Genomic DNA, 72089 nt, shown 5'->3' on the forward strand with positions numbered 1-72089 from the left:
CACATCGGTTGTTACGTCAAATAACATGAATCTATCAAAACAATCACTATTCAGTCATTTAATACGCCATTCTCGAAAACAAATAAAAAAAAGGGCCCACCAATCTGGCCAAGATAAATCTTTTAATATCAAGTCCTCTACAGAACAAATGTTCAATTTTAAAATGGAAGATTCTAATGTGGTTTTTGAGTTCATGAAAGTGACAGCATTTTCAGGCAGCGTAATAATGAAGTCATGTCTATCAAGGTCGGCGCCAATCTTGATTTAATTGGATCTCATTCTTTTAGTTTCTTACGCCGTTTTCTCTAACATACTATTTAAAACTCCATTGTCTTTAATATAAGAATGGCGTGAATGGATAAAACTACTTCCATTCGTGTGTATATATATATATATATATATATATATATATATATATATATATATATATATATATATATATATATATATAAATATATAAATATATATATATATTATATATATATATATATATATATATATATATATATATATATATATATGAGAGAGAGAGAGAGAGAGAGAGAGAGAGAGAGAGAGGAAATCTGAATCCTTTGCACCGAATCTCTAATGAATACCTAACATACTCAGTTCCTTCCAGCAGCTCCTACTCGTATCTTTCTGCCTCGTGGCTTTGGCCATGGGGCGCCTGATGGTTCCCATGCTCCTGCAGGATACGGCTACGATGCCCCTAGACATCAGCCGAGCTACGAGGTGATTTTTTTTTTTTTCTAAGTGTCTGGACTCTAGACCTGCATGAAATCTGAATTTTTTTGTCTAAAAAGAAGAAAAGAATTAATCGTCTTTTACTGGTTGTAAGTAACGATCTGTTTCTTCTTTAACAGACAAAGACCCTAATGTAAGAACGCATTTAATTTAGTGTGCTGGAGATAATAATTCAAAATTTATTTTTGTCTGATATACTTCGCCTATACATATACAGATACACACATGCAGTCACGATAACAAACTCTTATTTGGCACAAGTGCATATCAAGGAGTAATTATCATAAATGAAATAATCATTTCCAACAGGAGGGAAGGCCATTCGACTACTCCTACGTCGTCAAGGACGCCATACCAAAAACCTCGACTTCGGCCACAAGTCCACCTCCGACGGGAATGTGGTGACCGGCGACTACCACGTCCTCCCCGACGGTCGCAATCAGACCGTCGTTTACACCGCCGACGGCTACAACGGCTACCAGGCGCAAGTCGCTTACCATGGAGTAGCCAAGTACCCCGAAGCCAAACCTTATGCCCCTGCCCCATCTACGGCGCCACTAGACCCACTTACAAAGCAGCTGCCCCAGTCTATGGAACCCCAGCTACAACTTACGAGGAACCCCAAGCTCTCTACGGCTCTCCCGAGTACTGAAATACATATCAAATTAATTCCTGTATTTATTCATCTATTATGTAAATAAAGCTAGCAACTATTCTATTGCCTTTGTTTTTCATTTAGTTTTAGTGTTATGAAATCACATTGAAGAGAATGTCTTTCTTTGATGATTTTGGGCAACAATTATTTCTTTGTTTGTATGGTGTTTACGTACATGGAACCAGTGGTTTTTCAGCGACGGGACCAACGGCTTTACGTGACTTCCGAACCAAGTCGAGAGTGAATCTCTTTCACCACAAATACACATCTTTCACTCCTCAATGGAATGCCCGAGAATCGAACTCGCGGCCACCGCCAACACCATACCGACCAAGCCACCAAGGCACTTTTGAGCAACAATTACAATTTCGTTCGTAATCAGCTTGATTATTTTGAACCCATTTCTCATATTACATTCTGTGATTACAAATTCCGACTTACAATTATTTTTTCATTCTGAAAAACCTCCTGAGTTTTATAGAATTTATATCAGCAAGTTTTCTATTCTATGTGAATATCTCTTTGTGATAAAGGAGGAAGTTTTGGAATGATATGACCTAGCGCTACAAATCTTTAGCTGATCTCTATTTTCAATCATAGATCACTCAATTCAAGGTCAGAAAATATACTGGCGAAACTACAACAGCTAAAAATTAGACTTTATACCTCCATTTGTAGCCTCGGCTAAACTACAATCCTTTCTCGTTCATTTCAGCTTGGATCCAGGAAAAATGATTCATTATCTTGGCATATTTGCTTTCCGTAACACAACGTTACGAACATTCGTCAAGGAAATCTGCTCCTTCAAACTGAGTTATTTAATTAGTTGTTTTCCTAATGAATCTTTAAGGAATTATTTTCTGCTACTATCAGTTTTCTGTTATACAAAAAGGGACATCCACATTTTGTAGGTATAATATAAACACATACAGCATTTCTGAAAAATTTCTATAATAAGCTGTAAATATGTCTATTGAATTCAAAATAAAAGTCCGAAAATATTTTTTTTTGTTTTTTTACTGTGATTTCCATAATATCAATTCACTTCGTCAGCAATAAATGTTTTAGATGTCGGTCTTCATGCATACAGGACATCTGTAGCTAAAACACTAAAATTCAGTTCTACCCAATAGCTCCTCAGCCTTTTCTATACCACATATAGCAGTAGAAATAAAGGATACCTTCTGTGCCACATATAGCAGTAGAAATAAACGATAACTTATATACCACACATAGCAGTAGAATAAACGATACCTTCTATACCACATACAGCAGTATAAATAAACGATAACTACTGGGAGATTCATCATTTTTTAAAGTACACCTAATGTATACCGGTCTTCTGAGGTTGGTAGGTGACAAATAGCTCCGTCGTTTTCAGCAACATTGGATAAAATTATCTTCCTCTGGAACTTCCGAGATTTCATCTTTGCTCAACAACTCTATCAACTGTTATACATGTACTTCGCTAAAATACTAGTCATTACTAGAGCTAGTACTAAATACTAGTCATTGGCGTAACAACCACCATGGTCCTGTGACATGATAGTAATTTTTTTAAATTACATAATCATTGAAAACTTAATCGGTGCAATATCAGGTATTTTTTGTAAGAAAACTTCATGAACTTTAGAATTTTTAGACATTAGTGCCCCACTTAATGAGAAGTTTGCAGTTGGCCATAAAGATTCTTTGAACATAAGAGAGGTTTCCCCTAGGAATAAAAAGTCATTACAAATATCGCAGGTGTCAGTTCCTTTTTCGTTTTTTTTTTTTTTAATCTTGTAGGCTTGTGTTATTTGTACTTGATGTTGTATTTTCTTTGTAGGCCATGTACTTGCAAGAACAAAAGCGCTTACTGTTTCTACTTTGTTGAATTTTCTTTTTTTTTTTTTTTTTTTTTTTTTTTGGTATTATGTCTCTTCGTGGACAAATTTTGTACTAATAATTGTCTAATTTGTCAATAAAATAACTAACTATAAAAAATAAGAGTATCTAGTAATGACTTTTTATTCCTAGGAGAATCCTCTCTTATGGTCAAAGAATCTTTATGACCAACTGCAAACTTCTCATGAAGCGAGGCACTAATGTCTAAAAATTCTAAAGTTCATGAAATTTTCTTACAAAAAATACCTGATATTGCACCGATTAAGTTTTCAATGATTATGTAATAAGATAAAATACTATCAATGTCACAGGACATGGTGGTTGTTACGCCAATTAAATCTCAATCTATCAAGCAATTGCTCCCGTTTTCGGTGTTATTATCCCTTTTTTAGCCATTTAGTCCACCATTTTTGTTCACCAAATAACAAAACATTCCTCCAAACTAGTAATTCAGTTTTCTATTTAGTAACATCTAAAAACTTAACCTCCAGGATAAAGATAAGTCTTTCAACACAACGCACTCCACAGACGAAATTTCCAGCCACTCAGATATAAATGAGAGATTCTATTACGATTTCTGAGTTGTGGAAAATGACAGAATTTTCAGATCACGTGACATTCAAGTGACGTCTGTCAAGAAATGCTTCATTCTTGCTATACATGGATGTCATTGCTTTAGTGTCTTACATCATTTTCTCTGACATAAATATATAAGATTCAACTGCCTTTTATATACAAATTTGAGAGAGAGAGAGCGAGAGAGAGAGAGAGTGAATACTACATGGAGATGAACAAGCAATGAGATGGGCAAAGAGAATAACATACTTTACTTCGGAAAACCAGAGAAATGAAAGAAAAATATAACGTTCGAATAAAATAAACAAGTAATTTCTCCTCAAATCATATTTGTATCACAAAAATAACTTCACCTTAACACGAGGAAAAGCTCATAGGCCGCAGTGAAAATGAGAGAGAGAGAGAGAGAGAGAGAGAGAGAGAGAGAGAGAGAGAGAGGAGGATGAGACATGGAAGCGGGGAGGAGAGCGAGACACTGAAACCGCTTTATTTTGTTACTACTTTCAAATTGGAATTAAGGAGCACTTCATATTCTCTCTCTCTCTCTCTCTCTCTCTCTCTCTAAGTACAGTAGGCGTGGCGTTTAATACCTCCGGCATAAAGACAAAGAGTATATATTCTTCGTATTCGATGAGTCTAATCAGATATCCTTTGTCTGCCGAAACAGATACAAGAAAACGCCATGTGCTCTAAGGTGAGACAGCTCTCTAGAAATCCTTAACGAGTCCATATCGCCTTTTAGTGGATAATTAAGTGCTAACTAAGATTAACCCCATAAACCTGACACGCTAACTTTGCTATCTAAACACGTTAATAAATATTTAAATCATTTAATAAATGAAAACTCTGAGGTTTTTTAGTTAAATTTCACCAATTATGAAGATCAGTTTTATTCGCAATTTTAACCACTGCCATGCATGCATTTGAGTTTGTGCATTTACTGAAATCAAGGTTTCTTATGATTGCGACGTTTATTACCTTCAACAGATTTAGAAAATTCAGTTATATTATTCCATATAAAATTTTTTGTCGTGATTATTGCCTTTGATGTTTGATTACTAGGCTAATTATATTTCAATTACAAAAACAATCTCCTTTTATACATTACTAAGACAATTTTGAAGATGTTAGAATATTAGGAACATGAAGACAAAAGCTTAAAAAAAGACAGACTGTATCAGAGTGAAGCGTGTTGGACATCACATGCTCTGATCACATAAACCTATAGCAATTCTCTATTAACAGACCTTACAGACCTTACAGACCTTACATCTTGTTCGGGTTGCCCCAGTCCCCTCAGTGTGAGGCACCTCTAATGTTACCAGAGAGTTGCTAGTACATCTTCCGGTATATTTTGCATCTTCCAATCTTGGATGGTCTGGGATGCAGTTTAGATATTTGTCGAGCTTATTCTTAAACACATCTACGCTCACTCCTGATATATTCCTCAGATGAGCTGGCAACGCATTGAATAGACGCTGCATTATCGATGCTGGTGCGTAGTGGATTAATGTCCTGTGTGCTTTCCTTATTTTTCCTGGTATAGTTTTGGGCACTATTAATCTACCTCTGCTTGCTCTTTCTGATATTTTTAGTTCCATGATATTTTCTGCTATTCCTTCTATCTGTTTCCAGGCCTGAATTATCATGTAGCGTTCTCTTCTCCTTTCTAGACTATATAATTTTAAGAATTGTAGTCTTTCCCAGTAGTCTAGGTCCTTAACTTCTTCTATTCTAGCTGTAAGGACCTTTGTACACTCTCTATTTGTGCAATATCCTTTTGATAGTGTGGGTACCATATCATATTGCAATATTCAAGTGGACTACGAACATATGTTTTATAAAGCATAATCATGTGTTCAGCTTTTCTTGTTTTGAAGTGCCGTAACAACATTCCCATTTTTGCTTTACATTTTGCCAACAGAGTTGCTATTTGTTCATTGCATAACATGTTCCTATTCATCATCACACAAGGTCTTTAACTGCTTCCTTATTTGTGATGTTCTCATTATTAGGTCCCTTATATGCATATAGCTTTCTTTCTCTGTCTCCATAATTTATTGATTCAAATTTATCAGAGTTAAATACCATCCTATTTACCTCTGCCCAATCATATACTTTGTTAAGGTCTCTTTGTAGAGCGTTCCTATCTTCATCACAAGTAATTTCTCTACTTATTCTTGTGTCATCTGCCGAAACTACTCACTACCGAATCCTTAACATTATTGTCTATGTCTTCAATCATAATAACAAACAGTATTGCAGCTAACACCGTACCTTGCGGCACACCGGATATTACCTTGGCTTCATCCGATTTCTCGTCGTTTGCAATAACTATCTGTTTTCTGTTGTGTAAAAATTCTTTTAACCATCTTCCTACTTTATCCACGATATTGTGTTTTCTAATTTTCTTCGCTAATATATTATGGTCTACTTTATCAAAAGCTTTTGCAAAGTCTAAATAAACCACATCTGTTTCATTTCCGCTTTTCATATTTTTGAATGTTCTCACGGTGGACTAACAGTTGGGTTTGTGTACTTTTTCCGGGTACGAAACCATGTGTCCTGTATTAAACAGATTATTTTTTATTAAATGTTTCATAATATTTTTCTTCATTACCCTTTCATACACTTTCATAATATGTGATGTTAGACTCACAGGCCTATAATTACTTGCCTCTAGTCTTGATCCACTTTTGAAAGTAGGGGTAATATATGCTAATTTGTGCTCATCATAAATCTTGCCTGTATCTACACTTTGTCTTAATAATATTGCAAGTGGCTTTGCGATAGAATGAACTACTTTCTTTAACAAAATAGCAGGAATTCCATCAGGCCCTGCAGCAGCTCCATTTTTAATTTCATTAATAGCCTGCACAATATCAGCTTCATTAATATCTATGTCAGCTAAATATTCACTATTTTCATCCCTTACTTCTATATCATTATCTTCATTATCTATTCTAGGGGTGAATTCTCTCTTATATCGTTCTGCCAGTATGTTGCAAATTTCCTTTTTTTTTCATTCGTTAATCTCCCTTCAATTCTCAGAGGGCCTATTTCTATTCTTCTTTTATTCATCTTCTTCGCTATGAGTATAATAGTTTGGGGTTTTGCTTGATATTTAATAGGGTTTTTTCTTCCAAGTCCCGTTTTTAATTTTCTTTTGATTGTATAATCTTTTGTTCTGCATTTTCTATCTTACTTTTTAGTTCTATAACTTTCCATGCATTTTTTTTTCTTTTGCAAGACCTTTTTTTCCACTTTCTGATTTTCTGGAACAAGATCCTTCTGTCTCTTGGTATGCATGAATGATGTTTACTTTTCTTCTTCGGTATATATTTTTCCACTATTTTCTCCAATATTTTATATAATATCTCCGTATTTACCCTTATGTCATCACTTACGAAAATGTTATCCCAATCTTTGTTTAATTCTTCATTAATTTCTGACCATTTTATATTTTTAACTGTAGAAGTTGTATTTTCCATATCCTTCCCACTTTTTCATTTCTTGCTTTACTCTATTTTCACTTGCTTTGGAATGAACTGTTAATTCTATGACATTATGGTCTGAAATACTCGCATTATAAACTATTATTTCTTTAACATAATTCATCTCGTTCACAAATACTAGGTCTAAAGTATTTTATTTTCCTTTCTTGTTGGCAGGTGATTTATTTGTTGAATGTTTGTATTCTAGTAGCATATCTAATAGCTTTTCAAATTGCCTTTTATCTTCTGCACTACTATTACTCTCTTTTTTATATGTATAAGTACAACCACAATCTCCTATTCGTTCTTTCCATCTACGAAAGGAAAGTTGAAGTCACCAGATAGGAGAATAGTCCAGTCCTTGTGATTTCTACATATATCATCAATTTTTTCAATTATTAAGTCAAACTCTTTAGTATTAGGAGGTCTATATATTACTATGTTCATCAATTTTTCAGATTCAAATTCTACCGCTATTAGTTCACATTCTGAGTTACTATATTTCTCATATATTTTTCCTTGTTTTTTGTCTTTCCCATATATTGCGGTTCCCCCTTGATTCCTATTTTTTCTTTTTTCTATCTGATCTATAAGTTTGGAACCCTTTTATTTGATCATCATTCCCAGTCTCTTGGGAATACCAGGTTTCACTTATATTCATTATATCTATTTTCTTTTCATTTTGGGTTAGTTTCTTCTAAGTACTCTATTTTTTCTTTTTGAGTTACTCGTAACTAAACCCTGCGCATTCATCACTATGATGGTTTGCGTGTTTTCCTCCTTCATTTAATACTGGTAGTAATAAGGAGAGAGAGAGAGAGAGAGAGAGAGAGAGAGAGAGAGAGAGATAGAGAGAGAGAGAGAGAGAGAGACCTAAACCACTTGAACCTACCACCATTATTATTGCATTCAACCTATATAAATATCAACAAATGACTGACATCCTCTGTTTCCATAGTTCCTACTTGTATCCTTCTGCCTCGTGGCCTTGGCCATGGGACCCCTGGAGGTTCCCATGCCCCCGAGGGCTACGGATACAAAGCCCCTAAGCATCAGCAGAGCTACAAGGTAAAAAACTGACTTATTTTTCGTGGGTTCACATCATGAAGGCAGGAGTTTTAATTAGAAATTTATTCCATCTTTAACAGATATTGATTCTTGTTTTGAGAACACATCGAATTTAGTATGACCGCTAAAGCTGATAATGAAGTTTTATTTTTACTGATAAGCTTTGTCCATACATTAATACAGTTACAGAGTGAAGTCAATATATCAAATTTAATTTGTAATAAGTAAATACCAGGGATGAATCATTATAATTATATAATCCTTTCCAACAGGAGGGGAGGCCATTCGACTACTCCTACGTCGTCAAGGACGCCTACCAAAACCTCGACTTCGGTCACAAGTCCACCTCCGACGGGAAGGTGGTGACCGGCGACTACCACGTCTTCCTCCCCGACGGTCGCAATCAGACCGTCGTTTACACCGCCGATCACAACGGCTACCGGGCTCAGGTTGCTTACTACGGAGAAGCCAGGTACCCCAAAGCCAAGCCCTATGCCCCTGCCCCATCCTACGGCGCCCATAAACCAACTTACAAAAGACCTGCCCCAGTCTATGGAACTCCAGCTCCCACTGACTGAGAACCCGAGGCTCTTTCTAGGGCGCCTCCGATCGCTGATAGCTGTCGAATATCTATTTATTTATGTATTTATTTATCTGTTGTGTAAATAAAGCAAATAACTTTTCCACTGTCATTTTTTCTTTCATTTTGTTGCATCACTGAAGTAAGTCACATATCAGAAGAGACTGTGTTTACAGATATTGGGTCGCTTTGTAAAGATAGAGGCCTTGGAATGACAGATACCTGGGAGTCAAAAATCTACATTAGGTTTCTATTTATATTCATAGGTTACTTAGGAAAAGGTCAGATAATATCATACGAAACTACAGAGCTAAAATAAGACCCATTCTCCTCATAGTCTCAGTTAAATTGCAAGCCTTCATCTTTTCCTTCTGCTTGGAATCAGGAAAATGAATTCATCATCTCGGTATATTTGCAAAGGAAGATAAAGGAAAGGAAAACGCATCTTCGAGAAGTTTGCCGCACGGAGGTTTTCGCGCGTGTGTTGGAGGCACCTGTTCTCATGATGGTTCTAGAATCGGCAGAGTGGTGTGGAACGCAACAGGCGCCGAAGTGTCGTGAGAAACGCAGCGAAATATGATGCAATATTCCGTCGAGATTCTTCTAAATCATTCCCGTAATCTCGGGAGTCTGTGACACTCGCCGTAGGCCCCACCCCCAGAATGCCGTATAAATACAACGGACGAAGTAGGAGAAAGGAGAGAGCATCAGTTAATCACAGAGATGAGAGATCATCAGTTAGTCACACAGAGAGATCCTCAGTAAGAGCCACAGATCAGATTATCAGTGAGAGATCAGCAGCAGAGATTGTCAGAGAGAGATAAGAGAGGAAGGAACCAAGACGAAGGGTCAGAGGAAAAGTTGCTCGAGAGTTGGTTGAATTCTTGGTCAAGTCGTCTTCAAGAGTTGGACGACGACTTTGAGCGAGACTTCAGAGAAGAGATGTTCTGCTAGAGGTTTTGGGGAGTTCCTGCCCCATCAAGTATCAAGAATAGACATTATTTTCTGCAATACGGAGTCAAGAAGACGTCGGCAATCGCAGTTCTCCGTTTGTGAAGCCATCGTTTCGAGTCGCAAAACTGGCCAGCAAGTATTTGAATTACCTCACTGTTCCCCCAGTTCACGCACTGTAAGATTTTGCCTTTTTATGTAAATAGGAGATACCATTCTGCATTTATCTTTTGTTAGTAAGCTTGTAAATAAAACTTTGTTGTGTTAGGGTTTCTTTCTATATTCGTATCCCCAGTTTCAACTGTTGGTGTTGAATTTTTTTTTTTTTTATTTCATATCGAACCTGAAGCGGCCCTCTCTCTCAGAGGCCGTAACACTGAGAAAACATGTAATTAAATAACTCAGTTTAAAGGAATAAATTTCCTTGACGAATGTTCGTAACTTAGTGTTACGGAAGGCAAATATGCCAAGATAATGAAATAATTTTCTTGATTCCAAGCTGAAATGAAAGAGAAAGGTTTGCAGTTTAACTATATAGAGCATGAGTCTAATATTATCTCTGCAGTTTCGCATGATATTTTCTGACCTTGTATTGAGTGATCTATGATTGGAAATAGAGATCAGCTAAAGATTTTAAGCGCCAGTTAATGTCAATCCAAGGCCTCCTCCTTTATTACAAAGAGATCTTCAGATGGAAAAGAAGACTCGCTGATTTAACTTATTGAAAACTCAAGAGCTTTTGCACAATGAAAAATATAATTGTAAGTCATAATTTGTAGTCACAGGATGTAATATGAGAGATGGGTTCATAGTAATCAAGCTGGTTACGAACGATATTGTAATTGTTGCCCAAATCAGCGAAGAAAGACATGCTCTTCTATATGATTTCATAAACACTAAACTAAATGAAAAACAAAGGCAATAGAATAGTTGCTAGTTTTATTTACATAATCGATGAATAAATACAGGAACTAATTAGATATTCGATATACTTCAGTATTCGGGAGCGCTGTAGAAAGCTTGGGGTACCTCGTAAGTTGCTGCTGGGGTTCCATAGACTGGGGTAGGTGCTTTGTAAGTGGGTCTAGGGGCGCCGTAGGATGGGGCAGGGGCATAGGGTTTGGCTTCAGGGTAATTGGCTACTCCGTGGTAAGCGACCTGCGCCTGGTAGCCGTTGTAGCCGTCGGCGGTGTAAACGACGGTCTGATTGCGACCGTCGGGGAGGAGGACGTGGTAGTCGCCGGTCACCACCTTCCCGTCGGAGGTGGACTTGTGGCCGAAGTCGAGGTTTTGGTAGGCGTCCTTGACGACGTAGGAGTAGTCGAATGGCCTTCCCTCCTGTTGGAAATAATTATTTCATTTTATAACGAATACTCCTTGATATACACTTGTGCCAAATAAGAGTATTATTTTGACTACATTGTGTATCAGCATATGTACAGTTGATTATGTCAAACAAAAATAAATTTAAAATTGTCATCTCCATGAGCACACTAAATTAAATGCATTCTTACATTAGGGTCTTAGTCTGTTAAAGAAGAAATGGATCGTTATTTAAAATACAGCTATTTGTATTTTTCCTTCTAGACAAAAATGTTCAGATTAACTGTAGGTATGGAGTCTAGACACTAAAAAAAAAAAAAAAAAAAAACAAAAAAAAAAAAAAAAAAAAAAAAAAACTATACCTCGTAGCTCGGCTGATGTCTAGGGGCTTCGTAGCCATATCCTGCTGGAGCAAGGGAACCATCAGGGCGTCCCATGGCCAAAGCCATGAGGCAGAAGGATACTAGTAGGACCTGGGGGAGCAAAGGATGTTAGGAATTCATTAGAGATTCGGTGCAAAGGATTCAGATTTCCTCTCTCTCTCTCTCTCTCTGTTGACTAAGAATAGCTGTTTTTCTGATTACAAATATATTTCCCAATTGCGTTAAAGTGGTCTAATTTCTTTTATTCTCTTTATATATTTCATATTCAAAAACTTCTTTCAGTTTTCTTCTGAAGATTGAAAAAGAAACCCATAAAATCACTATGTAACGTGTTTACTTCTAAGTATTTACCCAGTGATTTTGTGGGTTTCTTTTTCAATTTTAAATATTTCATATTATTACTTCTTTCAGAGTAAAATTGTATAATCTGCCTGATTCAAATGTAGATTTGGTTTTTGTCATATAAGACATTTTCTGCCATAAACTGAAATGAATTTACTGTAGTAAAACGACATTTATTGAAATCAAAAGTAATAGGCTTTGTTGACCTGACCTGATCCTACAACTGAAATATATTTACTAAAGTTATCAGATGTGTGATGTTATAATCAAAACCTTTTTTCATTTCGACAATCTAATTGAGTTGTGGAATTCAGTATAAAGGTAACGGTTAACGTCAAAAGTAAGAATAAACAAAAATCTGAAATCGCTAAATGGACGACATAAAAATATAACGATAGTAAATAAGATATTTTGTAGTAATGAGATGTATCTCAACCAACCACCGAAATGTAATGCAGAAACGTCTCAGACAGAGCTAAGACCTCGTATTACGTCCGTGTCAGGTTAAGCTCAATTAACTTTGATTATTCCTCCTTAGAAATACGAAAAAAAACGTCGTATTTCCTGAAGAAGTCTTATTTGCTTGTCTCACCTTAGAGCACATGGCGTCTTCTAGTATCTGTTTCGGCAGACAAAGGATATCTGATTAGACTCGTCGAATCCGAAGAATATATACTCGGTCTTTATGCGGGAGGTATTAAACACCAAGCCTATCTGTATTTAGAGAGAGAGAGAGAGAGAGAGAGAGAGAGAGAGAGAGAGAGAGAGAGAGAGAGAGAGAGAGAGAGATGAAGTGCTCTTTAATTCTAAGCTGAAAATAGTAACAAAATAAAACTTTATTATTTCTTTCATAGCTAAAGGCTCGTCTGCTGACCCAGATTTTGCTTGATGATTTTCCCAAGATGTTACTCTCTCTCTCTCTCTCTGTCTGTCTGTCTCTCTCTCTCTCTATTTTCACTGCGGTCTATGATCTTTTCCTTGTGTGTTAAGGTGAAGTTATTTTTGTGATACAAAAATGAGTAGAGGGAGAAATGGCCTGTTTATTTTATTTGATAATTATATTTTTTTCATTGGTTCTGTGTTTTCCGAAGTTTAGTATGTTATTCTCTTTGCCCATCTGATTGCTTGTTCATCTCTATGTAGCATTTACTCTCTCTCTCTCTCTCTCTCTCTCTCTCTCTCTCTAAACATAGTAATGGATATAGTTTTGTTTTATTGTTTCACGTCCTTTGTATATAAAAGGCAGTTAAATCACATATATATTCATGTCAGAGAAAATTATGTAAGACACTAAAGCAATGACATCCATGCATAGCAAGAATGAAGCATTTCTTGACAGCGTCACTTGAATGTCACGTGACCTGAAATTCTGTCACTTTCCACAACGCAGAAATCGGAATAGAATCTCTTATTTATATCTGAGTGGCTGGAAATTTCGTCTACGGATTGCGTTATGTTAAAAGACTTATCTTTATCCTGGAGATTAAGGTTTTAGATGTTACTAAATAGAAAACTGAATTACCAGTCTGGAGGAATGTTTTGTAATTTGGTGAACAAAAATGGTGGACTAAATGGCTAAAAAGAGGATACTAAGACCGAAATCGAGAGTGATTGCTTGATAGATTGAGATTTTAATTGGCGTAACAACGACCATTTCCTGGGACATTGATCGTAATTTAAAAAGAAATACATAATCATTGAAAACTGATCAGGTGCAATATCAGGCATTTTTTAAAGAAAATATCATGAACCTTAGAATTTTTAGAAAAAAGTGCCCCGGTTAATGAAAATTTTGCAGTTGACGTTAAAAAATTGTTTAAACATAAGAGAGCATTCCCCTGAAATAAAAACTTATTACTAAATACTCTTATTTTTTTATAGTTAGATAGTAATGTTATTGACAAAATATACAGTTAGTAGAAATTTGTCCACAGAAATAATACCAAAAATATAAAGTAGACAGTAATCTATTTTGTTCTTGGAAGTACATGCCCTACAAAGAAAAATACATCAAGTACAAATAACATAAGCCTACAAGATTATAAAAAAACGAAAAAGGAACTGACACCTGTGATATGTTTAAAACTCAAAGTTGTTCGTGTATAGTTTAATGAGGAGTGGACTCACTATACTCACTATAATTTACTGTATGTGAATTACACTATTAATATTCGAAACAGGTTATTGTTATTATTGTTGAATGTAAGCTGAATGTAACTATCTAAAGCCCGGGATGCAGTGTTACCATACGCAAACACCACAGGTAGGTGGACAGATGGAAAAAAAAACGAGTATAGGTACTTCTTATACCAAAGATGGACGTAATTTCCATTTGCAGAAAGAATTACCTGAGAACACTAATGGGTGAAGGGATTATAACCTCTATTGTATAATATATAATTTGATCTGACCTGTCTCCAGAAGATAATTACCTATTTAGAGAAGCACATCTATGACAGTTGATAAGAGTTTTTAAGCAAAGATGAAATCTTAGAAGTTCCAGAGAAAGATCATTTTAGCCTATGTTGCTCAAAACGACGTAGCTATTTGTCACCTACCAACTTCAGAAGACCTGTATACATTAGGTGTACTTTAAAGATTGACGAATCTCCCGTGAATTAGCATTATCGCTTATTTCTACTGCTATATGTGGTATAGAAGTTTTCTTTTATTTCTACTGCTATATGTGGTATAGAAGTTATCGTTTATTTCTACTGCCATATGTGGTATAGAAGTTATCGTTTATTTCTACTGCTATTATTTGTGGTATAGAGTTATCGCTTATTTATTCTGCTATTATTTGTGGTATAGAAGAGGCTGAGGAGCTATTGGGTAGAATCTTTGAATTTTCCATAGTGTTTTAGCAACAGAAGTCCTGTATGCTATGCATGAAGATTACATATAAAACATTTTATGTTGAATGTAATACACATACTGTAAAGTTTACTATAGTATATTTTCCGAAACGCTGTACGTGTTTATAATGTAGTTAGAAATGTGGATGTCCCTTTTTGCTTAACAGAAATTGACAGTAGTAGTAAAATTATCATTAAAAATTAATTAGGAAAACAAGTAATTAAATAACTCAGTTTAAAAGAGTAAATTTCCTTGACGAATGTTCTTAACGTAGTGTTACGGAAGGCATATATGCCAAGATAATGAAATCATTTTCCAGGTTCCAATCCGAAATGAAAGAGAAAGGTTTGCAGTTTATCTTAGGATATATAGAGTATAGAAGTCTAATTTTAGCTCTGTAGTTTTCGCATGATATTTTCTGACCTTGTATTGAGTGATCTATGATTGTAAATAGAGATCAGCTAAAGATTTGTAGCGCCAGTTAATGTCACTCCTAGGCCTTGGTGAGACGTTCCTGCGCGAAGTCAGATTAATCAACAGATATCACAAGTTTAACATACGTCTAGAATTTGAGAATTATCTAGAAGTGTTCGTGAACTATCGGTGATAAGATTAGTGTGAAAATAGTAGGATAAAGCGTCTTTTATCAAGTGAAATACTGAAAATCAGAACAGATGGCAGTAAGTTCCAACTGCGGGAAAAATGGCGAGATTTAGCTTGCTTGGCAAAATCGCAATACGATGAGGTAGCAGGAAGGGAACTGGCATTTCTCATCTATAAGATCAGAGTCCTAACCAAAAAGATACAAAAGCATTCATAGATATATTAGAAGGATATAATCCTTCAAACTGGAACAAATCAACTGAAAACATCTTGAAAATAATTGAAGAAGTTCCAAATAAAATCCAAGTGGTCAAGAGACTCATAAAGAAAATATACATAAACCAACATATTCCGACAAAGAAAATGAATAAGGTTGAACCTTGTGAATATCCTAATTGATGCATTAGGAAAAAGAATGCCAAAAGCATGTAAACTGTGTAAGGTGTGGTATAGCATAGTTAATCCCCCACAAAACCTAATCAGAAAATGTGCTGCATGCAACATTCCGACCCATCCACAGTGTGCTGAGGTAATGCAAGATATGAGAAAAGACACAAGAATTTTTTGCTCAACATGTCTACCATGGATAGACAATGTTATTAAATCAAGATTGAATGTACAAATAGTTGAGGATGAAGAAGAAGGGAAAGAGGAGACGAAGAAGAAGAAGAAGAATAAGAAGAAGAGAAGAAGAAGGACGAAGAAGAAGAGGAAAACGGAAGAGAAGTAAACAAAACGCTGAAATACAGAAAAGGATAAGGAAAACAAAGAACAAGATAAAAGTATGGATGCAGAGATACTCATTGATACTACATATGAGGCTATAAAGCAGCATACCTACGAAGAAATAAATTACGATATGACACAAAAGAAAATCCCGAAGAGGCTCTACCCAGATCTACACAATGACGGGAAAGAGGAAAAAATAGACAAAAAAGACAAAGTCTGCAACCTTTTGAAACGAGGGAATTGCAGATTTGGAGAAAAATGTTACTACAAACATCCTAAGGTATGTCACAACTATGAAATATATGGTAAATGTGCATACCTAGATGGCTATGAGGATGATTGCAGAGATCTACATCCAAAAATATGCAAAACCTAAAAGAAGGAAACGGATGTAAGTTTGACAAAAAATGTAAATATATGCACCCTGTAGCCATGAAACATAATCAAATAAATAACCAATCAAGTAATAAAATCCAAAATAAGAAAGAAACAAATAGAGAGAGGAATGAAGAATATCAGGTAAAAAGAAAAAAGCAAGCCATCAACGAGATATGCAGAGATGTCAGCAAAAATTTCAAAGCATCAGCTCCAAGATTCTACTCAAGAGATAATAACTGTTTTTATTATGCAAGAGGATATTGCAGATATGGAGAAAATTGCAGATTCAGACACAAAATGAATAATTATGATGAAGGAAGAACAAAAATTATGGAAAAGTTGGATTTTTTAATGTCGCAATTTCTGGAAATGAAAAAAAAGAACAACATACCAGAACAGGGAAAGAGACATGGGAAAATCTTATTATTACCAATATTAAATGAAGGAGAAAACACGCAAACCATCATAGTGATGAATGCGCAGGGTTTAGTTACGAGTAACTCAAAAAGAAAAATAGAGTACTTAGAAGAACTAACCCAAATTGAAAAGAAAATAGATATAATAAATATAAGTGAAACCTGGTATTCCAAACTTATAGATCAGATAGAAAAATTAGGAATCAAGGGGGAACCGCAATATATGGGAAAGACAAAAAACAAGGAAAAATATATGAGAAATATAGTAACTCAGAATGTGAACTAATAGCGGTAGAATTTGAATCTGAAAAATTAATGAACATAGTAATATATAGACCTCCTAATACTAAAGAGTTTGACTTAATAATAGAAAAATTGGATGATATATGTAGAAACCACAAGGACTGGACTATTCTCCTATCTGGAGACTTCAACTTTCCTTTCGTAGACTGGAGAACGAATAGGAGATTGTGGATGTACTTATACATATAAAAAAGAGAGTAATAGTAGTGCAGAAGATAAGAGGCAATTCGAAAAGCTATTAGATATGCTACTAGAATACAAAATTCAACAAATAAATCACCTGCCAACAAGAAAGGAAAATACTTTAGACCTAGTGTTTGTGAACGAGATGAATTATGTTAAAGAAATAATAGTTTATAATGCGAGTATTTCAGACCATAATGTCATAGAATTAACAGTCCATTCCAAAGCAAGTGAAAACCGAGATAAGCAAGAAATGAAAAAGTGGAAAGGATATGGAAAATACAACTTCTACAGTAAAAATATAAAATGGTCAGAAATAAATGAAGAATTAAACAAAGATTGGGATAACATTTTCGTAAGTGATGACATAAGGGTAAATACGGAGATATTATATAAAATATTAGAGAAAATAGTGGATAAATATATACCGAAGAAGAAAAGTAAACATCAGTCATGCATACCAAGAGACAGAAGGATCTTGTTCCAGAAAATCAGAAAGTGGAAAAAAGGTCTTGCAAAAGAAAAAAATGCATGGAAAGTTTATAGAACTAAAAAGTAAGATAGAAAATGCAGAACAAAAGATTATACAATCAAAAAGAAAATTTAAAAACGGGACTTGGAAGAAAAAAACCCTATTAAATATCAAGCAAAACCCCAAACTATTATACTCATATGCGAAGAAGATGAATAAAAGAAGAATAGAAATATGGCCCTCTAAGAATTGAAGGGAGATTAACGAATGAAAAAAAGGAAATTTGCAACATATTGGCAGAACGATATAGAGAATTCACCCCTAGAATAGATAATGAAGATAATGATATAGAAGTAAGGGACGAAAATAGTGAATATTTAGCTGACATAGATATTAATGAAGCTGATATTGTGCAGGCTATTAATGAAATTAAAAATGGAGCTGCTGCAGGGCCCGATGGAGTGCTTTGCTATTTTGTTAAAGAAAGAAGTTCATTTTATCGCAAAGCCACTTGCAATATTATTAAGACAAAGTGTAGATACAGGCAAGATTTATGATGAGCACAAATTAGCATATATTACCCCTACTTTCAAAAGTGGATCAAGACTAGAGGCAAGTAATTATAGGCCTGTGAGTCTAACATCACATATTATGAAAGTGTATGAAAGAGTAATGAAGAAAAATATTATGAAACATTTAATAAAAAATAATTTGTTTAATAAAGGACAACATGGTTTCGTACCCGGAAAAAGTACACAAAACCCAACTGTTAGTCCACCGTGAGAACATATTCAAAAATATGAAAAGCGGAAATGAAACAGATGTGGTTTATCTAGACTTTGAAAAAGCTTTTGACAAAGTAGACCATAATATTAGCGAAGAAAATTAGAAAACACAATATCGTGGATAAAGTTGGAAGATGGTTAAAAGAATTTTTACACAACAGAAAAACAGATAGTTATTGCAAACGACGAGAATCGGATAAAGCCAAGGTAATATCCGGTGTGCCACAGGTACGGTGTTAGCTGCAATACTGTTTGTTATTATGATTGAAGACATAGACAGTAATGTTAAGGATTCGGTAGTGAGTAGTTTCGCAGATGACACAAGAATAAGAAGAGAAATTACTTGTGATGAAGATAGGAAACGCGCTACAAAGAGACCTTAACAAAGTATATGATTGGGCAGAGGTAAATAGGATGGTATTTAACTCTGATAAATTTGAATCATAAATTATGGAGACAGAGAAAGCTATATGCATATAGGGGACCTAATAATGAGACAATCACAAATAAGGAAGCAGTTAAAGACCTTGGTGTGATGATGAATAGGAACATGTTATGCAATGATCAAATAGCAATTCTGTTGGCAAAATGTAAAGCAAAAATGGGAATGTTGTTACGGCACTTCAAAACAAGAAAAGCTGAACACATGATTATGCTTTATAAAACATATGTTCGTAGTCCACTTGAATATTGCAATATGATATGGTACCCACACTATCAAAAGGATATTGCACAAATAGAGAGTGTACAAAGGTCCTTTACAGCTAGAATAGAAGAAGTTAAGGACCTTGACTACTGGGAAAGACTACAATCCTTAAAATTATATAGTCTAGAAAGGAGAAGAGAACGCTACATGGTAATTCAGGCATGGAAACAGATAGAAGGAATAGCAGAAAATATCATGGAACTAAAAATATCAGAAAGAGCAAGCAGAGGTAGATTAATAGTGCTCAAAACTATACCAGGAAAAATAAGGAAAGACACAGGGAGGACATTAATCCAACTACGCACCAGCATCGATAATGCAGCGTCTATTCAATGCGTTGCCAGCTCATTCTGGGAATATATCAGGAGTGAGCGTAGATGTTTAAGAATAAGCTCGACAAATATCTAAACTGCATCCCAGACCATCCAAGATTGGAAGATGCAAAATATACCGGAAGATGTACTAGCAACTCTCTGGTAGACATTAGAGGTGCCTCACACTGAGGGACCTACCGGGGCAACCCGAACGAACTGTAAGGGTAAGAAATCTTCCGATGGAAAAGAAGACTCGTTGATTTAACTGATTGAAAACTCAAGAGCTTTTGCACAATGAAAAATATAATTGTAAGTCGGAAATTGTAGTCACAGGATGTAATATGAGAGATGGTTCAAAATAATCTAGCTGTTACGAGCGATATTGTAATTGTTGCTCAAAATCAGCGAAGAAAGACATCCTCTTCTGTGTGATTTCATAAGCACTAAACTAAATGAAAAACAAAGGCAATAGAATAGTTGCTAGTTTTATTTACATAATTGATGAATAAATACAGGAAACTAATTAGATATTCGATATACTTTAGTAATCAGGAGCGCCGTAGAGAGCTTTGGGCTCGCCGTAAGTTGGAGCTGGGGTTCCATAGACTGGGGTAGGTGCTTTGTAAGTTGGGTCTAGGGGCGCTGTAGGATGGGGCAGGGGCATAGGGCTTGGCTTCAGGGTAATTGGCTACTCCATGGTAAGCGACCTGAGCCTGGTAGCCGTTGTAGCCGTCGGCGGTGTAAACGACGGTCTGATTGCGACCGTCGGGGAGGAGGACGTGGTAGTCGCCGGTCACCACCTTCCCGTCGGAGGTGGACTTGTGACCGAAGTCGAGGTTTTGGTAGGCGTCCTTGACGACGTAGGAGTAGTCGAATGGCCTCCCATCCTGTTGGGAATAATTATTTCATTTTATAAGGATTACTCCTTGATATGCACTTGTACTAAATAAGATTTTATTATCGTGACTGCATTGTGTATCTGTATATGTGTAGGTGAAGTATATCAGACAAAAACAAATTTTAAATTATCATCTCCATCAGCACACTAAATTAAATGCATTCTTACATTAGGGTCTTCATCTGTTAAAAGAGAAACATATCGTTACTTAAAAACAAGTAAAAGACGATTAATTGTTTTTTTCTTTTTAGACAAAAAAAATCAGATTTACTGTAGGTCTAGAGTCTAAACACTTTAAAAAAAAACTTTTTTTACCTCGTAACTCGGCTGATGTCTAGGGGCTTCGTAGCCGTATCCTGCAGGAGCATGGGAACCATCAGGGCGTCCCATGGCCAAAGCCACAAGGCAGAAGGATACGATTAGGACCTGCGGGGACAGAGGATGTTATGAATTCATTAGAGATTCGGTGCAAAGGATTCAGATTTCTTCTCTCTCTCTCTCTCTCTCTCTCTCTCTCTCTCTCTCTCTCTCTCTCACTGCTAACATAGAATTGCTGTATGCATGTGACCAGAGAATATAATGCTCAAATGCTTTCACTGATAAAATATTTAATTTTTGCATTTTTATTTTCACATTCTCAGTATTCTCAATATTCTTAAAATAAAAATATAGAAGTAGTGTTTTTTTAATGTAACTTAAACTTATTTTTTAATTGTAATTAGTCTAGTAATCAAACGCCGAAGATGATTATCACACCAAAAACATTTGACATAAATAGTTCTGTTATATTTTCGAATTCCGTGCTGAAGGTAACAATAGACTATGAAATTTATAAGAATCTTGATTTCAGTAACAGTGGATGACATAGCAAATAAAAAAAAATAGTTTGACTCATTGTTGAAATTTGACCTAAATCAGAGCTGTCATTGATTAACATATGTCAATAGGAAAGATCGTAATTATTAACTAGCTTGGATAGCAAACACATCATTACACTATTATATCAGGGTAGTCATGTTTAAAACTTATTCGTTAAGCACTAAAAAAGATTAAAAACCCATTCGAACTTGGGAAAACGAACAGAAAGTTCAGTTTTATCGAGAATCATTATTTAGTTATCTCACCTCAGAGCACATGGCGCCTTCTTGTACCTATTTCGTCGGACAAACGATGTCTGATGAAACTTGTCGAATCTGAAGAATATATACATGATTTTCATAGCCGCAGGTACTACTAACACCACGCCTATCTGCATTATTAGAGAGAGAGAGAGAGAGAGAGAGAGAGAGAGAGAGAGAGAGAATGGTGAAGGATCTTTTAATTCTAGCTAAAAATAGTATGCAAATAAATCTGTTCCAGTGCCTACCTCCTCCCCTCCCAAACCCACTTTCCTTTTATTTATTTTTTTTTTTATACAGTTCAAGGTTCGTCTGCTAACGCCAGTTTTATTTAATGGTTATCCAAAGATCTCTCTCTCTCTCTCTCTCTCTCTCTCTCTCTCTCTCTCTCTCTTCTCTCTCTCTCTCTCTCTCTCATACACACACACAAGAATAGAAGTAGTTTTATCTATTCACGCCATTCATATATTAAAGACAACGGAGTTTTAAATAGTTATGTAAGAGAAAACGACGTAAGAAACGAAAAGAATGACATCCAATTCAATGAAGATTGACGCCGACCTTGATAGACATGACTATCACATTAGAATCTTCCATTTTAAAACTGATTATTTCTTCTGTAGAGGACTTAATATTAAAAGATTTATCTTGGCAAGCTTGGTGTGCCCCTTTTTTTTAATTTGTTTACGAGAATGGCGTATTAAGTGACTGACAAGTGATTGTTTGATAGATTCATATTATTGGACGTAACAACCGAAATGGCATGTGCCACTGATCCTAATTCATGAAGAATTACAATCATTGCAAGTTGATATACTGTGCAATGTCAGTCACTTTAAAAGATAAGACCATGGCCGATAGACGATACTGCCACAATTAATAATATGATAGTAATTAGCCAACAAAGAAATCTTGAATTATAAGTTCATGATTCCTCTAAAATGGAAAATCGTTGATAGTCTCAAATAAGCAACAAACAATATGCATAAACTCAGGTGGAAAAATGTTTAAAAATCACAGGTGTTAACAGTTAATGAGTAAAGGGCTCACCTGGTACTCCGTATACCGAAATGACTTCATATCCATTTCCGAAACAATTACCTGAGAACACAAACCTTAATATAGTCCATTGCATAATTTGGTTTGACCTTTCTCGAGAATGTGAATACGTTTGTGGCGAAGTTCATGGATAACAGTTGGTTGAATGACATTTGAGAATTGACCAAGTTCTTCACCAGAGACGAAATGTCAATAGTTAGTTGTAGGGAAAGAACAATTCAACATATGTTGCTGAAACGATTGGGGGCCAATTCGTCCCTGATTTGAAGAACTGGTGTATCAGATTTTTTTTCTTTTAAGATTTTGAGTTTTCCAGCCAAAGTGTATCAATTTTTTATACTCTCTCAGCTGTCTGCATTGCCCCATTTTCCAACGAAACTTCCTTAAATAATGAACAACTTATTAGCCCTGAATATCAAAATCTTTAAAGTATTTTATCAGAATGGGAAAAAAATGGCTTACGCCAGTTCATCAAACTAGGGACGAATTGTTAGTTACCAATCCTAAGAAGACAGGTATTCTTCAGATAGGTATACTTCAGAAGAGGGCTAATCTCTTGATGAATGAGCATGATCGCTGATTTCTACAGCCATATGCGGAATAGAAGAGGCTGACGGACTATTGGGTAGAACCCAATTTACCAAATGTTTTAGCAACAGAGTTCCTCCATGCTACGCAAGAATATACGTTAAACATTTATTGCACACGAGGTAACTTCATATCAGTGGAAATTACACTAAAAATATTTGGAACGTTTTATGGGAGCGCCTGTCGATTCGTTGGGCACGAGTACTTTCTGCTAGAGAATCGGCGGACGTATGTTTTAGCGCTAATTTTGAAAACGTGCAGTAATGGAATACCCAAAAGTTTTTAAAAACGGTAAAGGGGGAAGTTTGGGAATCGGGGTTTTGGGTGGGGGAAGCCACGGACACGGAAATGAAAATGGAAATATTAGATTTAGTTGAAAATGTGCCGAAAACGGTAAGGGGGGATGTATTGGGAAACCGGTGTTTCTTTGGTGGGGGGTTACAAAGACGACGAAAATGCACTAGGAAATGCACGAAACGGCTGTGTGGTTGACCCCCTACTCTGCATTCGTAGAGCTGTTAGCCTAAGAAAATGTTTGGGCACGAGATGCATAGAGAACAAAAACAAAAGAGACCCACGTACCTAGCTAAAAACGACCCTAACCAAACGAACCCACCTAACCCGACTTAGAACGGGTGTCCTAACACTGTTTTCTTTGGCCTACTTTGGAAAAAAAGAGAAAGAGGCAGAAATCCACAAAACGGCTGTGTGGTTGACCCCCACCCCCTACTCTGCATTCGTAGACCGAACATATGGGGTGTTAGCCTAAGCAAACGTTTTGGCACAAGATGCATAGAAAAAAAAAAAAAGAGACGCACGTACCTAACTAAAAATGACCATAACGAAACGAACCCACCTAACCCGAGTTAGAACGGGTGGACTAACACTGTTTTGTTTGCCTACTTTGAAAAAAAAAAAATCGGGAGCGACTACATATCCGCGGACGATCGATTTATGTGTGCCGACATTTTTAAAGATTATTGAATCAATCGAGACATGTGTGCTGTCTGTAAGGCCGTAGCGGAACGGCGCTTCGCTCCTTATTCGCATTTTTTAAAGATTCTTGGCAGGCACGACATGTTTTGGCAAGAGGTAATGTGCGCTGCGCGCACTAGCCACAGGGGTTACAGTAAGATTCTTGGCAAGCTTGTATGTTCTAGCAAAAAATAATATGCAAAAAAAACTACATTTTTAAAGATTCTTGAATCGATCAATTTATGTGTGCTGTCAGTAAGGCTGTAGCGGAACGTTGCTTCACGCCTATCCGCATTTTTAAAGATTCTTGGCAAGCACGACATGTTTTGGCAAGAGGCAATGTTGCGCTGCGCGCGCTAGCCACAGGGGTTACAGTAATATTCTTGGCAAGCTCGTATGTTCTGGCAAGAAAAATATGCATACACCCAAAAAACAAAAAATGAGTTTCGCGCCTTGCTGACATTTTTAAAGATTCTTGGCAAGCTCGTATGTTCTGGCAAGAAAATAAAAAGTATAAAACTGGACTTACCTTTGTTGGGTTGGAAATCGGAATCGGCAGGCAAGTCGGACGGGTGGAATTAAGGTTGGAAATCGGAATCGTCAGACAAGTTGGACGGCTCGAATCTTCCTCTCTTCGGGGCTGGATGGAGTGATTTTGGCGGGATCGGGCCGGATGAAATTGGGGGAACAAACACTCGTGTTTTGAACGGATCCGTTTGGGTGGAGCGATCTATCAATGATTGTTGCGTTTCAGTGGAATTAGACCGCATTTTGACGGGTGTTGAAACTACTCTATTTAATGGATAAGCAAGTTTAACTAATTCTAAAAACAGGCTTTAAAAGGACAATCTACATTTGAAAGGTAACGCTTCTTAATGCAATACATGGAAAAATATGAACTATATAAATTTTTTTACGGTACCACTTCTAAGGAAAACATTCCGTTTCAAGACCCGCCATGTGGATTCTATCGTGTTTGTGTGTATGCGTTTATCGTCGGGATCAACAAAATGTAGGGAGTGATTTACGTTAAGGTGTGTTTTGAAATGCTGACTTAAAGTGTGGTATGATTTCCAACAATCTGAAATTACGGTTGACTCTGGATGTATGTTTTCAATTAAAATTGGGAGGAGTGTTTCTACAGATCTTTTTGGGAAGGGGGAACAACTTGAAAGAACGTGTCCTTTGTTTCACGATCAATCCCGCCAAGGACCCAACAACCATCGACACGTCTATATTTATGGAATTTTCTCTTCCCGAATTTGGATTCGTCAATTTCCACAATGTGTTCTGGCCCCCCGATTTTCCGGTTGTCCTGCACCAAAATCTCAATACAACCTTCCCGGCAGAAATTGTACCAATCAACTATGGTATGGTCAGAACCGATACGCAGAGTCATCCGTACATATTTCTGGGGAAGTTCATAAATCCAGCAATGGATCAAGCCCAATATAGTCTTGTAGGATAGGTGTGACCCCGAGAAGAAGGAGCCAGTCGGATTTGCTCTCAGTTTCCGACATCGTCGAACATTACACCACCACTGGAAGGTTTCGCCATGCTTGACCAGGCCGAATGTGCCTTCTTCACACTTATCACACTGACTGCTAAAATCGCCAATAAGGCCACTTTTCATTAAAAATATTAATAATGACCTTTCGTCATTACATAGAAGCATCAAATCAATTAACGAAGAAACGGATGTGGCCGCGGTCCCCAAACTGTTCGTTGGGTGGGGAATCGCACGAGGTCGCGGAAGGGCACGAGGACGAAGCCATGTCGGGAAGGACAGCAAGAGGCGACTGGGGAGGTCGCATGGCTTTTTGGGTCGGGGTCGTGATCGGGGCACACGAGGCCGTGAGCTGTTTCGGGTGTAACTACTTACCTTGGCGGATGGATTTGCGGCGCGGGCAGAAGGATATGCAGACAACTCGATTTATGTTGTAACATGTAAATTTAACAGCTTATTATAGAAAATTTTCCGAAATGCAATACATGTTTATAACCTTGCTAAAAATGAACATGTACCTATTTGTATAACATATGCTGTAAATAGCAACAAAGTATTCCCTAAATTCAGCAGAAAATATATGTAATCGAATAATTCAACAGAAATGAGTTTGTTTCCATTACGAATAATCGTAACGTAGTCATGTGACGGAAAGCAAATATACCAAGAAGATGAAATCATTTTCCCGATTCCAAGCAGAAGGATAAGATAAAGGTTTGCAATTTAACTTAGACTATGAGGAGAATGGGTCTAATTTTAGCTCTGTAGTTTCGTATGATATTTCCTGACCTTTAACTAAGTAACCTTTGAATATAAATAGAGATCTGTTGTAGATTTTTAGCTCCAGGTATCTCATTCCAAGGCCTCAATCTTTACAAAGCGACCCAATAACTGTAAACACAGTCACTTCTGATAAGTGACCTTTCTTAAGTGATTCAATAAAATGAAAGAATAAGACAATGAAAAGTTATTTGCTATATTTATACAACAGATAAATAAATACATAAATAAACAGATATTCGACAGCTGTCGGTGATCGGAGGCGCCCTAGAGAGCTTCGGGTTCTCAGTAAGTAGAAGCTTGAGTTCCATAGACTGGGGCAGGTCCTTTGTAAGTGGGTCTAGGGGCGTCGTAGGAAAGGAGCAGGGGCATAGGCTTGGCTTCGGGGTACCTGGCTTCTCCGTGGTAAGCACCTGAGCCGGTAGCCGTTGTGATCGGCGGTGTAAACGACGGTCTGATTGCGACCGTCGGGGAGGAGGACGTGGTAGTCGCCGGTCACCACCTTCCCGTCGGAGGTGGACTTGTGACCGAAGTCGAGGTTTTGGTAGGCGTCCTTGACGACGTAGGAGTAGTCGAATGGCCTCCCCTCCTGTTGGAAAGGATTATATACTTACAATGATTCATCCCTGGTATTTACTTATTACAAATTAAATTTTATATATTGACTTCACTCTGTAACTGTATTAATGTATGGACAAAGCTTATCGGTAAAAATAAACTACATTATCAGCTTCAGCGGTCATACTAAATTCGATGTGTTCTCAAAACAAGGATCAATATCTGTTAAAGATGGAATAAATTTCTAATTAAAACTCCTGACTTCATGATGTGAACCCACGAAAAAATGTCAGGTTTACCTGGTAGCTCTGCTGATGCTTAGGGGCTTTGTATCCGTAGCCCTCAGGGGCATGGGAACCATCAGGGCGTCCCATGGCCAAGGCCACGAGGCAGAGGGATGCTAGTAGGAACATGAAAACAGAGGATGTCAGTCATTTATTAGTATATAGGTTGATGAATAATAGGTTCAAGAGGTTTATCTCTTCTCTCTCTCTCTCTCTCTCTCTGTTAAAAGAGAATTGCTGTAGGTTTATGTGATCAGAGCATGTGATGTTCACTGTGATACAGTCTGTCTTTCTTTAAAGCTTTTGTCCTCATGTTCCTAATATTCTAACTTCTTTCAAAGGTGTCTTGATAATGTATAAAAGGAGTTTGTTTTTCTAATATAACCTGAGCTTCATTTGAAATATAATTGGTCTAGTAATCAAACGTCAAAGGCGATAATCACAAAAAAAATTATATGATCAATGTAACTGGATTTTCGAAATCTGTGTTGAAGGTAATAAACGTCGTCAATCATAAGAAATCTTGATTTCAGTAAATACACAAAGATAAATGCATGCGTAGCAGTGGAAAAAATAGCGAATAAAACTAATCTTGAATAATTGTTAAAATTTAAACTGAAAACCTCAGAGTTTTAATTTATTAAATGATTTAAATATTTATTAACGTGTTTAGATAGCAAAGTTAGCGAGTCAGGTTAATATGGGGTTAATCTTAGTTAGCACTTAATTATCCACTAAAAGGTGATATGGACTCGTCAAGGGGGCCTAGATAGCTGTCTCACCTTGGAACACATGGCGTCTTCTTGTATCTGTTTCGGCAGACAAAGGATATCTGATTAGACTCGTCGAATCCGAAGAATATATACTCGGTCTTTATGCCGGAGGTATTAAACACCACGCCTATCTGTATTTAGAGAGAGAGAGAGAGAGAGAGAGAGAGAGAGAGAGAGAGAGAGAGAGAGAGAGATAGAATATGAAGTGCTCTTTAATTCTAAGCTGAAAATAGTAAAAAAAAAAAAAACTTTATTTTTTTTTCATAGCCAAAGGCTCGTCTGCTAACCCAGATTTTGCTTGATGATTTTCCAAAGATGTTACGCTCTCTCTCTCTCTCTCTCTCCCCCCCGTAGCCAATGGCTCGTCTGCTGACCCAGATTTTGCTTGATGATGTTTTCCAAAGATCTCTCTCTCTCTCTCTCTCATTTTCACTGCGGCCTATGATCTTTTCCTTGTGTGTTAAGGTGAAGTTATTTTTGTGATACAAAAATGAGTAGAGGTAGAAATGCCCTGTTTATTTTATTTGATAATTATATTTTTCCATTGGTTCTGTGTTTTCCGAAGTTAAGTGTTATTCTCCTTGCCCAGCTGATTGCTTGTTCATCTCTGTGTAGCATTTACTCTCTCTCTCTCTCTCTCTCTCTCTCTGTCTCTGTCTCTGTCTCTCTCTCTCTCAAAGACACACCAATGAAAATAGTTTTATTGTTTCACGTCATTTTTATGTAAAGGCAGTTAAGTTTTATATATTTATGTCAAAGAAAACGATGTAAGACACTAAATCAGTTTCATCTTCATTCATGTTTAGCAAGAATGAAGCATTTCTTGACAGATGTGACTTGAATATCACGTTACTGAAAATTCTGCCACTTTCCACAACTCTGAAATCAGAAACGAAAAATCATTTATATGTGAGCGACTGAAACTTTGAACTGTGGATTGCTTTGTGTTAAAAGACTTCTTTATCCTGAAGTTTACGTTTTTAGATGTTACTGAATAGAAAACTGAATTGCGAGTTTTGGAGGGATGTTTTGTAATGTGGTGAACAACAATGGTGGACTAAATAGCTAAATAAGGAAGTAAACTGACCCAAAAGGAAAGTGATTGCTTGATAGATCAGATTTAATTGGCTTAACAACCACTATGTCCAGTGACATAGATCGTAATTTTAAAAAAGAGTTACATAATCATTGAAAACTGATGAGGTGCAATATCAGGCTTTTTTTTGTAAGAAAATATCATGAACCATAGAATTTTTAGACAATAGTGCACCGCTTAATGAGACGTTTGCAGTTGGCCATAAAAATTCTTTAAACATTAGAGAGGTTTCCCCCGCCCCGAAATAAAAACTTATTACTAAATACTCTTTTCTTTTTATAGTTAGTTAGTTATCTTATTGACAAAATATACAATTAGTAGAAATTTGTCCACAAAGACACATAATACCAAATATACAAGTAGTCAGCAATATCTTTTGTTCTTGCAAGTACATGGCCTACACAGAAAAATACAACAACAAGAAAAATACAATATCAAGTACAGATAACATAAGCCTACAAGGTTATAAAAAAAAAATATAAGGAACTGACACCTGTGATATGTTTAAAATTCAAAGTTGTTCGTGTATAGTTGAATGAGGAGTGGCTCACTAGGTACTTCTCATAACAAAGATGGACTCAATTTCCATTTCAGAGAGAAATACATGAGAATACTAATGGGTGAAGGGATTATAACCTATATTGTGTGGTACATAATTTAACCTGTCCTGTCTCCAGAAGATAACTACCTATTTAGCGAAGCAAAGATAAAATCTCAGAAGTTCCAGAGGATGAAAATTTTAGTCTGTGTTACTCAAAAGACCGCTTATTTCTACTGCTATATGTGGCGTAGAAGTTATCGATAACTTCTACTGTTATTATTTGTGGTATAGAAGAGGATGAGGGGCTATTGGGTAGAACTGAATTTCCCTAGTGTTTTAGCAACAGAGATCCTGAATTTCTATGCATGAGAATTACATATAAAACATTTATTGCTGACGAAGTGACTTGATATCAGTGGAAATCACAGTAAAAAAAAGTATTTTCGAACTTTATTTTGAATTCAATGGACATATTTAACAGCTTATTATAGAAAATTTTCTGAAATGCTGTACGTGTTTATAATGTAGCTAGAAATGTAGTTGTCCCTTTTTGTAGAAAAACTGATAGTAGCAGAAAATTATTCCTTAAAAATTGATCCGAAAAACATATAATTAAATAACTCAGTTTAAAGGAGAAAATTTCCTTGACGAATGCTCGTAACATAGTGTTACGGAAAGTAAATTATGCCAAGGTAATGAAATAATTTTCCTGGTTCCAAGCTGAAATGAAAGAGAAAGGTTTGCAGTTTATCTTAGGATATATGGAGTATGAGTCTAATTTTAGCTCTGTAGTTTCGCATGATATTTTCTGACCTTGTATTGAGTGAGCTATGATTGGAAATAGAGATCAGCTAAAGATTTGTAGCGCCAGGTCATATCATTCCAAAGCTTCCTCCTTTATCACAAAGAGATATTCACATAGAATAGAAGACTTGCTGATATAAATTCTTTAAAACGCAGGAGCATTTGGACAAAGAAAAATAATTGTAAGTCGGAATTTGTAGTTACAGGATGTAATATGAGAAATGGGTTCAAAATAATCAAGCTGATTACGAACGAAATTGTAATTGTTACTCAAAAGTGCCTCGGTGGCTTGGTCGGTATGGTGTTGGCGTTCCACCTCGGTGGCCGCGAGTTTGATTCTCGGGTAATGCATTGAGGAGTGAAAGATGTGTATTTCTGGTGAAAGAGATTCACTCTCGACGTGGTTTGGAAGTCACGTAAAGCCGTTGGTCCCGTCGCTGAATAGCTGATCAATTGGGTGAATGATAAGCTGAAGGAAGCAGCCCAAGAGAGAGCAACCAAACGGGAGAAGGAGAGGGAAGCACAAGAAAGAAGAGAAGCAGCTGAAAGAGAAGCGCAAGACCAGAAGAGAAGCGGCTGAGAGAGAAGTGCAAGACAGAAGAGAAGCGGCTGAGAGAGAAGCACAAGAAAGAAGAGAAGCGGCTGAAAGAGAATTTCAAGCTGCTGAAAGGGAGAAAGAAAGGGCACATGAACTGGCTATGGCAGTCCAGAGTGCCACCCTGGCACCCCCGAGTCCCACGCCTCCTGCGTCCCTCTCACCTCCACAGCATGGGCGGCCTCATTAGGGCTTGGGACGATAACGAACCCGACACCTGGCTCGATCATGTCGAGCAGGTGTTCGGGAACTTCAATCCAACCCCTCAGGAAGTGGCCCTCCTCCTTGGCAAGCATCTCGCTGGCAAAGGGCGGACTGCATTCGATGCCCTTCCCCTGAAAGAGCGACACGATCTCACCCTCGTCCGAGAGGCAATGCTTGGGGCTTACGAATTGACCCCAGACCGGTGGAGGCAAAAATGGAGGACTATGCCCAAGGAGGCTAACCAGACGGGGACAGAATGGGCAGCTATGAAGGCACCGGCACTCCATAGGTAGACGAAGGCTTCCAACGCAACATCTGTTTAAGGAGGTCTTAGAACTCTTCCAGTTAGAGGACTTTCTTGCCTACGGCCCCCCTGATCTTGCACCCACTTGGTGGCAAGGCCCCTAAGACTCTTTTGGAATGCTGTAAATGGGTAGATGCCTATGATACCCACCATCCATTGCAGAGTTCTTTAAAGAAGAAAATACGTCCCGCTCTCCCCCTCACTCCTGCTGCCACCTCTCAGCCTACCCAGCGCCCCAATAACCTTCCTCAGAAACCTGTGTGTGGGCATTGCAACAAGCCAGGTCACACCACCGAGCAGTGCCTCTCAAAGGTAGATCCTCCTCAGCAAGCTGCTGCCACTCCTCCAAATGGACTACCCAATCATAGTAACAAAAACAATGGCCATTGGAACAGAAACAACAGGCCCCGGCCTGATTTTAGCAAGAGTTTCTGTGACACCTGCAGAGTGCATGGGCACACTGCTGCCTGGGCGGGATGCCCCAAGAAAGCTCCTGTTTCTGAAATTGCTATGGCCATGACAAATCCATCCACTCTAGGCCCCCCTGCTCAGGGCCCCATATTTGTCGCACCTCCAAGAGGTCGCTATCCTGCCCACCAGGTCCGAGCTTTCGATGACACTGATGCGCAAGTCTCCATCATCCTAGAGGATAAAATTCCTTACAGAGATAAGGTTGATAGGCATCAGTTCGTGACGATAGAGAGCCTCAACCATGTCAAAATGTTCCTACCTACTGTCTGGTTGAGAGTCACATGACCTCACCATTCGAAGATATGTACCATGGCAGTAGCAAACTATATACCAGGAGGTTATGATGTCCTGCTAGGACAAGATTTTAAGTCTCCTCCTAACTTTATACCGTATCAGGGCCACCGCCCTCACGTAGCTCCAGACCCGTTTCACAGGCCTCCAAGGACTACCTCTGCACAGCCAGTGCCACTTGAAGATGCCAAGCAGTGCCAGGCTCCATCTCTCATGGATGTTGAGCCACGTTTGAGTCCTTCCACTGAGTCAGAACCGGCCTTAGTGCCAGTGCCAGGGCCAGACTCGAGTTTTCCTCCTGGAGCTCTAAGTCCCGGTCGCTCTCCCTCAGCTGCCTTGGCCCAACTACTCATGCCGACCGTCAAGGAAGAGCCAATTCCAATAGGAATCCTCCAGGACACCCATGAATATAGTGGACACTCCACCCATGGGGCGGCCTCGCAGCCCACCCCAAAGTCGGTCCTCCCCACGGGTAAGCCCATCCGAATACCATCACCTCATCAATCCCCTCCGTCAGCAGCGAACGGTCCCGGAGTAATGAACTTTGCCGAATCCTATTTGGCCGAAGAACTCGGGGAACCGAGCCACGCAGCATTAGGCACGGGGACGAGTGCCAAGGCTCCAGTTGTCGCAGCAGCTGGAGCAGATGCCCCTTCGGAATCTTCAAAGGGCTTGGATCCTCCAAGGACCCCCATGGCATCATCAAACTGACCTCGGAGAGGTCAAAGGAAGAAGGGAAAAGGGCGTCGAGGTTTTCCAAAACCTTACAAGAGCCAATAGCCTCTCTGCACTAGTGCTTGGCACAGTGCCACCCTCTTTAGAGAATTCTGACCCTCTCCATCCAGAGGAGAGTGCCAGACTCTGCTACTTCTACTTCTTTCTGACCCTTTCGTAACTTTCTATTTTCCTTTTGTATTGTCTGTATCCTATCTTCCTTGGTTTCCTTTCTTCTATATTACTGCCTTGTGGCATTTGTTGTATATTGTATGCTCTGCTTAGGCAGAGCCAAACTGCCAGCTACTCTGGCCTTGTATAAAGCAGTACTTCTTTACAAACTACTTTCGTAAAAGTGCCACAATTGGCACAGTGCCCTATTCTAGGCACTTTGAATTCCCTTTAACTTGGGAAAATTTTAGCCAGCAAACGTTGCTATAGCTTAGAGATAATTTCGAAGCCTGATTTAGTGTTATTCCCTAGTCTTTATATTTTGTGAGATTGACGTTGTTTTGAACAAATTTACATTTCGTTTCTTATCTTATCTGTGTGTGTGCTTTCTTATTTAATCCCTACGAAGAATTACTCCATTAATTTTCCCCTTGTTAGTGCACTAATGTTAGTGCTGATATAATTAATACTGTTAGATGTCGTCTTGTTACGAGACAAAGTAACTTCATGAAACTATAGGGCCATTAACACACCTGAACGTGTCATATCAATCCATCAGGGTAGACAGATAAGATGTGCTGAACAACTCAGTTAGTAGTATTATGTAGGATGTAACTTACCAGTAGGTCTAATTAAATATCTAACCACTTATTGTTGTTCATTGTTATTCTCAGTGTGGCTTCATATTTTAAGTGTATTTGAATATAGAAAGTTAATCTTTAGTCAAGTCACACTTCATTTTGCTTAATTCTCTGCCTGTCGAGTAAGACTTCATGAATATTATAATTGGCAGATTTTGAATATTGCTTATATTATAAGTCTACTCAAGGGAGAATGGAAGCTCAGTAATCTATATTGCAATTGGTCCTTCTTTCTGGCTTGTCTTGTCCATTCCAACCGGTCCAGGGTTGAAATGTCCTCTAGAATGGGGAGGTGTTCAAGATTTCAGCCAGAAACAAGGAAATAAACAGTCTTTTACCCAAGTTTAAGGAACCTATACGAGTTGCCCCTTCGACCTTGGAGGAATCCATTCTCCTTTTTCTTTTGTAAAGCTATCCTCTTCTCCCATTGGTGCTTGGAATTACCCCCTGGAAAGCAGCAGCCCAGCCTCAGAAGATTCTCAGAAGACCACGGGACCTATGTTAGGTCAGACCACTGGCCCCTTACCAGATGCCGCTGCCGCTGCCCCCCCCCCCCCCCCCCCCCACCCTCCCCCTCCTGGGCCTGAGTTTCCATGCTTTGGAAGCCCAAGTATATTTTTAAAGTCCATAATGTCCAGACTTAGAGAAGAAGACATCCTGCATCCTCACTAAAGGTACTGTATGGGAAATTCCATTTCAACCAGGGAAGTGTTTTATCTTTGTCTGTATTTTATTTCATTTTCCAAGGCAACTTGTGCAGTGTTTCATTCCCTTGCCATCTGGGCTCAGTTCTTTGTAATTACTCCCTGTGGATACTCGTAATATTTCCCCCAGTGAATTTAAGCCACGAAATAGTTCCTGCTGTGTAAATTTCCCAGTCATTTCATTCACCCCCTGAGTGGCCTTTTGATTGAGAGAAAACAGTGAGTAAAGTTTCCCACGTGTGCCCTGCCTTATGCCTTGCCCCCTCTACTTGCAGACAAACGCTGTGCCTGGCTGTGGTAGAACTGAAAGTCATCCGAAGCTTGCAATTTTGCTCCGTTGCACAATTTTCCTAAACACGTGACCGGGCTGCTCCCCCACGTGTTCAGGTAGACTGAGAGAAGTTCTCCTACCCTTGTGTTTCCTGGACCTCTGTAAATTTATGTAAATACAGTGCTTTTAAAACTAGAGTCCAGCTTTTATGTAAACTCCTCCTCTTCAGTAACCCTGGCCTTATGCCTGGAAAGTTTAGTTTTTCAACCTTTTTTTTTCTTGTTCAAAACCCCTCGTCCTCGAGTCAAGGCCTAAATTTTCAATGTAAATGTATTTTCGGGAGGAGGCAAGGTGGAATTTTGAATAATATATATATATATCGACGTATCAGTTACTATCTATGAATACTTTATGAAAACTTTTCATTTTTATCTTTCCTAGAGAATTATTATCAAAGGCATATCAGCCGGATGGGTAAAGTACATTCCGGAATCTTGATTGTTCTTCAGTATTTCCAGAAAGGTAATAGGCCAAGTCAGACCGGACGTAACACTTTATCGCCATGAAATAAATGCATATGAATTATATATATATTATATAATATATATCATTATATATATATATATATATATATATATATATATAGATATATAATATGATATATAAATATATTATATATAAATTATATAAGTTGGATAATGGACATTCATGTATTTTTAACTACTCTAAATATGTCTTGTCAAAGAGAGAGGAATTTTTGTTGTCACTTGGATTGGATTTCTGTTTGCCTTCATATAGACCCAATTTTTGCATTCTTTTATTTTCCGGTGCTTTTCCATAGACTTAAAATTTTCAATTATGGTAATTTAAATATGGCAGTTCTTCAGCAGAAACTATCATCACTGTTACATGATAATTACAGAAAACTCAGGGTGAAATGGGCCCCTTTACTTCAGAAAGGAGGACTCTGAAATTCTTAGAAGGTTGGGTAAAAATGATAACTTAGTAATATGTAAACCAGATAAAGGGAAAGGAATAGTGATTCTGGACAAGGTCTGATTATCTAGAAAAAATGAAAGTTATTTTGTCTGATGGCTCTAAATTTAAATAAACTGAATGTGAAAACCAACTTGTTGATATTTATAAAAAAGAAGACAAGACAATCGCTTTCTTAGAAAGCTTAAACAGGAAAAAGTTATTTCTGATGATGTTCTACCAAGAAACTACTTGTTACCGGGTCTTCCTTGGCATTCGGTATGGACTTCCAAAAATACACAAAGACGGTATACCATTGAGACCGATAATGTCCGCATATAATAGCCCCGACGTATAATATTTCCAAATTCTTAGTCAAAATACTCAATGAATATGCTTACTCTAAATATTCGTTAAAGAATGGTTATGTATTTCAGCAAGAAATTATTTTACAGGATGGTGATTTGTATATGGCCAGTTTGGACGTTGAATCATTGTTCACTAACGTCCCTGTTTCTCAGACAATTGAAATCATTTTGGATAAAGTTTTTAGTAATGATGAGACCTTCTGTGGTTTTAATAGGCAACTTTTAAACATTTTTGGAACTTGCTGTGCAAGATGCCACCTTTGTTTTTAATGGGCAGCTCTTCTGCAGGCAGAGGGGTTGCCATGGGTTCTCCTTTGGGACCGTTGTTTGCCAATTTTTTATGGGACATTTGGAGGAGAATTTTCTTAATGATTGTCCTGGGAATTTTAAGCCACTTTTTTATCGAAGATATGTTGACGATACTTTTGCCTTATTTAAATTTTCGTGGCAATGCCAGCATTTTTTAGATTACGTAAATGAAGCCCATCCTAACATTAAATTTACGTTGGAAAATGAGAAAGATGACTCCCTGGCCTTTTTGGATATAAAAATAACTAGAGATAACCACCTTTTCAACACAAGTGTTTTTAGAAAGAGTACCTTCACTGGGCTCGGAAACAACTTTTTTAGCTCGTGTTTTCCGTAATTTTAAGATTATGCTATATCTACTTTGGTCTTTAGGGCCCTTCGGTACACATCTGATTGGCTCTCCTTTCATCTTGACGTCGAGTTTCTTTAGAATATTTTGTTAAGAACTCGTTTCCGAAAAAAAAGCTGGTTTTTAACATTATTAGTAAATTGCTAACGAGGTATCTGTCAGCACCCAACCTTAATTTTAAGGTACCTAAGTTAACTATGTATGCACCCATCCCATTTATTCATTCAGACAGTTTACGTGTAAAAGTTAGAAATATTATTGAAAAGGAATTTGGTTTTTTGAAACTTAATCTTATTCCCATGAATCCACAAAAAATTGGAGGGTTTTTTAATTACAAGGACAAATTACAGGATTTCATGAAGTCCAATATCATATATAAATTTGAATGCCCAAGATGTCTTGGTATTTATGTTGGTTCTTCACGGAGACTGTTACAAGTCCGTTATTACAGCCATTTGGGATTAAGTTATAGAACTGGGTCCAGAATCTCTAATCCCGAGTTCTCTAATATAAAAAATACATCCAAGAGTTGTAAGGTTACTATCGAAAAGAAACATTTTTCTATAATTGGCACCACAAAGCAAACTGCCCATCTAACTACCCTTGAGTCATTGTTTATTAAGCACCTTTCACCTAGTTTAAACTCCAACACTTCGTCATCTCCTCTCTCTCTGGCGTGAGGTTTACGTTGTATGCAGACCTTACCGTTTTTAGTCACTCAGCTCTTTCCTTCTTTATGAATAGGTAGTTTTCTTATCATTCTCTATTTTAACGTTCTGATTATTTTTTTTTAAATTTTATTGTAATTTTAATTGTAATTTTTAAGTTTTATTTTAATGTTGAATTTCAATTGCAGACTGATGATGTGTTGGTGACAACATGAAACGTTTCTTAATAATAAAACACGTGTACATGACTGTCGTCTGATTGGACACCTCTTCCTTTATATATATATATATAGATATATATATATATATATATATATATATATATATATATTGTTACGTATGGGCCTGGCCTTGAAAGAGACTCCAATACGTAAACAGGAATAGTTGAGGGAAAAATAGAATGAATTACTTGAACTTACCATAAAAAGGATTTACAGTGATAATTTACTCTAGAGGAGAAGGTCACCAGAACTCTGCTAATTACTTTACATCTATTTTATTTACAGAGGCCCGTACTGGCCTGGAGAAAAGTGAATGCAGTGTGTCCACACGTTGGGACCCAAATGTCTCTCACAAATGGATAGCTGGCTAAAATGTGATTCACGTAATAAAAGCTGGGTTTCGATATCTTGTGGTAATGCAACACTTGCGGGCGGACAGACTTGACACGTGACTCAGGGGATCTGAAAAAGATCCAGATTAGACAAGATAAAAGAACAAGGACTTTTTGCACAAGTTACGATTATTCAGTTCTCTAACACTGGGGCAAAGGAACTCTAATGTTTCACTGAGGTATGCACTGAAGACTTCATTGGTCTGGGACGATCACACAAGGGAAACATGCGGCCATGAGGCAGTGAGAGGTGAACAAAAAGGGATGAGTTCTTTTGAGGTTGGAGTTTGAAAATGGGAAAATGGGGAGAGTAAATAGGCACTAGGATGTAAGGAACTGGCAATATGCTGTTTCACAAGACGTACCTGGATGCCATGATCAGTGTGGACCTTTGTAGAAAATGTGGCGTCCGGCTTTGTCTCAGGTCTGGGTCTCTTGGCGCGCCAGTACGCCGTTAGGCCTAAGGGGGAAGGCTGGTTGGAGACATCCGTCCGAGGTCACGACTGGAGCTGACTGAGGAAGATCGCAGGTGTCTTTCATGGGTGTTGGGGGTCAGCTTAACCCCCCACGAGCAGGGCAATCCTGGAAACAGAACATACAGCCAGCAGAGGGTTCACAGGAAAAAGAGCTTAAGATATAGGCCTAAGAAGTACCAGTCTGCCTACATCCTTCCCTTTGAGATACGTCCCTAAAGCTGACAAGAGTCTATTTTCCCCCTTCTCGCAGGAACTCCCTATCTCTGGCTGGCGTGTTTTGGTTTCCTGCCTAAAAAATCAGCTGATATTTGGAGGAATATGGCTGCCATTTTACAAATCAAAATAATTACTTAAATGCTGGGTAGACGAAAAGATAAATAAACGTAGCAATTAATATATATATATATATATTATCTATATATATATATATATATATATATATATATATAGGTCTATATATCTATACTATATATATATGATTTTGTTTGTCTTGCATGCGTTTGTGTGTGTGAGTAAGAGAGAGAGAGAAGAGAGAGAGAGAGAGAGAGAGAGAGAGTGCAACCGAGCAAGAGAAACGCCTCGGTAGGTGGAAGAAAACACTCTTCTTAGCTTAAGATATTTTCTTCATTATTTCATATTAACTACAGAGAAAAACCAATGTCTAATTGAAATTAATATTATGGAACCCACAGATCGTTTTATGTGAATATTTGTGAGTTTTATGATAGAGGATGTAATTTCAGATAAACCTGTAAAAGAAAACTATTGAGACGGCTTTGTCTTTACGTCCGCACTTTTCCTGTCCGCCCTCAGAGCTTATAAAACTACGGAGGCTAGAGGGCTGCAAATTTGGGTCTGTTGGTCATCCACCCTTCAATCATCAAACATAACAAACTGTACCCCTCTAGATTCGGTAGTTTTTTTCTTATTTTATTTAAGGTTAAAGTTAGCCATGATCGTGCGTCTGGCACTGCAACAACACAGGCCACCATGGCAGGCTGAGAGTCACTGGGCGATGGCTGAGAGTTTCATATAGCATTATGCGCTGTACAGAATACTCGAACTGCATATTTTACTTTTTTTTATTTTTTCTATGATTTACAGTTCTTGTCATATATACCTAGTAAATCATAACGAAAAAGCAGATATATTGAATCTGAATAATGTTTGGACATCATGACTCATAACTTACCTGATTTCTCAGGTAAAGTAGCAACAACAACAACGCAGGTTGATCACAAATTTATCACTGAACAACAAATCGTGTTCGTTAGTTGATCGAATCGAAGTGTTTTGAACGGTACTGATAAAAGACTATAGTAGATCCAACATGAAACGTGCATCTGATGTTTAGGCCCGTTCCTTACGACGCCTCCTGATTGGCTGTTGATAAGCCAGTCACAGGGCTGGAAAGTCTCAGTCTCTCGAGAAAGTTCACATAGGCAGGATGTATGTTGCCATGTTCCACCTCTCCTGAGGAATAGTTTTGAAAGACGTAACCGTCAGAGAGGTGGAACATACATCCTGCCTATGTGAACACTCGAGAGAACAAAGTTTCCAGCCCTGTGATTGGCTTATCAACAGCCAATCAGGAGCGTCGTAAGTAAAACTGGCCTAGACATCAAATGCACGGTTCATGTGAATCTACGATAGTGTCCCCCAAGACTTCTGAATATAAATACGAGCATCAGCCTTGAATCTTAGTTGTTATTCAGCGTCAAGAGAAAATGAGGTGACAAATTTTTTTTTTTTTAATCATGTCGAATATCCTTGCATTTTCAAAGAGTAGTGAATTATGTTTGTGTGATTTAGAAAAAAAAGAAGTTTTAATTTCTTTGCTTTATTTCCACGCATCAATAAATAGAAAAAACTACAGGAGCTATATATTTCAGTACTCGGGAGCACCATATAGAGCTTTGGGTTCTTCGTAAGTTGGAGCTGGGCTCCATAGACTGGGGCAGGTGCTTTGTAAGCGGGTTTAGGGGCACCGTAGGATGGAGCAGGGCATAGGGCTTGGCCTCGGGGTACCTGGCTTCTCCGTGGGTAAGCAACTGAGCCTGGTAGCCGTTGTAGCCGTCGGCGGTGTAGACGACGGTCTGATTGCGACCGTCGGGGTGGAGGGAGGACGCGGTAGTCGCCGTCACACCTTCCCGTCGGAGGTGGACTTGTGACCGAAGTCGAGGTTTTGGTAGTTGTCCTTGACGACGTAGGAGTAGTCGAATGGCATCCCTTTCTGTTGAAAATAATGTGTAAATTTAACTATTAATCCTTGGTATTTACTTATGAAAAAAACTAGGGCTTATAATATGCTTCACTTTTGCAACAGTATTAATATAGGTAAAGTACACACACACACACACACATATATACACACACACACACACACATATATATATATATATATATATATATATATATATATATATAGTATATATATATACATATATATATATATATATATATATATATATATATACGTATATATATATATATATATATATATATATATATATATATATATATATACATATATATATATATATATATATATATATATATATATATATATATATATATATATATATATAGTATGTAGTCAAATGGCCTTCCCTACTGATTTTATTATCAAAACATATGATTCAGTATTCAACCCTGTAAATCAGTTCTCAATGGCATTCAAATGAGTTTGCTACATAAACCATATTACCTACTAATAATTTGTATAAAATGTTTATATAAGTATGTCAGGAATGAATGATTTAAAACATTAAAAAGAAAGTTTGACAAGTGATTCAACTTACCTCGTATGTCTCTTGATGACCGTAGCTCGGCTGATGCTTGGGGGATTCGTACCCATACCCCCCAGGGTGGGCAGGGGTGCCATCAGGGCGTCCCATCGCCAAAGCCACAATGCAGCAAGACGCAATTATAACCTGGTGTCAAAATTGGTGGTTATGAAGTGAAATTCGTGGATAAAAGGTTACAAAAGTGAATAGTAGACCTTGACAACGGGAAGAAATGTAATTTTCACTCTCTCGTTGCTACTTTAAATTCCGTGAAAAACGCGAAATGCAAAAACATTTTGGATATATTAAGCAAAGTCTCGCATTTCTCATCTGGGTATTTCTTTATGCTAAACTACATAAGTTATACATTTAAAATAGGAAGGCCGTGGAAATATTGCAGGATTTGCATCGTAACTCGAAACAAATAACCCATATTTTCTGATTTCAATGAGATTATGCCTGTGCATTTTAATATTATCCGGCAAAAGTCATTAGAAATTATAACAAATTAATGAAATGTCATTCTGTCCTTTAAGGTGTGAAAAGTATTTGGCAGTCTAAAGAGATAACAATATGCAAACACTTAGCGATTAATCGATGTATATTGATGAGGAAGAGCAAAAACTGACTGAATATCAGATGATCGTACCTTCTCTCTCTCTCTCTCTCTCTCTCTCTCTCTCTCTCTCTCTCTCCTTAATAACAGTATGCAAATCACTTCAATTATAAAAATCGATTTGCACTGATGAGAAATGAACGAAATTTTGATTGTCAGAGACTCTTCCCCTCTTTGCCTCTCTCTCTCTCTCTCATCTCGGTCTTCTCTCTCTCTCGCTCTCTCTCTCTCTCTTCTTAACAACAGTATGCAAATCACATTCAACAATTTAATCTATATGCACTGATGAGCAAAAAACAAAATTTTGACTGAGTATTAGAGACTCTTCCCTTCTCTCTCTCTCTCTCTCTCTCTCTCTCTCTCTCTCTCTCACCTTGGTGTACATGTCGGCTCTTTGTCTTAGCCTCGGCAAACAAGCAATGTTCGAATACACCCGTCCGTTGCAAACTTTATATACAACCTTTTCATGGCCGGATTTAAACGACGCCACGCCTAGTGATGACCGGATTTTTATTTTCCCTCAGTCATTCTCCTTTCTCTCACCTAGTCTAGGAATTTGTGCCTCACTGGAAGGAGGAAAAGACAGCTTATTTGTTGACTGAAAAGAGATCGTTGGCGAGCCAAAAGAAACAGGTGTTAGAAAAGGGTGTGATTTTATGGTCATGTTCCTTGATTTGACTTGGAAATAAAAAATCTTTGCTTAGACTCGCAGCCAGCAAGTCTTAATCCATCTCAATCCTTTGAATTATCCACTGACTTTAGACTTGTTTTGTTTGGTTGGATGACGCTAACAATTAAACGGAAATAGGGAAGTTTCCTCTGACAGTTGTTGTCGTGAAAGTACCAAGAAGTATAGTAGGATACTTTCATATATAAAATTCGTAAATGCTAACTTCATCGTATTGACATTTTGTAAATGATGAGAACTGCAGAGATTTCATTATTTAGACCTCCCGTGTCTAACCTTTCACAGGGCAGGTGCACTGTTTCTCGGAGAGCGCCTCAGTGGCGTGGTCGGTACGGTTTTTGCGTGCCACTTCGTGGCCGCGAGTTCGATTCTCGGGCGTTCCACTGAGGGGTGAGAGATGTGTATTTCTGGTGATAGAAGTTACACTCTCGACGTGGTTTCGGAGTCACGTAAAGCCGTTGGTCCCGTTGCTGAATAATCACTGGTTCCATGCAACGTAAAAAACACCATACAAACAAAGTATTCTCGGAGCTTCTTAATTTTTTAGCGTTTACTGCAGACGTGATAGCTGGTCCTAGGAAGACACATCCAGTGCTGTAAAAAAAAAGGTAGTCATTGTTCTCAAGGCTAACAATGTTTACAAAGATGATATCTGTAAATCCTTCGGCTTCAGATCTTTCGTTTTACAGTTCTTGAAATGTTTCCTGTCTGGAGTTCACCACCTCTTGATATTTCTGTCTTTTAAACAGAATAGCCTGATGCTTTTATTTTCTATTTCCACGGTCATGGTAGTCGTGATTTAGACCGTCATGGGAAGGTATTTTGATTGCTATCTTCCATAATTCTTTTACGACAGGAACTTTGCCAATTCGCCTCCTGTTTGCCACCTGTATCTACAGCCTTGTAAAGATGCCATCTTTGTTGCACTGCCCAGTAACAACGGACTTCAAGTACCTTTTCTGTAAAGTCCTGGAATATTCTACTTGGAAGCAAAGGTGATGGCGATGGTCTCAAATTTCGATGCTGCAGTGATATTTCATAACGTCATGGACCTAGTCTATGTCTTTTATTATTATTATTATTTTTTTTTTTTGTGCTCTATCACAGTCCTTCAATTCGACTGGGTGGTATTTATAGTGTGGGGTTCCGGGTTTGCATCCTGCCTCCCTTAGGAGTCCATCACTTTTCTTACTATGTGCGCCGTTTCTAGGATCACACTCTTCTGCATGAGTCCTGGAGCCTCTAGTTTTTCTAGATTCCTTTTCAGGGATCTTGGGATTGTGCCTAGTGCTCCTATGATTATGGGTACAATTTCCACTGGCATATCCCATATCCTTCTTATTTCTATTTTCAGATCTTGATACTTATCCATTTTTTCCCTCTCTTTCTCTTCAACTCTGGTGTCCCATGGTAATTGCGACATCAATGAGTGATACTTTCTTCTTGATTTTGTCAATCAGCGTCACGTCTGGTCTATTTGCACGTATCACCCTATCTGTTCTGATACCATAGTCCCAGAGGATCTTTGCGTGATCGTTTTCTATCACTCCTTCAGGTTGGTGTTCGTACCACTTATTACTGCAAGGTAGCTGATGTTTCTTGCACAGGCTCCAGTGGAGGGCTTTTGCCACTGAATCATGCCTCTTTTTGTACTGGTTCTGTGCAAGTGTCGGACATTCGCTTGCTATGTGGTTTATGGTTTCATTTTTCGTATTGCACTTCCTACATATGGGAGAGATGTTATTTCCGTCTATCGTTTCTTTGAACATATCTGGTTCTTAGGGCCTGATCTTGTGCCGCTGTTATCATTCCTTCAGTTTCCTTCTTTAGCTCTCCCCTCTGTAGCCATTGCAACATGTCATCGCTGGCTAGTTCTTTAGTCTGTCTCATGTATTGTCCGTGCATTGGTTTGTTGTGCCAGTCCTCTGTTGTTTGTCATTTTCCTGTCTCTGTATATTTGTGGGTCTTCGTCTACTTTTAATAGTCCTTCTTCCCATGCACTCTTTAGCCACTCGTCTTCACTGGTTTTCAGATATTGCCCCAGTGCTCTGTTCTCGATGTTGACGCAATCCTCTATACTTAGTAGTCCTCTCCCTCCTTCCTTTCGTGTTATGTATAGTCTGTCCGTATTTGCTCTTGGGTGTAGTGCTTTGTGTATTGTCATATGTTTCCTGGTTTTTCTGATCTATGCTGCGAAGTTCTGCCTTCGTCCATTCCACTATTCCTGCGCTGTATCTGATTACTGGCACTGCCATGTGTTTTATGGCTTTTATCATATTTCCGGCGTTGAGTTTTGACTTGAGTATCGCCTTGAGTCTCTGCATATATTCTTTCTTGATCGTGTCCTTCATCTCTTGGTGTTTTATATCCCCTCCTTCCATTATCCCCAGGTATTTGTATCCAGTCTCATCTATGTGTTTGATGTTGCTCCCATCTGGTAGCTTTTATCCCTTCAGTTCTTGTTACTTTGCCCTTTTGTATGTTGACTAAGGCGCATTTTTTCTATTCCAAACTCCATCCTGATGTCCCCCAGATACAATCCTTACAGTCTGGATTAGGGTATCTATTTCCTTGATGCTCTTACCATACAGCTTGATGTCGTCCATGAACATCAGATGTTGATTCTGTTGCCTCTTTTCTTGAGTTGGTACCCGGCATCCATCTTCTGTAGTACTTTTGTCATGGGAATCATGGCTACTACGAAGAGTATTATTATTATATTATTATTATTATTATTATTATTATTATTATTATTATTATTATTATTAATTATTATTATTATTTGGGTTTACTTATGTACGTATTGATGTATATTTTGTAAATTTTCATATTGTTTTTCATTTATTTAATCCACTTTTCAATTTGTTTTTCGAAATTTTGAAGATGTGCCGTGAATCATCCTGATAATATCAATGTGGTCTTGTTGAACTTGCAATATTCTATAGGAATGGTGTTTTGTTTTGCTATGAAATTGTGTATCACTCAGGATTACTTTTAGAGCAGTTAATTAAGAGTCTTGTCACATCACGTTATTCCTATATACGCATTAAGCTATAAATGCCCATTAATATCTAATTTGCTCTACCTCGGAATTAATATATTTTCATATATGTTAACCGAAAGGGATTTTTTAAAATGAAAAGCCTGACCATTGCTAACTTGTCCCTGCAGTAAATCCAGTTCTAGAGTTCTCTACATTAAGCCGTGACTGCTGCGATGCCCTGTATGATGCTCTTATTGACACCGTCTTTTATTTTATAGCCTCTAATCTGTTGTCCTGGTAAAAAGAAAAATTACCATTGTAAAATATGTAAATACTATGAAATAACTGTATTCTGCATGAACGTATTTTTCTAATAAAAGATAAAAAAAAAAATGTTGGAAGTTTGCGCACTAGGCTCACAGTTAATACATTATTTTTGTTTTTTCTTAGTCCTCTTTTTGATGAGTGACTTTATTTTAAAAAATCGTTTAAAAAATAGCATGAAAATAGGGCGACGCAATGTCACAGTTTTCAGTAGGCTTTTATGATCCTTTCGTGAAGAGAAATGGAAGAGAACTTCACAGACGAACACCTAACAACTCATAGTTTTGTCGTGACTTAACCTAACATGAGCATCGTTACCGTATTCCTCCCTACTTAACCGGGGATTTCGACCCCTGACACCCCGCCACCAGCTGGTGACCTTCAAATCAAACTCCTTGAAGAAATCGCCAAAAAATTACGGTTCAAGTTGGTTGATGTTAAAGGTGCTTCTCTCTATTTATGAAGCAAATTTACATAAAATGCACAGGTCAGATGTATAAAAGACAAAGTAACAATAAATTTATTACCCGATTCACAGATCAGATGTTCCATAACAAAGTGGCAATAAATTTAGCACTCAATTAATTAAAAATTGCCATCGGTGAGTGCCCATGGTTCAGGAACTCTTCATAAAATCTACTAAAGTGCAAGACGACATTTCAACTGGGAAATCTGCTCTATTGGTTAGTCAGATGTGTATTTCTGGTGATAGAAGTTCACTCTAGACGTGGTTCGGAAGTCACGTAAAGCCGTTGGTCCCGTTGCTGAATAACCACTGGTTCCATGTAACGTAAAAACACCATATAAAAAACAAACAGTTTCTAGTTGTCTAAGTGATAATGTAAGTTACCGTCTGCTTTAGCCGTTTATTTGAAAAAAAAAAATAGCCTTGTTTGTTATGTTTTCTTGATTTTCGCCAACTTCTACGGAATTATTTTTCTCTGATAGTGAATAAAATCCCGATTCCCCTTACTGAAATATCCAGATGTTTCAGCGATAAAAACTAGAAGCGGAAAAATTTATGGCAATGATGATAAAATAAACAATGTACTTATACATTCGGCACGCTGTTGAAACACAACTATTTGCACCATTTCCCCTTTTTTGAAGGCATATGGAGTAAGAGGTTTTTGAGTCTCAAAGGCTGAAGTGTGTGTAATATTCCCCGATTCTGTTTTGAAAACGAAAGAAAGCTAATGATATCGATCTTGATTGACTGAGTTCTGCAAGATGGATGAAACTTCTTCAGTAGGCTCAGTTATTCTTCTATAGGTGCTATGATGATGACTTTGCAACAGTGTGTGATCGATCGAATTTAATTCACGAGTTTTCTACGTAGGAGTTTTCCTACGTAGCGGGAAATTCAGATAATGTAGTTTTGAAATCATACAAAACGTATTCAAAATCACCTGAGTTTTCTTTCTTCGTAGGCGGATTTCAGTTTATAATATCAAATTACCACACAATTAAGGAAAAATGGTAATGGAACAGATGTTAAGCAGTTAAATTGACGAAGATTATGAATGATGAGCGAAGTCCCAGATGTTGATTGTAGCTTTTTTCACTTAATTCCATAGTTAATGACATCTTGACTATTTCCTTAAATGATAAGAGTAGGTGACAGAAACCAAAGCCATTCAGTTTCTATTTATTTATCTGATGAATAAACTACAGGAGTCTCTAGAAATAAACAGTTCAGTGACCGGGAAAGTCACAGAGAGCTTCTAGTTTCTTAGTAGATGGGAGCTGGGGTTCCATAAACCGGGCCAGGTTCTTTGTAAGTGTGTTTAGGGACCCCGTAGGAGGAGCAGGGCGCCGTAGGATGGGGCAGGGGCATAGGGTTTGACTTCGGGGTACCTGCTTCTCCGTGGTAAGCAACCTGAGCTTGGTAGCCGTTGTAGCCGTCGGCGGTGTAAACGACGGTCTGATTGCGACCGTCGGGAGGAGACGTGGTAGTCGCCGGTCACCACCTTCCCGTCGGAGGTGGACTTGTGACCGAAGTCGAGGTTTTGGTAGTTGTCCTTGACGACGTGCGTAAAAAGGAGTAAATCGAATGGGCCTCCCCTACCCTGTTGGTTTGAAAAGGCAATTAAAACATTATCAATATTTACCCTGTGCTATGCACTTGTTTATAATGATTATTTATCATTATGACAATGCTTTCCTTAACAGGTATGTTCCTTAGTTATTAAAAGAAACAAATTTCTACTTAAATCTACTGATTTGATTTGAATCCACAAAAAAAAAAAAAAAAAAAAAAAAACAAAAAAAAAAAAAAAAAAAAAAAACGCTTATACCTCGTAGCTCTGTTGATGTTTGGGGCAGTCAGCATACCCGTACCCTCCAGGGGCATGGGAGCCATCAGGGCGTCCCATCACCACAGCCGCAAGGCAGAAGGATGCAAGTAGGACCTGCAGGAACCAAGGATATCATTCAATCATTAGTATTGGTTAATGTAGTAATCTTAATAATACTGTGCAAAAGGATTTAGACTCTCTCTCTCTCTCTCTCTCTCTCTCTCTCTTTCTCTCTCTCTGTTCATTTAGAATTGCTGTAGGTTTATGTGATCATAGCTTATACATTCCAACTGCATTTCACTGATATATCATCTATTTTTTTATATATTAATTTTCATGTTGTTACGTACTCACTTCTTTGATAGTGTTCTAATTTATAACCATAAAAGTAGTTGGGTTTCTGATATAACCCTAGCCTGATGTTGAAATATTAAATTTAGTAAATAAATTTTTAATTAAGTTAAACTTTATTTAATTAAAATTTGAATTCTAAATGAGGATAACAAGAAACTTTGAAAATCACGAGTAATATGGATTTCTTTAACTACACTACCAAAGTCGTGGATAAGATAGGAAATAAAAGATATCTTAACTAATTACGGAAATGTAAGCTAAGAAGTCTTAAAGGTTTCATTTTTTCACTCTAAATTGTATTAACATGAGTAAATAGCACTTATTATCATGTTCAGATAGCAAAAATAGTATGTTACGTTTATGTCAGGTTGGTCAAAGTTGAAACTGATTCCATATGCACTCTAGATAGTTAAGGGCACATTCGAAATTTGGGAAACGAACAAGAGGTAGAACTTGGATATAGAATCCTTAATTTGGTGTCTCACCTTAGAGCACATGGCGTCTTCTTGTATCTGTTTCGGCAGACAAACGATATCTGATTAGACTCGTCGTTTTCCGAGGAATTTATACACGGTTTTCATGGCCAGAGGTATTGACACCACACCTATCTATCTGTATTGTTGGAGAGAGAGAAGAGAGAGAGAGAGAGAGAGAGAGAGAGAGAGAGAGAGAGAGAGAGAGAATATTGTGAAGATAAAAATAGTCAGGAAAATAAAAATGTTCCAGTGCCCTTTCCATTTCTTTCCCCCACAGCTTAAGGCTCGTCTGCTGACCGCAATTTTGATGTATGGTTTTCAAAAGATGTTAGTTCTCTCTCTCTCTCTCTCTCTCTCTCTCTCTCTCTCTCTCTCTCTCTCATACACACACACATACAGAATAGAAATATATTGATTGTGTCAATTCGTTAGTGCTACTTTCCTACTCTCTTGACAGCATATCAGCTTCTGTATTCTTTTGGGAATCTCGCCTTCTGTAAATCTTTGGTATGTTCTTCTTGGAAGTATTACTGATGGATATACTCTAATTTAGAGGCTGCGATATACTATTTAAAAAAAAAAAAAAAAAACGCCATGCGTCCCCCTCTTGGGTTGGGTTTTTGACGGTTTTTTTCCCCGTATGTGTATATTGATTTGGATTTTGTCAGTCTTAGAATATATCTGATTTATTTGGTCTTCTTTCCACTTTGTATTTTGAGTACTTTCTCTAAGACGTCTTCATAACATTAACTTGGTCATTTAATTTAGCAATATTCCATATGTTGTGATACTTTTCAGCGCTCTTAAAACTGTGTACTGCTTCGGATTAATTTTTGAGGAGTTTACGAAGAGCCAGTCCCTGTATTATATCCAGTTACAAAACTGTTTTGCTGCCGTGACGGTAAAATCAAAGGAGTTTGGTGGGTAGGCAGTCAGTGAAGGCAATCTTACAGGTGGCTGGGGGGCGATGGAATAAAGTATCCTGCATGAAAAGTAGGGAACGACAAGAAAAGGTTTTGGGAAACCTCTGCTCTTAATGATACCAGTCTCTGTTCAGAGAGAATTTTTGCGATTGCTAGGCTGACAGTAAACTGATTGGTCTTTGTAAAGTGGCTTTGTTTTTGTCGTTGTACTCGTATTAGGGTTGGCTGTCATTTTGACGTTGGCTTTTGCTATTCTTCTTGGAGAGAGAGAGAGAGAGAGAGAGAGAGAGAGAGAGAGAGAGAGAGAGAGCCTTCCTGACGAACATTCCTGACGAACACCAAACAACTCGTAGTATCTATTTCAGGATCCTCACAACGTATCTGGGGCCTTCGACCCCCCCCCCCCCCCCCGAAAAAAAAAAAAAACCCCAAAACCCCTACCGCCACTAGGAGAGCCTCGAATTAAATTCCATAAAGAAATCGATAAAACTATTGCAGTTAGTTGATCCTGCATTTATTTAATTCGTGAACAAGTCTCCTGTATCTTTATATGTTCTCGAGTATTAAAGAATGTCTCAAGTGTACATGCCTTAGAAACGCGCCATAAAATCCACCAAACTGCAGAGCAAAATATGCCTGTGCAGAGTCTGCTGGTTTTTGTTAATCATAACCTTTAACTCTGTCTGTCTCTAAATGTATGAATGTACTAGGGGTTACCTTATGGTTTATCTTAATTAGTTCATAAATAACCTTAAGTGCTGATTACTATCACTTGATAGCTAAGCTCCTTAAACTTTTTGTGAAGGAAATGTCTTTTTATTTTTAATATTATTCTATTTTTATTGTTTTTTTTTCTCCTACCTCGATGGGCTTTTCCCCACAGAAATTTCTGAGTGTCAACAGTATCAAGAAGAAAAGAAAAATACAATAATCTTGATAAAATGCAAACCGTGCTTATGCAGTTGGCATGTTCGAACAAAAGATGCTGCACATTTTCCCTTTATGAGGGCATATGGTGCAAGAGGCACGAGTCTCTAAATGAGGCTGAATTGTGTAATTTTCCTTGATTATTATTTGAAGACGTGAGAAAGCTAATGACAGCTACCTTGAATGATGGAGTTGTTCTCCAAATACCCGAAAATTCATGAGTAGCTTTAGTGGTTTTTCCCTTGTGCTGTTATGAATGTACATTAGTATTCACTGGATTAGTGCCTCAGGGCGTGATCGGTATGGTCTTGACTTGGCCCTAGGTGGCCGCGAGTTAGATTCTCGGGTATTCCTTTGAGGTGTTAGAGATGTTTATTTCTGTGAGAGAAGCTCACTCTCGACGTGGTTCAGAAGTCACATAAAACCGGTGGTCCCGTTGCTGAATAACCACAGGTTCCATGCAACGTAAAAACACCAGACAAACAAACTGTATTAAAATCAAGTTTTCTACTTATAGAGAATTCAGAATAATTTATTTTGAAATTTAAAGCATCTGCATTACACAATAAACTGGGCTCATTTGTCTTAGGAGGATTTCGTTTATGTGATCAGAATATACTAATTTGAGGAAACACTTTAGTGAAGCAGATATAAATCTTGAAAGTTTAAGACAAATTTTAAATTGATCGCGAACACTGACATTGTGATAAACACTAGTAAATCGCTAGTATTACTGGTTACCATTTGCATTTGAGTGAAGATGGCAGCCATTTTACACTATTAAATGATCAATGCCATCTTCAGTATTTTCTTTATAATAATATAAGAGGAGGTGACTGAAACCAAAGCCTTTCAATTTCTTATATATTTTATTTAATTAATAAATAAAGGATTTCCTATAACTAAACCATCCAGTGACCGGGAACGTCTTTGAGGGATTTTTAATAAGAGGGAGCTGGGGCTCCATAAACGGGGGTAGGTTCTTTGTAAGTGGGCGCGGAGCACCGTAAGTGGTTTATGGGCGCCGTAGGATGGGGCAGGGGCATAGGGCTTGGCTTCGTGGGGTACCTGGCTTCTCCGTGGTAAGCAACCTGCGCCCGGTAGCCGTTGTGATCGGCGGTGTAAACGACGGTCTGATTGCGACCGTCGGGGAGGAGGACGTGGTAGTCGCCGGTCACCACCTTCCCGTCGGAGGTGGACTTGTGGCCGAAGTCGAGGTTTTGGTAGGCGTCCTTGACGACGAAGGAGTAGTCGAATGGCCTCCCACCATTCTGTTGGATAAAATTATATCAAGTGTAATGAAGATTCCTTGGCATTTATTCATGACCAATCACAATGTTTATTATTGTTTTCACTCTTATAATTACGTTTAATGAAGGAACAAACTGTTTCAGTAAAGAGTAAACTTTTTCAATTATCAAACTTCATCAGTCCACACCAAATTCAGTGTTTCTAAACAGCGATGTTTTGCATAAAAACTATCGACTTAATGTCACTCAAAACACTAACACAAAACTCCTGTTTATACCCTCGTAGCTCTGATGATGCTTAGGGGCATCATGCCCGTACCCTGCAGGGGCATGGGAACCATCAGGGCGTCCCATCGCCACAGCCACAAGGCAGAAGGATGCAAATAGAACCTGCGGGAACCAAGGATAACATTCATAGGTTCGTATTGGTTGATGTACTAAACCCCCAAAAAACCTCTAAAATGATTATGTGCAAAAAGGAGTTTTAGACTCTCTCTCGCTCTTCCTCGTCTCTCTCTCTCTCTCTTCTCTCTTCTCATCTCTCTCTGTTTAATATAGAATTGGCTGTAGGTTTATGGTTGATCTGAGTATTATACATTCCAACTGCATTTCACTAATATACTCATCTATACTCATAAATGCTACCAAAGTGCAATATATAAGTTCAGTTGGAAAATCAGCTCTATTGGTCAGTTCGAATGTTTAATTCCCACAGTCTTTTAACAATAATGTGTCAAAGTAGTTGGGTTTTGTTTCTGATGTGAACCTGAGCCTGTTGTTGAAATATTAGTTTAGTAACTAACTTCAAATAGGTTAGCACAACTAAAACTTTTGAATGAGACAATTTAATCAAATTTCGAATTCGGTGTGAGGACAACAATAAACTTTTAAAATCAAGATAAATCTTGATTTCGGTAAATATACAAGCAAAAGGATTGGATAAGACAGTAAATAAAAGATATCTTAACTAATTACGGAAATGTAAGCTAAAAAGTCTTAAAGGGTTCTTTTGTTCACTTTTTAAAAATTGTATTAACATGAGTAAATAGCACTTATCAACATGTTCAGATAGCAAAGAAAGTATGTTACATTTATGGTAGGTTAATCAAAGTTGACTCTGATTCCATATGCACTGTAGATAGTTAAGGGCACATTCGAAATTTGGGAAAACGAACAAGAGGTAGAACTTGATCCAGAATCCTTAATTTGGTGTCTCACCTTAGAGCACATGTGTCTTCTTGTATCTGTTTTCGGCAGACAAACGATATCTGATTAGACTCGTCGTTTCCGAGGAATTTATACACGGTTTTCATGGCCAGAGGTATTGACACCACCTTATCTGTATTGTTGGAGAGAGAGAGGAGAAGGAGGAGAGGAGAGGAGAAGGAGAGAGAGAAGGAGAGGAGAGAACGAGAGAGAGACGAGAAGAGAGAGAGAGGGAGATAGAGAAGAGAGAGGGAGAGGAGAGGGAAGAGAGAATATTGTGAAGATAAAAATAGTCAGAAAATAAAAATGTTCCAGTGCCCTTTCCATTTTTTTTTTCCCCCACAGCGTTTAAGGCTCGTCTGCTGACCGCAATTTTGATGGATGGTTTTCAAAAGATGTTTACTCTCTCTCTCTCTCTCTCTCTCTCATATACACACACACAAACAGAATAGAAATATATTGATTGTTTCAGTTCGTTAATGCTACTTTCCTACTCTCTTGACAGCATATCAGCTTCTGTATTCTTTTGGGAATCTCGTCTTCAGTAAATCTTTGGAATATTCCACTTGGAAGTATTAGTGATGGAGATATACTTAATTTAGAGGCTGCGATATACTACTTAAAAAAAAAAAACAAAAACGCCATGCGTCCCCTCTTGGGTTTTTGACGATTTTTTTCCCGTATGTGTATCTTGATTTGGATTTTGTCAGTCTTAGAATATATCTGATTTATTTGGTCTTCTTTCCACTTTGTATTTCTACAACTTATGCCTCTCACTGTTTGGGTGGAAAAGTTTCTGGGTTTTTTTTATATAAATGGCTGATGTTAGCTTTAGAAAACGGACAACATTTTGAGTACTTTCTCTAAGACGTCTTGATAACAATAACTTGGTCATGTTGATCAACTAATATTCCATATGTTGTGATACTTTTTAGCTCGCTTGAAATTGCGTACTGCTTCGGATTAATTTTTGAGCAGTTAACGAAGAGCCAGTCCCTGAATTATATCCAGTTACAAAACTGTGTTGCTGCCGTGACGGTAAAAGCCTGCCTTGTGTGATGCTGTTAATCATGTAGCAGAATGCAGAAGGGCCATAATCTGAGGATCTGTATGTATAAAATCAAAGGAGTGTGGTGGGTAGGCAGCCAGTGAAGGCAACTTTACAGGTGGCTGGGGGGCGATGGAATAAGTTATCCTGCATGAAAAGTAGGTAACGACAAGTTTTGGGAACCTCTGCTCTTAATGATACCAGCCTCTGTTCAGAGAGAATTTTTGCGATTGCTGTAGGCTTACAGTAAAACTGATTGGTGTTTGTAAAGTCCTTTGTTGTCGTCGTTGTACAAGTATTAGGGTTAGCTGTCATTTGAGTTGGCTTTTGCTATTCTTCTTGGAGAGAGAGAGAGAGAGAGAGAGAGAGCCTTGCTGAAGAACACCTAACAACTCGTAGTATCTATTTCAGGATCCTCACAATGTATCCGGGCGGGCCTTCGACCCCCGTACCCCTACCGCCACTAGGAGAGCCTCAAATTAAATTCCATAAAGAAATCGACAAAAACTGTTGCAGTTAGTTGATCCTGCATTTATTTAATTCGTGAAGAAGTCTCCTGTTCCTTTCATCTATTTGTTTACATGCTTTCTTCAGTATTTAATGAATGTCTTAACGTGTACATGCCTTAGAAAACATCCATAAAATCCACCAAACTGCAGAGCTAAATATGCCTGCAGTGTCTGCTGGTTTTGTTAATCATAACCTTTGACTCTGTCTGTCTCTAAATGTATGAATGATATGGGAGTTACCTTCATGGTTAGCTAATTCATAAATAACCTTAAGTGCTGATTACTATCACTTGATAGCTTAGCTCTTTAAACTTTTTGTGATCGAAATGTCTTTTTATTTTTTTTTTCTCCTACCTCGATGGGCTTTTCCCCACCAGAAATTTCCTGAGTTGTCAACAGTATCAAAAAGAAGAGAAAAAATACAATAATCTTGATAAAATGCAAACAGTGCTTATGCAGTTGGCATGTTGGAACAAAAGAAGCTGCACAATTTGCCCTTTATGAGGGCATATGGTGCAAGAGGCACGAGTCTCATGAATGAGGCTGAAGTGTGTAATTTTGTCTGGATTATTATTTGAAAGAAGTGAGGAAAGCTTAATGACAGCCTACCTTGAATGATGGAGTTGTTCTGCTAAAATGCCCTCGAAAATTCATCGTAGCTTCAGCAGTTTTCCCTTGTGCTGTTATTAAAAATATAATTAGTGTTCACGGCTTAGCGCCTTAGTGGCTTGATCGGTATGGTCTTGACCTGCCACCTCGGTGGCCACGAGTTCGATTCTCGGGCATCCATTGAGGTGTTGTGACAGATGCGTATTTCTAGTAATAGAAGTTCACTCTCGACATGGTTCGGAAGTAGTCACATAAAGCCGGTGGTCCCGTTGCTGAATAACCACTGTTTCCATGCAGCATAAATACACCATACAAACAAACAAACAAATTGGATTAAATTCACGAGTTTTCTTCTTACAGAGAATTCAGGATAATTTATTTTGAAATTAAAAACAACTGCATTCACAATGAACTTTGCTCTTTCGTTCAGAGGCTAATTTTCGTTTATATGATCAGAATATCGTAATTTGAGGAAACACGTTAGTGAAGCAGATAAAATAAATCTTGAAAGTTTATGACAAATTCTAAATTGATTGCAAACACTGACATTGTGATAAACACTAATAAAATCGCTAGTATTACAGGTTACCATTTGTATTTGAGTGAAGATGCAGCCATTTTTCGTTAATTGTATGATCAATGCCATCTTCAGTATTTTCTTACAATATATAACCGGAGGTGACAGAAACCAAAGCCTTTCAATTTCTATATATTTATTTAATTAATAAATACAGGATATCCTAGAACTAAACCATCCAGTGAGCGGGAACGTCTTTGAGGGATTTTTAATAAGAGGGAGCTGGGCTAAAACATAAACGGGGGTAGGTTCTTTGTAAGTGGGCGCGGGAGCATCGTAAGTGGGTTTATGGGCGCCGTAGGATGGGGCAGGGGCATAGGGCTTGGCTTCGGGGTACCTGGCTTCTCCGTGGTAAGCAACCTGAGCCCGGTAGCCGTTGTGATCGGCGGTGTAAACGACGGTGTGATTGCGACCGTCGGGGAGGAGGACGTGGTAGTCGCCGGTCACCACCTTCCCGTCGGAGGTGGACTTGTGGCCGAAGTCGAGGTTTTGGTAGGCGTCCTTGACGACGAAGGAGTAGTCGAATGGCATCCCCTTCTGTTGGAAAAAAATATATAAGTGTAATGAGAATCCTTGCTTTTATTCATGACCAATCTCAATGTTTATTATTGTTTTCACCCTTTTAATTACGTTTATGTAGGAACAAACTGTATCAATAAAGAGTAAACTTTTTCATTATCAAACTTCATCAGTCACACCAAATTCAGTGTTTCTAAACAGCGATGTTTTGCATAAAACTATCGACTTAATGTCACTCAAAACACTAACACAAACTCCTGTTATACCTCGTAGCTCTGATGATGCTTAGGGGCATCATACCCGTACCCTGCAGGGGCATGGGAACCATCAGGGCGTCCCATCGCCACAGCCACGAGGCAGAAGGATGCAAATAGGACCTGCGGGAATCAAGTGTGATAGTTTATTAGTATTGGTTGTATACTATATTTATGTGATAGATGCGTGCAAGGGTTTAGATTCTCTCTCTCTCTCTCTCTCTCTCTCTCTCTCTCTCTCTCTCTCTCTCTCTCAGAATTTTACTCTTAAACAAGCATCTCTTTCCTTTTATCTATTATGTTCTTTATATTCGCACTTCCTTCAAGATGTTCAGTTTTATGCATAGAATTAGTGGATTTCTCTGTTATAACCTGAGACTATTATTTGAAGTATAATTAGTGTCGTAAATAGCTTCAAATTAGCACAACAAAACTTTTGATATCAACACTAATTTGAACTCTGAATACACCAACAAAATTGCATATCGGAAATAATTTAGGAAATAAAAGATATCTTAATTAATTACTGATATTTGAACTAAACAGGCTTAGAATCGTCATTTGTTAGCAAAGTCGAATAGCAAAGATATGTCATGTTTATGAGAGGTTAATCACAGTTGAAAACACTTATGTCTTATGCACTAAAGACGATTATGGACGCATTCCAGTTTTGGAATGCGACCAAAGCGTTGAATTGAACCAAGATTCCTTGTTTTTGTTTTGTTTTTGTTTTTGGTCTCACCTTAGAGCTCATGATGATGTCTGCTGGTGTCTGTTTCGACAGACAAGCGATATCTGATTACACTCGACCTATGCGAAGAATTTATACGCTAGTTTCATAGCCAGAGGTGCTGACACCACGCCTATTTGTATTTTTAGAGAGAGAGAGAGAGAGAGAGAGAGAGAGAGAGAGAAATAAAACTGTTCCTTTGCCTTTCCATCTTCTTCCACAGTTTGAGGCTCGTCTCTCTCTCTCTCTCTCTCTCTCTCTCTCTCTCTCTCTCTCTCTCTCTCTCTCTCTCTCTCCTCCATCAGGCAAATAGGTTACTAAAGACGACTAGAGATCCTGAACATGTATGGATTCGAAACACGACGATTGCAAGGACAAACTAATAGAAACATTTAAAATACTGAAAGGCATAATAAAAGTAGACAGTAACCTATTTACGTTAAATGAAAATCAGACAAGAAATAATGGATGGAACATTACTACATCAACATGACCACATTAATATTACCAAAAGGTCTTACAGCAAATCTGCAAGTTAGTATAACTTTGTTCAACCAGACCACTGAGCTGACAACAGCTCTCCTGGGGCTGGCCCGAAGGGTGCGATATTTTTGCGAGGCTAGGGACCATTGGTTTACCCTAGCAACGGGACCTACAGCTTATTGTGGAAATCCGAATCACATTATATCGAGAAATGAATTTCTAGTCAACAGAAATAAATTCCTCTGATTCAACAGCAAACCTACAGAATGCTGCCATATTACGGGAAGAAAAATAAAGTGGAAAGAAGACCAAATAAATGATAATTATACGAGGGCCTTACAAACTGAAATCAATACAGACTTGCAATAGCGGTGAGTTTAAAAACCGAAGAGTAGGTGCGGATGTAAATTAGATAATATTCCAATCACTAATACCTCCCAGTAGAATATTCCACAGCTTTATAGAGGAGGGTCTGGAAAGGACTCTGTTACTGGCCAAAGCAACGACGAGACATTTGACCCCCCCCCCCCCCCCCCCCCCCCCCCCCCCCCCCCCCCCCCCCCCCCTCCCCCCCCCCCCCCCCCCCCCCCCCCCCCCCCACCCTCCCCCACCCCCCACGCAGAATACAGACGCTGATACTCTGTGCGAGTAAGAAGTAGCCCTAATGAGTGAAAGAGTCGAAGTATTTCCTTTCGTGAGAGAGAGAGAGAGAGAGAGAGAGAGAGAGAGAGAGAGAGAGAGAGAGTATTGATGTCCGTAGACGGACGTCACGACACAAATTGTTCGAGTGATCGGAGGATGGAGAGAGAAAGAGAAAATAACCACGAACACAGGTGAACTAGCAATAAGATATGCAAAGTCAACAACATAATTTGACTTGGGAAAACATTGAAAGGAAAATATAACCATCAAATAAAACAAGCCGTTCATCTCTCATTACTCTTACATTATTTTCGCATTAGAAAATAACTTCGCATTTACACACAAAGCCAAGCCCATCAGGCGCAGTGAAAATGAGAGTTACAAGGATTAGGATGTCTCAAAGACTTATGAGTCCATCCTAAGAGGAGACATCGTGTGCTCACTTATCTCCAGGAACAGGTTATACTGTGCATTCACAGTGTTCCAATGATTTGGTCTAGCTTTCTTTTAAACTCTTCCACAACTGTTGCTGTTTACAACTTCAGGTGGCAGTTTAATTCCATGTGTCACATATCTTGTATGCGAAGAAGTTCCACAGTGGGATGTGTTGTATCTCTTCAGTTCCAGTCTCCATCCATTATTTCTTGTCTGATTTTCACTTAACGTAAATAGGTTACTGTCTGCATTTATTATGCCTTTCAGTATTGTAAATGTTTCATTAGTTGTCCTTGCAATCGTAGGGTTTCGAATCCATACATGTTACAGGCTCTCTAGTCGTCTTTAGTAACCTGTTTGCCTGAGAGAGAGAGAGAGAGAGAGAGGCCGGGGAGAGAGAAGAGAGAGAGAGAGAGAGAGACGAGCCTCAAACTGTGGTGGAAAGAAGATGGAAAGGGCAAAGGAACAGTTTATTTCTCTCTCTCTCTCTCTCTCTCTCTCTCTCTCTCTCTCTCTCTCTCTCTCTCTCTCTCTCTCATCTCAAATACAAATAGGCGCGGTGTCAGCACCTCTGGCTATGAAACTAGCGTATAAATTCTTCGCATAGGTCGAGTGTAATCAGATATCGCTTGCCTGTCGAAACAGACACCAGCAGACATCATCATGAGCTCTAAGGTGAGACCAAAAACAAAAAACATAAACAAAACAAAAAACAACAAGGGAACTCTTTGGTTCAATTCAACGCTTTGGTCCGCATTCCAAAACTGGAATGCGTCCATAATCGTCTTTAGTGCATAAGACATAAGTATTTTTAACTGTGATTAACCTCTCGTAAACATGACATATCTTGGCTATTCGACTTTGCTAACAAAAGACGATTTCTAAGCGTGTTTAGTTCAAATATCAGTTAATTAATTAAGATATCTTTTATTTCCTAAATTATTTCCGATATGCTATTTTGTTGGTTTATTCAGAGTTCAAATTAGTGTTGATATCAAAAGTTTTGTTGTGCTAATTTGAAGCTTGATTACGACACTAATTATACTTCAAATAAAGTCTCAGGTTATAACAGAGAAATCCACTAATTCTATGCATAAAACTGAACATCTTGAAGGAAGTGCGAATATAAAGAACATAATAGATAAAGGACAGAGATGCTTGTTTAAGAGTAAAATTCTGAGAGAGAGAGAGAAGAGGAGAGAGAGAGAGAGAGAGGACAGAGAGAGAGAGAGAGAGAATCTAAAAAAACCCTTGCACGCATCTATCACAAATATAGTATACAACCAATACTAATAAACTATCACACTTGATTCCCGCAGGTCCTATTTGCCTCCTTTCTCGCCTCCGTGGCTGTAGCGATGGGACGCCCTGATGGTTCCCATGCCCCTGCAGGTACGCGTATGATGCCCCTAAGCATCATCAGAGCTACGAGGTATAACAGGAGTTTGTGTTAGTGTTTTGAGTGACATTAAGTCTATAGTTTTTATGTAAAACATAGCTGTTTAGGAACACAGAATTTAGTGTGACTGATGAAGTTGATAATGAGAAGTTTACTCTTCATGATACAGTTTGTTCCTACATAAAACGTAATTATAAGAGTGAACACAATAATAAACATTGTGATTGGTCATGAATAAATGCCAAGGATTCTTCATTACACTTATATAATTTTTTCCAACAGAAGGGGAGGCCATTCAAATACTCCTACGTCGTCAAGGACGCCTACCAAAACCTCGACTTCGGCCACAAGTCCACCTCCGACGGGAAGGTGGTGACCGGCGACTACCACGTCCTCCTCCCGACGGTCGCAATCAGACCGTCGTTTACACCGCCGATCACAACGGCTACCGGGCGCAGGTTGCTTACCACGAGAAGCCAGGTACCCCGAAGCCAAGCCCTATGCCCCTGCCCCATCCTACGGCGCCCATAAACCCACTTACGGTTGCTCCCGCGCCCACTTACAAAGAACCATACCCCCGTTTATGGAGCCCAGCTCCCTATTCATTAAAAATCCCTCAAAGACGTTCCCGGTCACTGGATGGTTTAGTTATAGGAAATCCTATATTTATTAATAAATAAATATATAGAAATTGAAAGGCTTTGGTTTCAGTCACCTCCTCTTATATTATTATAAAGAAAATACTGAAGATGGCATTGATCATTTTAATTAGTGTAAAATGGCTGACATCTTCACTCAAATACAAATGGTAACCAGTAATGCTAGCGATTTATTAGTGTTATCACAATGTCAGTGTTTGCGATCAATTTAGAATTTGTCATAAACTTTCAAAAATTTATATACTGCTTCACTAAAGTGTTTCCTCAAATTAGTATATTCTGATCACATAAACGAAATCCTCCTAAAGACGAAAGAGCAGATTTTATTGTGAATGCAGATGCTTTAATTTCAAAATAATTATTCTGAATTCTCTATAAGTAGAAAACTTGATTTTAATCCAGTTTTGTTTGTCTGGTGTTTTTACGTAGCATGGAACCTGTGGTTATTCAACAACGGGACCACCGGCTTTATGTGACCTCCGAACCACGTCGAGAGTGAGCTTCTATCACCAAGAAAATACACATCTCTAACACCTCAATGGAATACCCGAGAATCGAACTCGCTGCCACCGAGGTGGCAAGTCAAGACCCATACCGATCACGCCACTCAGGCGCTAATCCTGTAAATTAATATATATTCATAACAGCACAAGGGAAAAACCACTAAAGCTATTGATGAATTTTCGGGTATTTTGGCAGAACAACTCCATCATTCAAGATGTCCTTAGCTTTCTCACGTCTTCAAATAATAATCAGGGAAAATTACACACTTCAGCCTCATTCATGAGACTCGTGCCTCTTGCACCATATGCCCTCATAAAGGGCAAATTGTGCAGCATCTTTTGTTCCAACATGCCAACTGCATAAGCACGGTTTGTATTTCATCAAGATTATTGTATTTTTCTCTTCTTTTGATACTGTTGACAACTCAGGAAATTTCTGTGGGGAAAAGCCCATCGAGGTAGGAGAAAAAAACAACAATAAAAATAAAATAAAAATATTAAATATAAAAAGACATTTCGATCACAAAATGTTTAAAGAGCTAAGCTATCAAGTATGATAAAATCAGCACTTTGGGTTATTTTGAATAATTAGCTAACCATGAAGTAACTCTCAGATCATTCATACATTTAGAGACAGACGGAGTCAAAAGGTTCTGATTAACAAAACCAGTAGATTCTGTACAGGAATATTTTGCTCTGCAGTTTGGTGGATTTTATGGCGCGTTTCTAAGGCATGTACACTTGAGACATTCTTTAATACTCGTGAAGTTAATCATTGCTTTGTATTTTTAAGGAAGAAAGCATGTAAAACAAACATATGAAAGATACAGGAGACTTGTTTACGAATTAAATAAATGCAGGATAAACTAACTGCAATCATTTTTGTCGATTTCTTTAAGGAATTTAATTCGAGGCTCTCCTAGTGGCGGTAGGGGTCCGGGGGTCGAATGCCCCAGATACGTTGTGAGGATCCTGAAATAGATACTACTTGTTAGGTGTTCGTCTGCAAGGTTCTCTCTCTGTCTCTGTCTCTCTCTCTCTCTTCTCCAAGAATAGAAAAAGCCAACATCAAAATGATAGCTAATGTTAGGAACATAGTTTGCCGATTGTTCCCTTGGTGGATTGTTGCCTCCTTTGTTTTTGTTTTTAATTGCTGGCGAGTTGGACGTCTGTTGGATGGCGTCAAACTTCGTCAGTCAGGTTCTGGAGGGCAGAATGACCAATCAGGTTCAGAACGGCAGAGAGGCAGAATCTTGGCAGCAGAGCAGCGGAGAGTATCCGAGGACGACGAGTTGGTGGTTGTATCAACCCGGTCTTGATCGTCCAGTGATCGAGGAGGACCTCCATACTGTATCTGAGGACGAGATGGTTGTTGTTTTAACTCTTGTCTTGGTCGTCCAGCATTCGAGGAGGATGTCCATTTTGTTTCCAAGGACGAGGTGGTTCTCGTATCGGCTCTGTCTTGATCGTCCGGCATTGGACTGTTGTCCTCATTGTTTGAGGAAGTGTTCCAGTTTTGCTCTGTGTATCATTATGCCGCTTCAGTGTTAATTTTAATTTTGTATCGTGCTGCCTATTTCTATTGAGTATATTTAGATTGTGTGATTTTTTCATGGCTTTGTTTTTGCAGGGTGGATTTTATTGATTCTTCGACTAGTTTTGCATATTATTGTTAATTGATAATTTTTTTGTTTTTGCCACCCACCCAGAACCTTGACTCACTGTATATCATGTATTTATACTCTTTGTAATTAAATAATGTTTAAGGTAACATTTTGGTTTTTATGCCCCTACCTCCTTTGTCACACTGCCCAATTGCTTATTATTTTTAAGAACTTGTCGATCTCGAGAGTCGAGATCGTAATGGCTAACAATTAATAAGAATATAACTAACAAACTTTACTAACGCCATTCAGTTTTACTGAACTTAGGACGCGCAAAATTCTAACTGAACAGAGGCTATAAAACCCACTTTTCATGTAGGTTACTCGTCCAGGCCTCCCACCCACTTATAAGTTGTTTTCACTGGCTGCCTAGTCGCTAAACTCCTTTGGTTTTATGCATACATATCCTCAGATTATGGCCACCCTGCAATCTGCTACATGGGCCCCAGTTTGGGAACCTCTGATTAGAAGCATCACACATGGCTACTTTACCTTCACGGCAGCAAAACAGTTTTGTAACTGGATATAATACAGGGACTGGCTTTTCGTTGACTGCTCAAAAATGAATCCGAAGCAGTACACAGTTTCAAGAGCGCTGAAAAGTATCACAACATATGGTATATTGCTAAATGAAATGACCACGTTAATGTTATAAAGACTTGTCTTGGAGAAAGTACTAAAAATTTTGTTAGTTTTCTAATGGTAACATCAGACTTTTAATTAAAAAAAAAAAAAAAAAAAAACTTATACAAGTTGTAGAAATATAAAAGTGGAAAGACCAAATATATGAGATATTTTAAGACTTATAAAATCCAAATCAATATGCACATGCGTGAAAAAAAGTTAAAAACCAAAGAGAGAACGCCTGGCGTTTTTTTGAAATAGTATATCGCAGCCTCTAAATTAGAGTATATCTCCATCATGATACTTCCAGGTTGAATATAACAAAGATTTACAGAAGACGAGATTCCAAAAAGAAAAGAGACGCTGATATGCTGTCAAGAGAGTAGGAAAATAGCACTAACAAACTGAAACAATCAATATATTTCTATTGTTTGGGGGTGTGTGTGTGTGAGAGAGAGAGAGAGAGAGAGAGACTAGCATCTTTTGAAAACAAATCCAACAAAATTGCGGTCAGCAGACTAGCCTTAAGCTGTGGGAGAGAATGGAAAGGGCACTGGAATGTATTTTCTAATATTTTTTATCTTCACAATTCTCTACTCTCTCTCTCTCTCTTTCTCTCTCTCTCTCTCTCTCTCTCTCTCTCTCTCTCTCTCTCTCTCCAATAATACAGACAGGTGTGGTGTCAATACCTCTGGCCATGAAAACCGTGTATAAATTCCTCGGAAACGACGAGTCTAATCAGATATCGTTTGTCTGCCGAAACAGATACAAGAAGACACCATGTGCTCTACGGTGAGACACCAAATTAAGGATTCTGGATCAAGTTCTACCTCTTGTTCGTTTCCCAAATTTCGAATGTGCCCTTAACTATCTACAGTGCATATGGAATCAGAGTCAACTTTTTGATTAACCTACCATAAATGTAACATACTATCTTTGCTATCTGAACATGTTGATAAGTGCTATTTACTCATGTTAATACAATTTTTAAAAAAGTGAACAAAAGAACCCTTTAAGACTTCTTAGCTTAAATTTCCGTAATTAGTTAAAAATATCTTTTATTTCCTGTCTTATCCAATCCTTTGCTTGTGTAGTTACCGAAATCAAGATTTCTCATGATTTTAAAAGTTTTATTGTTGTCCTCACACCGAATTCGAAATTTAATTAAATAGTCTCATTCAAAAGTTTTAGTTGTGCTAACTATATTTGAAGTTAGTTACTAAACTAATATTTCAACAACAGGATCAGGTTACATCAGAAAACCCCGACTACTTTGATACATTATTGTTAAAAAGACTGTGGGAATTAAACATTCGAACTGACCAATAGAGCTGATTTTCCAACTGAACTTATATATTGCACTTTGGTAGCATTTATGAGTATAGATGATTATATTAGTGAAATGCAGTTGGAATGTATATACTATGATCACATAAACCTACAGCAATTCTATATAACAGAGAGAGAGAAGAGAGAGAGAGAGAGAGAGAGAGAGAGAGAGAGAGAGAGAGAGAGAGTGTCTAAATCCTTTTGCACATATCATTTAGATTAGTACATCAACCAATACTAATTATTGAATGTTATCCTTGGTTCCCGCAGGTTCTATTTGCATCCTTCTGCCTTGTGGCTGTGGCGATGGGACGCCCTGATGGTTCCCATGCCCCTGCAGGGTACGGGTATGATGCCCCTAAGCATCATCAGAGCTACGAGGTATAACATGAGTTTGTGTTAGTGTTTTGAGTGACATTAGTCGATAGTTTTATGCAAAACATCGCTGTTTAGAAACACTGCAAATTTGTTGGCTAGGTGACTGATGAAGTTTGATAATGAAAAAGTTTACTCTTTACTGAAAACAGTTTGTTCCTCATAAACGTAATTATAAGAGTGAAAACAATAATAAACATTGTGATTGGTCATGAATAAATGCCAAGGAATCTTCATTACACTTATATAATTTTATCCAACAGAATGGGAGGCCATTCGACTACTCCTTCGTCGTCAAGGACGCCTACCAAAACCTCGACTTCGGCCACAAGTCCACCTCCGACGGGAAGGTGGTGACCGGCGACTACCACGTCCTCCTCCCCGACGGAGGTCGCAATCAGACCGTCGTTTACACCGCCGATCACAACGGCTACCAGGGCGCAGGTTGCTTACCATGGAGAAGCCAGGTACCCCGAAGCCAAGCCCTATGCCCCTGCCCCATCCTACGGCGCCCATAAACCCACTTACGGTGCTCCCGCGCCCACTTACAAAGAACCTACCCCCGTTTATGGAGCCCCCCCAGCTCCCTCTTATTAAAAATCCCTCAAAGACGTTCCCGGTCACTGGATGGTTTAGTTGTAGGAAATCCTATATTCATTAATTAAATAAATATATAGAAATTGAAAGGCTTTGGGTTTCAGTCACCTCCTCTATATTATTATAAAGAAAATACTGAAGATGGCATTGATCATTTAATTAGTGTAAAATGGCTGCCATCTTCACTCAAATGCAAATGGTAACCAGTAATACTAGCGATTTACTAGTGTTATCACAATGTCAGTGTTCGCGATCAATTTAAAATTTGTCTTAAACTTTCAAGATTTATATCTGCTTCACTAAAGTGTTTCCTCAAATTAGTATTTTCTGATCACATAAACGAAATCCTCCTAAGACAAATGAGCCCAGTTTTTTGTGAATGCAGATGCTTTAAATTTCAAAATAAATTATTCTGAATTCTCTATAAGTAGAAAACTTTTATTTTAATCCAGTTTGTTTCTCTGGTGTTTTACGTGCATGGAAACCAGTGGTTATTCAGTAACGGGACCACCGGTTTTATGTGACTTCTGAACCACGTCGAGAGTGAGCTTCTATCACCAGAAATAAACATCTCTAACACCTCAAAGGAATACCCGAGAATCTAACTCGCGGCCACCTAGGGGCCAAGTCAAGACCATACCGATCACGCCCTGAGGCACTAATCCAGTGAATACTAATGTATATTCATAACAGCACAAGGGAAAACCACTAAAGCTACTCATGAATTTTCGGTATTTTGGAGAACAACTCCATCATTCAAGGTAGCTGGTCATTAGCTTTTCTCACGTCTTCAAATAATAATCAAGGAAAATTACACACTTCAGCCTATTTAAGAGATCGTGCCTCTTGCACCATATGCCCTCATAAAAAAGGGAAAATTGTGCAGCATCTTTTCGTTCCAACATGCCAACTGCATAAGCACTGTTTGCATTTTATCAAGATTATTGTATTTTTCTTTTCTTTTTGATACTGTTGACAACTCAGGAAATTTCTGTGGGGAAAAGCCCATCGAGGTAGGAGAAAAAAAAACAATAAAAATAAAATAAAAATATTAAAAATAAAAAGACATTTCCTTCACAAAAAGTTTAAGGAGCTAAGCTATCAAGTGATAGTAATCAGCACTTAAGGTTATTTATGAATAATTAGCTAACCATAAGGTAACTCCGCCCAGTACATTCATACATTTAGAGACAGACAGAGTTAAAGGTTATGATTAACAAAACCAGCAGACTCTGCACAGGCATATTTGCTCTGCAGTTTGGTGGATTTTATGGTCGCGTTTCTAAGGCATGTACACTTGAGACATTCTTTAATACTCGAGAACATATGAAAGATACAGGAGACTTGTTCACGAATTAAATAAATGCAGGATCAACTAACTGCAATAGTTTTTATCGATTTCTTTATGGGAATTTAATTCGAGGCTCTCCTAGTGGCGGTAGGGGTACGGGGGTCGAAGGCCCCAGATACGTTGTGAGGATCCTGAAATAGATACTACGAGTTGTTTGGTGTTCGTCAGGAAGGCTCTCTCTCTCTCTCTCTCTCTCTCTCTCTCTCTCTCTCTCTCTCTCTCTCTCTCTCCAAGAAGAATAGCAAAAGCCAACGTCCAAAATGACAGCCAAACCCATAATACGAGTACAACGACAAAACAAAGCACTTTACAAAGACCAATCAGTTTTACTGTCAGCCTAGCAATCGCAAAATTCTCTCTGAACAGAGACTGGTATCATTAAGAGCAGAGGTTCCCAAACTTTTTCTTGTCGTTCCCTACTTTCATGCAGGATACTTATTCCATCGCCCCCCAGCCACCTGTAAGTTGCCTTCACCGACTGCCTAACCCACCAAACTCCTTTGATTTTACCGTCACGGCAGCAAAACAGTTTTGTAACTGGATATAATACAGGGACTGGCTCTTCGTACTCCTCAAAAATTAATCCGAAGCAGTACACAGTTTTAAGAGCGCTGAAAAGTATCACAACATATGGAATATTGCTAAATTAAATGACCAAGTTAATGTTATGAAGACGTCTTAGAGAAAGTACTCAAAATACAAAGTGGAAAGAAGACCAAATAAATCAGATATATTCTAAGACTGACAAAATCCAAATCAATATACACATACGGGGAAAAAACCGTCAAAAACCCAAGAGGGGACGCATGGCGTTTTTTTTTTTTTTTTTAAATAGTATATCGCAGCCTCTAAATTAGAGTATATCTCCATCAGTAATACTTCCAAGAAGAATATACCAAAGATTTACAGAAGGCGAGATTCCCAAAAGAATACAGAAGCTGATATGCTGTCAAGAGAGTAGGAAAGTAGCACTAACGAATTGACACAATCAATATATTTCTATTCTGTATGTGTGTGTGTATGAGAGAGAGAGAGAGAGAGAGAGAGAGAGAGAGAGAGAGACTAACATCTTTTGAAAACCATACATCAAAATTGCGGTCAGCAGACGAGCCTTAAGCTGTGGGGGAAAGAAATGGAAAGGGCACTGGAACATTTTTATTTTCTTACTATTTTTATCTTCACAATTATCTCTCTCCTCTCTCTCTCTCTCTCTTCTCTCTCTCTCTCTCTTCTCTCTCTCTCTCTCCAACAATACAGATAGGCGTGGTGTCAACAATACCTCTGGCCATGAAAACCGTGTATAAATTCCTCAGAAACGACGAGTCTAATCAGATATCGTTTGTCTGCCGAAACAGATACAAGAAGACACCATGTGCTCTAAGGTGAGACACCAAATTAAGGATTCTGGATCAAGTTCTACCTCTTGTTCGTTTCCCAAATTTTGAATGTGCCCTTAACTATCTACAGTGCATATGGAATCAGTTTCAACTTTGACCAACCTGACATAAACGTAACATACTATTTTTGCTATCTGAACATGATAATAAGTGCTATTTACTCATGTTAATACAATTTAAAAGAGTGAACAAATGAAACCTTTAAGACTTCTTAGCTTACATTTCCGTAATTAGTTAAGATATCTTTTATTTATTCCTATCTTATCCACGACTTTTGGTTGTGTAGTTAAAGAAATCCATATTTCTCGTGATTTTCAAAGTTTTCTTGTTATCCTCATTTAGAATTCAAATTTTAAATTAAATTGTTTAACTTAAAAATTTATTTACTAAATTTAATATTTCAACATCAGGCTAGGGTTATATCAGAAAACCCAACTACTTTTATGTATTAATATTAAGAACACTATCAAAGAAGTGAGTACGTAACAACATGAAAATTAATATATATAGATGAATATATCAGTGAAATGCAGTTGGAATGTATAAGCTATGATCACATAAACCTACAGCAATTCTAAATGAACAGAGAGAGAGAGAGAGAGAGAGAAGAGAGAGAGAGAGAGAGAGAGAGAGAGTCTAAATCCTTTTGCACAGTATTATTAAGATTACTACATTAACCAATACTAATGATTGAATGATATCCTTGGTTCCCGCAGGTCCTACTTGCATCCTTCTGCCTTGCGGCTGTGGTGATGGGACGCCCTGATGGAGGGTACGGGTATGCTGCCCCTAAACATCAACAGAGCTACGAGGTATAAGCGTTTTTTTTTTTTTTTTTTTTTTGTGTGTGTGTGTGTGTGTGTGTGTGTGTGTGTGTGTGTGTGGATTAAAATCAAATCAGTAGATTTAAGTAGAAATTGGTTTCTTTTAATAACTAAGGAACATACCTGTTAAGGAAAGCATGGTCATAATGATAAATAATCATTATGAACAAGCACATAGCACAGGGTAAATATTGAGATTTAATTGCTTTCAACAGGAGGGGAGGCCATTCGACTACTCCTACGTCGTCAAAGACAACTACCAAAACCTCGACTTCGGTCACAAGTCCACCTCCGACGGGAAGGTGGGTGACCGGCGACTACCACGTCCTCCTCCCCCGACGGTCGCAATAAGACCGTCGTTTACACCGCCGACGGCTACAACACGGCTACCAAGCTCAGGGTTGCGCATTACCACGGAGTTGAAGCCAGGTACCCCCCCGAAGGTCAAACCCTATGCCCCTGCCCATCCTACGGCGCCCCTGCTCCTTCCTACGGGGCCCCTAAACCCACTTACAAAGAACCTGGCCCGGTTTATGGGAACCCAGCCTCCCATCTATTAAGAAACTAGAAGCTCTCTGTGACATTCCCGGTCACTGAACTGTTTATTTCTAGAGACTCCTGTATTTATTCATCAAATAAATAAATAGAAACTGAATGGCTTTGGTTTCTGTCACCTACTCTTACCATTTATGGAAATAGTCAAGATGTCATTAACTATGGAAGTAATGAAAAAAGCTACAATCAACATCTGGACTTCGCTCAACACTCATAATCTTCGTCAATTTAACTGCTTAACCATCTGTTCCATTACCATTTTTCCTTAATTGTGTGTAATTTGATATTATAAACTGAAATCCGCCTACGAAGAAAGAACTCAGGTGATTTTGAATACGTTTTGTATGATTTCAAAACTATATTATTCTGAATTTCCCGCTACGTAGTTTCATCCATATTGCGGAACTCAGTCAATCATGATCGATATCTCTTAGCTTTCTTTCGTCTTTAAAACAGAATCGGGGAATATTACACACACTTCAGCCATTTGGAGACTCAAAAACCTCTTACTCCATATGCCTTCAAAAAAGGGGAAATGTTGCAAATACTTGTGCTTCAACAGCGTGCCGAATGTATAAGTACATTGTTTATTTTATCATCATTGCCACAAATGTTTCCGCTTCTAGTTTTTGATCGTTGAAACACTGGATATTTCAGTTAGGGGAATCGGGATTTTACTCACTATCGGAGAAAAATAATTCCGTAGAAGATGGCGGAAAATCAGAAAAACATAACAAAAATCAGAAAACATAACAAAATAAACGGCCTAAAAGCAGACGGTGACTTACATTATCACTTAGACAACTAGAAACTGTGTTTGTTTATATGGTGTTTTTACGTTGCATGGAACCAGTGGTTATTCAGCAACGGAACCAACGGCTTTACGTGACTTCCGACCACGTTTAGAGTGAATTCTATCACAGAGAAATACACATCTCTCAGTCCTCAATGTGGGGGGTATTAAACGTTCTGACTTACCAATAGAGCAGATTTCCCTGTTGAAATGTCGTCTTGCACTTTGGTAGATTTTATGAAGAGTTCCTGAACCATGGGCACTCACCGATGGCAATTTTTAGTTAATTGAGTGATAAATTTATTGTCACTTTGTTATGGAACGTCTGATCTGTGAATCGGGTAATAAATTTATTGTTACTTTGTCTTTTATGGAACGTCTAACCTGTGCATTTTATGCAAATTTGCTTCCTAAATAGAGAGAAGCACCTTTAACATCAACCAACTGAACCGTTTTTGGCGATTTCTTCAAGGAGTTTGATCTGAAGGTCACCAGCTGGTGGCGGCTGTCCGGGGTCGAAATCCCCGGTT

At 38.1% G+C, this 72089-nt stretch overlaps 3 protein-coding genes across 4 annotated transcripts; 1 reads left to right on the forward strand and 2 right to left on the reverse strand.

Moving 5' to 3' along the window:
* Positions 1-10897: 10897 nt before the first annotated feature.
* LOC135224229 (cuticle protein 7-like) lies at positions 10898-12642 on the reverse strand. The gene is made up of 3 exons (XM_064263084.1): positions 12596-12642; positions 11641-11751; positions 10898-11293 (listed from the first exon to the last, which is right to left on the reverse strand). The coding sequence occupies exons 1-3, from the start codon at positions 12605-12607 to the stop codon at positions 10949-10951; spliced, it is 468 nt and encodes a 155-aa protein (XP_064119154.1). The 5' UTR covers positions 12608-12642; the 3' UTR covers positions 10898-10948.
* Positions 12643-20294: 7652 nt separating this feature from the next.
* On the reverse strand, positions 20295-49412 carry LOC135224230 (pro-resilin-like). Of its 2 annotated transcripts, none has more exons than XM_064263085.1 (3): positions 49387-49412; positions 20962-21072; positions 20295-20635 (listed from the first exon to the last, which is right to left on the reverse strand). In XM_064263085.1, exons 1-3 carry the CDS (start codon positions 49396-49398, stop codon positions 20297-20299), a joined length of 462 nt encoding a protein of 153 aa, XP_064119155.1. In that variant the 5' UTR covers positions 49399-49412; the 3' UTR covers positions 20295-20296. The 2 variants fall into 2 exon arrangements, with proteins under 2 accessions (XP_064119155.1, XP_064119156.1); XM_064263086.1 differs by lacking the exon at positions 49387-49412 and adding an exon at positions 21771-21822.
* Positions 49413-65084: 15672 nt separating this feature from the next.
* Positions 65085-66614, forward strand: LOC135224231 (pro-resilin-like). The gene is made up of 3 exons (XM_064263087.1): positions 65085-65130; positions 65938-66048; positions 66306-66614. The coding sequence occupies exons 1-3, from the start codon at positions 65119-65121 to the stop codon at positions 66558-66560; spliced, it is 378 nt and encodes a 125-aa protein (XP_064119157.1). The 5' UTR covers positions 65085-65118; the 3' UTR covers positions 66561-66614.
* Positions 66615-72089: the final 5475 nt, after the last annotated feature.

The sequence above is a fragment of the Macrobrachium nipponense genome, chromosome 10 (assembly GCF_015104395.2).
Source record: "Macrobrachium nipponense isolate FS-2020 chromosome 10, ASM1510439v2, whole genome shotgun sequence".
NCBI classification, from domain to species: domain Eukaryota; kingdom Metazoa; phylum Arthropoda; class Malacostraca; order Decapoda; family Palaemonidae; genus Macrobrachium; species Macrobrachium nipponense.

Excerpts from the sequence above, each read along its gene's own strand:
- LOC135224229 (XM_064263084.1), bottom strand. Across the intron at positions 11,294-11,640 it reads GACATCAGCCGAGCTACGAG|GAGGGAAGGCCATTCGACTA; the intron begins GTATAGTTTTTT and ends TATTTCCAACAG.
- LOC135224230 (XM_064263085.1), bottom strand. Across the intron at positions 20,636-20,961 it reads GACATCAGCCGAGTTACGAG|GATGGGAGGCCATTCGACTA; the intron begins GTAAAAAAAGTT and ends TATTCCCAACAG.
- LOC135224231 (XM_064263087.1), top strand. Across the intron at positions 66,049-66,305 it reads AGCATCATCAGAGCTACGAG|AATGGGAGGCCATTCGACTA; the intron begins GTATAACATGAG and ends TTTATCCAACAG.